At 39.9% G+C, this 72089-nt stretch overlaps 4 protein-coding genes across 5 annotated transcripts in view; 3 read left to right on the top strand and 1 right to left on the bottom strand.

The window, feature by feature from the left end:
• Positions 1–5583, top strand: part of rasa2 (RAS p21 protein activator 2) — a 31313-nt gene extending 25730 nt beyond the window's left edge. The window contains exons 21-24 of the mRNA XM_008282617.1: positions 334–542; positions 1428–1531; positions 2501–2681; positions 4603–5583. Coding sequence (XP_008280839.1) covers positions 334–542; positions 1428–1531; positions 2501–2681; positions 4603–4633 — 525 coding nt within the window. The 3' untranslated portion in view covers positions 4634–5583. The remainder of the gene's footprint in view (positions 1–333; positions 543–1427; positions 1532–2500; positions 2682–4602) is intronic.
• A 17922-nt stretch (positions 5584–23505) lies between these two features.
• On the bottom strand, positions 23506–51016 carry LOC103357875 (transmembrane protein 255B). Of its 2 annotated transcripts, XM_008282615.1 has the most exons (9): positions 50858–51016; positions 49355–49494; positions 48645–48707; positions 43010–43099; positions 39253–39333; positions 38987–39072; positions 38644–38803; positions 29086–29190; positions 23506–24462 (listed from the first exon to the last, which is right to left on the bottom strand). In XM_008282615.1, the coding sequence occupies exons 1-9, from the start codon at positions 50919–50921 to the stop codon at positions 24313–24315; spliced, it is 939 nt and encodes a 312-aa protein (XP_008280837.1). In that variant the 5' UTR covers positions 50922–51016; the 3' UTR covers positions 23506–24312. The 2 variants fall into 2 exon arrangements, with proteins under 2 accessions (XP_008280837.1, XP_008280838.1); XM_008282616.1 differs by lacking the exon at positions 29086–29190.
• Positions 51017–56757: 5741 nt separating this feature from the next.
• Positions 56758–58097, top strand: rnf7 (ring finger protein 7). Its single transcript, XM_008282614.1, has 3 exons — positions 56758–56974; positions 57117–57164; positions 57640–58097. Exons 1-3 carry the CDS (start codon positions 56809–56811, stop codon positions 57756–57758), a joined length of 333 nt encoding a protein of 110 aa, XP_008280836.1. The 5' UTR covers positions 56758–56808; the 3' UTR covers positions 57759–58097.
• A 2338-nt stretch (positions 58098–60435) lies between these two features.
• On the top strand, positions 60436–65932 carry LOC103357886 (G protein-coupled receptor kinase 7B-like). Its single transcript, XM_008282630.1, has 4 exons — positions 60436–61050; positions 61490–61927; positions 63138–63409; positions 65561–65932. Exons 1-4 carry the CDS (start codon positions 60436–60438, stop codon positions 65889–65891), a joined length of 1656 nt encoding a protein of 551 aa, XP_008280852.1. The 3' UTR covers positions 65892–65932.
• Positions 65933–72089: the final 6157 nt, after the last annotated feature.

The raw sequence follows: 72089 nt of genomic DNA, 5'->3' as shown, positions 1-72089 counted from the left end.
TTAAAACAAACAAATGTTGAAATGCAGTCTCATGAGCATTTATTGATGTTTTGGTAAATTGTTATAAATGGTTTCAACATCAGCTGAACACTTGAGTAATGTCAGAATGAGAAAAAATTGAAAATTGACAAGATTGTATGTGAAACAAAATTATAGTTGCTAAAGGTGGAATAGTTCAGACTTCACACCTCTAAAGGTCTCATTGTGAGCATAGACTGAGCATTTTATTTGTCTTTTTGCATACACTGTAGGATGTTAAAAGTGTCCTGCAAATGACCTGGTTTGGATAAATAGTCATGTTTTGGCTGAACTGCTGTGTTTCTCTTCTGCCAGATGTTTCAGGTGGTCCACTCCGAGAAGCCTCTGTATGTACAGGCAGGAAACTGTGTGGAAGCCAGTGAGTGGTTGGAGGTCCTTGGCCAGGTCACTCGCTGCAACGAGGGACGCCTGGCCACTTTCCATCCATCAAATTACACCAGTGGAGCCTGGCAGTGCTGTAAAAGTCAGAGCAACAGCGCTCCAGGCTGTAAGCCCTGCACAACGTGAGTCTTTCCTCCACGTCACTGACATCATCGCCCAGGATGAGAAATATATCCTCTATATAAAGGATTATGTATCCTTGTCAGCTGTGTTAAAAAAACACAGTAAACGGGCAAAAACATATTGAAACAGGCAAATATAAAATTTCCATATCAAGATCATTCAGATGGCTTGATCTTAAGGAGGTGTGAGATGCTTTATGAGTTGCAGCAACGCCTTCAACATAGCATCTGAGCCACTTATCTTTAAGTTTGACATGTTTGACATATGGCAAGCCTCCATTGTGGGAACTCGTCCAGGAATGTTTACAGGAACCAAAACAATCTTGAACTGGTGATTGTTTAATTGCAGTTATATATCATAAAGCATTACATAAACAGAAAAAAATTCAGCAAACCCAAACTACTTTGGAGACAAGTTTTTCTGATGTTATCTTTCTGCTTTTCCACCTTTGCATTTGCTCTTTCCAACAACCTATGAAGCATCTCACAGCTGCCTAACAACAAATTACACCAATAACTCTGCTTTTAGTGTGTTGTTGTGGGAACACAAATACAATAAAACAGTTTTTGAGTACTCTCTTCAAAATTCCTTTCTCCCATTAAGTAAAAAGTAGATTTTTTTTTTACAGTCAAGCCCTCTTTAATGATTCTGTTGTGATTCCATGTACCTGTTTTATGCCCATTAAATGTGTAAGATTTAATTGTCATTCTCTGAGAGCTTTGTCTTGCAAATACTCATCTCTGTTACTGTTCACTTCTGCATGTTGTTTTTGAGATCAGTGCTCAGTTGGATCGGTGTTTTAATTTAAACAAATGAAAATACTGATGTCTCCGCTCTTCATTCCTGAGAAGATCCCCTTACGCTTTTGTTCTTTCATGTTTCAGCACCATGCTGGCCAACCTGCAGCTGGACATAGACTGTGACCGAGAAACAGAGAGGATTTTCTCCTTCCTCTCCTCTAACGATACCAAGCTGCAGAACATGGAGGGTCAGTGTCTGTTCATGAAATGCTGAGTTTGTTTATGACAGAGTGCGACAGCGTATGTCATACAAACAGTCATGTGCTGCTTTTTAGTTCTTTTGCCCACGATATCATGGTTAGAGATCATGACCCATAATAATGAGAACATGACATGTGTTAATATGCCTGTGTTTAAGTGCAACTTGTCAAATAGAAATGATGTGATTATTACTGTTTTGAATCTATTCCAGCGTGTTGGTTAACAATCTAAATAATGACTGCGAGTTAAAAGTTTTGATTAATAATGCATGACAGCGATACTCATGTTATAGCCCACTAGCCAAATCATTCCTTTGATACAGTGCCGGCTGGCTAGTTGAACATTTTCTGTTTTATAGGGAAAATAAATTGATTGACAAGAAGACTTTTTGTTTGCTTGTATAGCAAACATTCAATATCGTTCCTTGACTCAAAGAAAGAAGATTTGTGTATATTTTAATGATGAATAATATAATTTGTATAATAAACTGTCATTTTTGTAAAAGTGGGCCCAGGCAAAGCAGTTCAGTGTCCCTGGTGTAGGATTACCAGCCAACTGTGCATACAGCCTGTCTATTCTGGAACATTGCAGAACCAAACTGTGAAGTGTTCTTCACTTGCAAAATCAAATCATCTGACTTCAATCAAACTCAGCTGGTCTTTGTCTTACTGAAGTTTGCCTGCTTGTTTTTCTTCTTGTTTGTTTGGATCCCTCTTAGTTGCTATATCACAGCAGCTATTTTTTTCCCAGGTGTCCATGACGACCACAGTGAAGGCGAAAAGTTATTGCATCAATACAGAAATTAAGATGTCAGGATTTGGATTTATTCAGTAACAGAACTGAGTGCAGCGCTTTCAATGCATTCCAAGACAGCCGCATTTGATTTTGAGTGTGGTAGGACCCCACGTGTTGCAAAGGAGCTCTGATCAATATCTGTACATTGCTCCTCTTCATAGATGCGTGTGCCAGTATGGCCGTGTACCAGGGCCCTCAGCGGGAACAGGAGGAATACTCCAAGTTCACCATTCAGGAACCCAAAGAGACCTTTCAGACACTCAAACAGCTCCGAAACATCATGGAGGAGCTGCAGAGACAGCACAATATCAGGAACGACACCACAGCGCAGTACGGCAGCCTGTAAGTCTGCACCACTGTTACTGCATGTTACATTGGTACTGTATGATATAACATGGATATTGGTGCTTTATAGTTGGTTGGTTTGTTTGTAGGGTACACTTTAAAACCAGTGTTACAAAGTTCTTTACACACAGCAAACAATAAAAACACAATCAGGAATTAAATCATTGAAAAAGCTCCCTAATACAAAAACATTGGAAATACTCGCAGCTAAATAAAAGAAACGAGTTTCCTGAAGTAGTTTCATAGAAAAGAAAAAGATTTTGTCGTGTTGTATCTAGACACAGGACCAGCCAGCAGTCAAGAGTCTTAAACTAATCAGTAAAATTTTAAAATTAGTCCTGAAATACATTGGTATTCAGTGGTATAATGTGATCTGTCCTCCTGGTTTTAGTGAATTCTCGCAGCAGCACTCTCTACTATTTGCAGCCTGTTGAAGGATTTCTTTTTTACACCTCTTGAAAGACTGTTGATGATTCAGTCCTGATGTGACAAAGCACTGAAGAACAACTTCTGCATCTTTAAAACATAAAACCACTCGAATGTTGCCAAACATATTTTAGTGCTGCAGATATGTCTGGAGCTGCACATGCAGGCTTCCTGGGCCATTAAGTAGAGTCTGTTTTGGGTTAGGGTTAGGGTTAGGGTTAGGGTTAGGGTTAGGGTTATGAAGAAAATCTTTAGACTTCGAGTTCTTTATGTCTGCAAAATATTTAACTAGACAGGAACAGTGACTGCTATTATTTGAAGCAGCACTGTGTCTGTCTATGATGTGACCAAAGGAAAGCGAATGTAATCAATATTGGATTAAAACTCAGCTCTTTAGGTGCTCCACATGTTGTTGGGGCTGTCACACTGCAAATCCCTGTGAGGCTGCATCACATATCGCTGTTCATCAGGATAACATGATGTTGTGTGTCAGCGCTGCACTAAAAGAGAACAGCTTGTGTAATTCTGCATTTGTAACCTTTTCTCACGTAAATCCGTTGCAAATAAGATCAAGGCATAAGTGATATGTAACACTGATCAAAAGTTTTAGTCGCTGAAAGTAAAGTGAAGATACCTCCAGAAATAATGTCAGGAATAGTTTTATCAACAAAACAAAGTGCAGTAAACAGAGACAAATTAAAGATAATTGGAGTGGTCGTGAACTTTTTTTCTGAAGCTGTTAACAATACTGAAGAAAATAGTGACTCTCCATTCTCTCAGCTCTTTGTAAACACAGCCTGCCGTTTAGCCTTATTTAGCCAAAAGATCACTACATGTTTGTCACATGACAATGGATGCCAGCACAGTCATGAATGACTTCACCACTGTGACAAGTGTAGAATTTTCAGTCTTTATCAGAACTGGGGTAAATATAAACTGCTCGGTTTTGGCAGATTATTAAATGAACTGATGATGAAATATCCTGATTTTAAGCATAGATTTTTAAGTTTCCCATTGTCACAGATGAGTAGTTCAAGGACAGACGGAGGGTTCAAAATTCTCTGTTTTTACTGTTTCTGGCTCTGATAAATAGTATGATTTTGCACATTTCTCTGAAGAAAACTTGCCTTTCACTCCTGCAGGTAGGCTTTGGGGTTCAGTTGGGGTTTAGGGTAAAACAGCATCCCAGACTAAGTCCTTGATTTTTGAGATCAGGGCTCTGTTTGGGCCACACCATCTGCTGCAGGACTCCTTGTTCTTTCTAATCACTGAGCATAGTTCTTTTTGACTCTGGCTGAATGCTTGACGTCATGCTGCAGAATAAATTTGGGACTGATCAGAGACCTCCCTGATAAATGAAAAGTGTCTAAAACTTTTACACAGCACTGAAAATACAAATATTCTGTGCTTATTTTATCTTGAATGAATTATTACATTGTTACTGATACGCTCGCTCACAGGAAGTAATGTTTGTTATTTTTTCCTGTTGCAGTGACAACCCCATAGTGGGGAAAACCTCTTAACCTGGGCAGGCAGGTGTGGCCTAAAACAGCCATGCCTGTACACCACAGAGAGCCTAAACGGTCCTAAAGGAGCTCCGAGAGTTCACCCAGCGACAAATGCCACTGTGTGACCAGGAGAACGATACACCCTGACCTCCACACGTCGTGAGTCCACTACAGCAGTGACGGCCCAAGAACGCGAACCAGAACAAGCCTGTGAGCTTTTCCAGAATCGCTCGTCGGCCCTTGAAATGAATGAACCCTTAGGTGTTGTCTGTCGTTGTGTTTTTGGCACTATGTTGCCTCATCTCCTCCCCCCTCATCTGCATTGCAGATCCCTTCTAAAGAGACTCTTTCTGTGTCTTAATTTATGTCCCCTTTTACGTCTACAGCTGTGCGAAAAAGGCATCATTAGATGGTGTGTGAATAGGCTGCTATTTTTTTAATTCACTCAATTTTATATCAACAGCTGAGATGATGCTCTCCCCATCTTTAACGTTTTGCTCTGACATCTGTCTTTAGAGTTGATTAATAGTCATCATCATTCTGGAGGATCGTCCTCCACCTGTGCCCCTGTACACTTAAACTTTTCTTGACTCTTTTTGTGTCTGAACAAATGTGTATATATTTTCAAAGTACATATAAGTAGATAACACCGATCTGCCTTACTTTGACGGATGTTTTCTTTCACATTAAATGCTGAGGGAATAATGCAGAAGCACTTTAAATATTTGGAGCAGTCCAAATAGAAATGATTAGATACTTGGTATCAGCTTTCCCCATTTTGATCAGTTACATGATCTTGAGTACATTTTTGTTTCATTTCTGTACAATAACATTTATAGTCTGTAGATTTTAAGATATTTTTCTTGACCAAAGACAATTTCATAGGTTTGAACTTGGACTTGAAAAAAATTAATGTATTTTGACTACAAATGGTTTAAAAATGGAGACAAATTATATATATATATATGTATGTATGTGTGTGTGTGTATATATACATATATATATATATACATATAAAATATATGTATGTTTGGTTTTATGTGTATGTTTTTGCTAACATATCCTTTACTTTCTAGTGACTTAAAGCAAGCAGTTTGCATGCATTCAGTTTTGAATCCTGATAGCACGACTGTGGTGAAGAGTTGTATTTCCCTGTGATTGTGAATTGTATTGGTACGGTGTACATCAGATCTGTGCTGTCATGTTGAGAGCCTCGCAACATAAGTCTTGCAGCTTCTGTAAGAAATAATGGTTGATGGTAGGAATCAATCAGAAAAACAAATCGCCCCTTTCATCCCTAAATTAGTCCAGACAATCGCAGCAACCAGAAACATCATGTCCTTTTCCTTTGCTTTTATTTTTCCAACCATCAGCCCTCTGCAGGGCCTGCTCTTGTACTGAATGGTTTTGGAGAATTTGTTTGAAATGTGGTGCTCTGTGGTTTAGAATTAAGTTATATTTGTACCATTTCCACAGCTGTCACACTCTTGCAGTGAATCATTCTAGTAAGCATATCTCTGCAGGAGTGATGCTGCATCAAATGGAAACGGCAAGAAAAAAGCCTGTAAACTGTCAAATTAATTAGAAATGATGAACATGAGTTGTCAGAGCCCAACATGATGTCATAAAATTGCTTTTCACTTGAGTATTCAGTTTATTATAGGAAACCGATACAAGCAACCAAATACTCAGATTTTAAGTCGCAACCAGCAATTTTCTAACGTCGTCACATCGTTTTCACTCTGGACAGAACTGACAAACAATCAGTTTGATTCAATCCTGGTTTTGCCGTTTTTGTTGCCCCTTAGTGTTTTCAATCCCGTTTGAACAATGAAGTGTTGGATAGAGACAGAAGAAACTTGAAATAATTTAAACAACAACAGTTGGACATTTAATGCTGAGGATACAGGGTTAACCGTGTCTTTTTTTTTTTTCTTGCGTGTGGAAATAAGTTGTTTTCACAAGTTTTGTCTTTGGTCCATCATATATTTCTAACATGCATGTCTTGTATATTTAACAATATATTTTTCTAGGAAAATGTTTTTGTATTTTTTTTTTTTCCCCAAACACTGATTTAATGTGTTGCTATACTGGTACGGTACTTCGTTCTGTGTCTGCAGTGCTTCTTTGAGATTGGCTGCTTTCGTTTTTGTCCCTATGCGCTCTTATGTGGCTGTAGCTGCTGCGAAACTTTCCACACGTTGAAGCTTAACGTAGTGTTACTGAAGTGAATATTGTGCGTGACGTCCCATCAAGCTGCAGCTGGCACTGACTGTGTTCACATGCAGGCTGTAAGTCAGGGGTGTCCAATCCTGGTCCTGGAGGGCCACAGTCCTGCATGTTTTAGATGTTTCCCTCTTCCAACACACCTGATTCAAATGATCAGCTCATCATCAAGCTGTGCAGAAGCCTGATAACGATCCTGATCATTTGAATCAGGTGTGTTGGAAGAGGGAAACATCTAAAACATGCAGAACTGTGGCCCTCCAGGACCAGGATTGCCCACCCCTGCTGTAAGTGAATTACCCCATCAGAGCCAAAATACAACTGTACAACTAGTGACTTCAACAAACTGATCATTGGATGGAAAAAAACATATTTAAAACCAAATTTAAACAGCAATATCTGATTCAGAAAGTCACAGCATACGTTCTTGTGTAAAGCTTGCATGTCGACTCCATTGCTAGTTTTAACAATAAGGCCAGTAAAGTAGAGGTTGGTGTATGTGTGTACATGTTGGGGTTCTTATTTCCATTCACTGCATTCTGCTTATATTTATCTGCTTTTGACAAGGGAATTTGTTCTTTTATGTTGGCACATATTTCTAAAACAACAGCAGTCTTTGTCAGGATATGGAAACGCATGTGTAAGCGGTGTACAGCTCCCTCAGGACACCAGTGTGCGTGACTTTCACGTGTTGGACCGCGGCCAACTTTAAAACAGAATGTTACTGAACTGAAAGGGGAATGTTCATATTTGCTTTGAACTATCAAATGAACGTCAATCAAGGTATTAGCCATCGGATGTGGGTTTGCTGAGCACTTTGTATTAATTATTTTAAAAAATAGGGAAAGCTCCAATTTGTATGCAGGAACAAAAGTATATATTTCAGTCTCTTTTTTTTTTTTCAAAGCTGGAAAACACTTTATCATGTTCTTTTCAGAAACGGGCCAAAAGACACTTTTTTTTTTTCTCTTCCCCCCTGTTGCATATAACTTGTTCTGTGCTAGAGCAGAAAGTGAGGACAATGGACAGTCCGAAGGCTTTGTAGGATGGTTTTTGTTTTTGTTTTTTTTTAATCAGAAAGCTTCCTCCTGTCCAGTGCACAGTGAGTAGTTGCAGAAAGTGGAGGTTCTTACCATCTCCAGCTCATTTCTTCTGAATGTCTCCACACAGCTTCAGTACAATGTCTATTTTTATTTTTTTTTTAATACACATTAAACATTTTATTTTCCATACATGGTGTGTTCTGTGTCTGTTCACAATAAACACTTTGCCAATGCTTCTTCTCTTTGCGGAGCGTCTGTACTTTCTCCTCACATAGACCGAAAAAGTGCCAAATATCAGTGATATATTTGAGATAATGAAAAGGCTTGAGCGCTGCTTTATCATGTAGTTTGTGTGGTCGGAGTTAATGCAAAGCTGATCACATTAGTATTCAAATGTATTTTTGTTTTCCTTTATAGAATTGCCAGAATTAAATGGCAAATTAGAGTTTGGAAATAAATACACATCCTATAGGGTGTTCCTTTAAGTTCGATTTTTCTTAGTAACCCTTTATTCCTGAGCACGACCCTTGATTTCTCAGAAATAAACAAATGCAGTTCTGTTTAAGTAAAAGATTCATACCAGCTGCTTACACTTCAAAGTATAATGTGATGCATGTATATGCGTAATACTCATGTGGGAATATAAAGCAACTTGGGGGTTTAATTAAATTCAATTATCAGCAGTTAAAATGTGCCATGAGCTTGAAACTCTTAAAGCTTTATGTGGAATACAAATGAAACTTAATGCTCTCATAGATCATCTGTCTTTTGATCCTTTGGAGGAGACCTGCTGTACATGTGTGTCAACTAAACACACAAAAATGTTTTATGGATTAGTGCTTACCCTTACCATTTTCGAGATTGTTCCATCTCATTGGCAGCAGCTTTTTTCTGATCTGAAGCAGCACAGTGATGAAGGTGAATCGCTTTGTTTTGTTGTCCTGCAATAAATGATACATCACCGCAAACCAGTTTTGATTTTGATGCTTATTACATGCGTTTCTGGTTTGAGAGCAGGTTACGGGCATCTGTTGATTGCTTTACGCTGTATTTTTCCTGTGCTTTGGTTCTTTTCACACTTCCTAAACACACAACCACAGATCAACACCGAGGTGCTAACATCGTGACCTGCTTTTCCCAACTGCTGGTTGCAATCATTCTCCCAACGTTTGGCTTTTTCCGTCTAATTTAGCCTCTCAGTGGAACATTGACTTTCGTCACCACAGCACAAAGCAAACTGATTTAATACTAACTTCCTCTGTGCACAACAAAAGTACTATTCAGTGGAAAGATTGTGGTGTCTCTGTCAAGTTGAGTAAATATCTTCAGGTCAGTTTGCAGCTCTGCAGCATTAATTGAAACATAGAATCCACATGGTCCCAGTCTCTTGGCTTTAACAGACATCTTTTGGCTAAAGTGTGAAATTCATAGTGAAAGTTGTGTATTAACTCTACTCAGTCCTCACCATCTTTAGCCCGCTTATCCTGCTGTAAAATATGCCATCTGTCAATTTCTTATGCACTATGCAGCTGTTTCATGTAGGTCATGTCACGTACATCAGCACCTTTGGTTGACTTTTCTCTCCTCTCATCAAGGCCCCTCCTAAATGCCTGCAGGAATACCGTAAAACCACTCCAGTGTACGTCAGCAGCATCGTGCAGCCCATTACGCTACATATGGCTCGGAAGAATCTCATTTATCAAGTGCAGTCATTTTCTTTTCTCATTTTAACAGTAATGTCCGTCTACAACAGTCCAATGGGAGAAATATGATCAAAGTGATAAGACCAGGAACGTGGCGCAGAGAGAGATTATCTGTTTCTCATTATCGTCTCTCTGCTCTAACATATTGTATTTAAAATAAGAACACGCGATTAAAGTTGTGAGATTCGGCTTTAACTCTGTGAATATGTTAACATACAAATTTGTAAAGGAGTCCCTGTGCTGCAATTTACACATAGTTCCCCAATTTTAGGACAATGGAGCAATAACAAATCATAAAGACATGTCTGACACCTCGATCAAAGGGCAAGACTGAAAACAAAAAGCCTGCACCAAATAAAAAATAATGCAGGGCAGGAAGACCAAGGGCTTGAACTACTCGATATTAGGATTTTTATTAACTGTATAACCCTGTTTACAATAAAAAATGTGTCAATGACAATCCGATCACAAGTGGACAGCCATAACAACAAGCATAAAAGACACGTTGAGATCTGATGTCTCAAACCACTTGCCGGGTTGGTCTAGGACACATTTGACCACAAGTCTTTTGTAGTGTAAACACAAATGTGTCCTGATGCATCCCAGACAAGGATGAAAGAGGCATATACGTCACCAATACAGGATGTGGTGGTTGTTTCGGTGACAGCCTGCCAATGCCCAAAGAAATGGAAATGAGACGTAGCAGCCTGTATGTGTATTGGTTTTGTTTTGGGGGGTTTTCTAGCAAAAGTAACAAAATCTGAAGACAAATGTTGAGTTGGAAACTTACCATGATAGTGGGGCGGCTGTGGCTCAGGTGGTAGAGTGGTTTGTCCACTGATGGCAAGGTTGGCGGTTCGATCCCCGGTGCCCCCCACATGCCGAAGTGTAAGACACTGAACCCCAAATGGCAGATTAGCGCCTTGCATAGCAGCTCTGTCACCATTTGTGTGTGTGAATGGGTGAATGAAAAACATTGTAAAGCGCTTTGAGTGCTGCAAAGGTAGAAAAGCGCTATATAAGTGCAGACCATTACCATTTAGACGTCAACTTCTGTTCAGATCATGAAACACATTTCTCTGGTAATTTGTCCAATTTTCAGTAAGTTAAAAAAACAAGGACACAAGGAATAATTTCAACTGCACTTGTTAATTTTTTTTCATGTGAAAACTGCAAAACTGTTCTACAACTTTGTAACTGCTCTGTACCTGGAGATAAAAAGAGTTGGATTTTTATCACAATCCTGTGAAATACAACATGTAATAATAATTAAAATACACTGAACTGTGCACTGTACTGTGCAGATTGTTCACACTCTTCACACTGTGGTTTCACACTGATGACTGTGTGGGAGGTTTAAATGGTTTGACTTCTCATCATTCTACTGTCTTTTTCCAGTCTGATAAGCTCAGTGCCTGGGCCCAGGTAATCTTGGTAGCTCAGAACATAAATAAACCTGCACTGACTTCTGGATAATGGGCACAAAGACAGTACTGTCTACTGTACGTGATAGATCAGAAACACCTAATACATTACATAGGATTAGTTTCATTTTTCATCTTCCACATTCCTTAAATTTTGAGCTACCTAACAGGAAAATCGGACAGAAAAGAACAGGAGAAGCGACTGTGTGTAAATCAAAGCCTCTGGACAAGGTAACAGCTGGATCCAGGAAAAAAACAAAGTGTCAAATTGGCTTAAAACTGCGATAATGTTTTACAGAGTCAAGTGTTATATGTTGGATGGTTCAGCTGTGGATTCAACCATGGCTGTTGTGGAATTCTTGAAGAGGTTGAAGGAAGATGAGGAAACTGACAGAGAGACACACCGGAGACTCGGATGACTTAGGTTGAAATAAGATTTACTGATATCAGGAGAACAGACTCTGTTGGAGCAGCAGTTCACGCATGCAATGCCAGCATCAGTTCTGAGAATTCTCTTGTACCTTACACCTTATATCGTCCTTTGGTGGGAAAACATATCTAGATTTATGGATAGAAGGGGAAACAAGAAGATAGCTTGGCGCCTTCGTGCAATCTGGCCTTGAGAGGCACAAGGAGCACCTACCTGTCCTCCTATAATGAATCTACATGGGGTCAAGATCCTATAGAAGAAGATTTGTAGACTGGTGAATATCTGTTGTAGGTTTTATAGACTAATGTCATACAATGTCCATCTGGGAAGGTCAGGAGAAGTTTAGAGGATAAAAGGTCAGTGTCATCTTCAGAGGCTCAGCCACAGGGAGAGTGAAGTAATTTTTCCTTCACAATGGCCATAGATTTTGATGCAGCCTATTCCAGCTGAAGGTGGGTTACATCCTAGACAGCTTGGGCAACACAGAGACAGACAATCAAGCAGACTCACATTCACCCCTACAGACAATTTAAAGTCATGAGTTAACCTCAGCAAGTCTTTGGACTGTGAGAGGAAGCCAGAGAACCTGGTGAGAACCTACACTGCACAGGGAGAACATGCAAACTCCACGCAGAAAGATCCCAGAAAGAAGCAGAGGATGTTCCTCAGATGCAACAATAAAAATGTGTCCAAGGAAGGTACAAATGTTTGCATAAAGATTCACCAAAATGCAGGAGATTTAAAGAACCAGCCTCAACCTCAAAGTCCAACTGACACTGATGTTAGTGAAAGCTGCAGTAATCTACTGTTTATTAGCCCTTCTGTCTTTTTGTGTCTAATCAGTACTGTCTAGCTTCTTTCTTTGGACATTGGTACAGAGTTTGTAGGCTTAAAATACTCTGTAATGTGTTGTTATTAAGAAGTATATCGAAAACAAAGCTTTTTCTGGAGGTGTACATCTTGGTTTTCGACTTGTACTGAATCACAGTCAACTCCACACACTGTAAAACATAGATGTAATGCCACCTATTGGTTTGGGGACTACTGTTCTGAAGCCTTAGGTTTGGAAATTGGCTGTCGGTACCTTTTAAAATTTAATCAATCAATCATAATTTAGGCCTGAGCTAAACCAGGCTCTGCTTAAACCAAATAGGACCATATTTATAAACTCAACACCATGATGTATTCAGAAATTCTTGAAACTAACCATGACTCTGACCTTCAGTAGACACTGGGGATGGTCTTAGTTCTCTGCCAAAAAAAAAAAAACAGTGGATTGCTCCCTTTGAGTTGTCCCAAGCAAAGGAGTTCAAAAATGTTGGGCTGTTGTTCATGACTGATGGATAAATGGAGCATGAGATCGAATGGGGGCGGTAGATTAGTGGTTAGCACTGTCGCTTCACAGCTAGAAGATCCCTGGTTCACGTCCCGGTTGGGATACCCAGGATCTTTCTGCGTGGAGTTTGTATGTTCTTCCCATGCAGCGTGGATTCTCTCTGGGTTCTCCAGCTTCCTCCCACAGTCCAAAACCATGTTGAAGTCAATTGGTGATTGCCCCTGCCTTTGCTCTGAGTCGGCTGGGATAGACTCCAGCCCCCCGCGACCCCAGTGAGGATTAAGCGGTGTATAGAAAATGGATGGATGGGGATTGAATGGACGAATTGGTGCAACATCAGCAGTCATGGTGAAGAGGAAGCTGAGCCAATGTTCAACCCTTATCTACAGTCATTAGCTCTGGGTATTAAAGAACATGGTTGTGGATACAAGTGATCAAAATGGGTTTCTACCCAGAGGCAGCTCAGAGTAGAGTTGCTACTCCATTGGGTAGAAAAGAGTCAGCTGAAATGGTTCAGGCATCTGGTGTGGATTCCTTCCATTGGAAATTTTCTGAGCATACCCATGGTGGAGGAGACCTTGAGGTAGATCCAGAACCACCTGGTGTGATTACATGTTTCATCTGACCTGGAATCCCCTTGAAGGAGCTGAAAAATGTTGCTGGGGAGAGGGACACCTGAAATAACCTGCTCAGCCTGCTGCCACTGTGACCCAACCCCAGACACATGGAAGGAAATGGACGGATGGATGGATGGATGGATTGAAACTAGTGATTGAGACCATAAACTCATAAGCAAATTGTTTATCAAGGTAACAAATGTTAAGCAGAAGGATCATTTTCTCATATAAACAATCTGACTTGTTTCTTCAACCAGAGAAGTCACCCCCTGCTGGCAGGTTTAGGGCACTTCCATGTTTGCTTCACTTTTCAGACCCTGTGGCTGAGCCCACCCTTTGGTCTATGGGTGCGAAAAAAATTCTACAAAAGACGTGACAGCTGTGAAGTCAAACTCATATGACCTTACAATTAATAAATATACAATTACTTTACTTACTTATCATTCCAAAGTGATAGGTGTGAGTTTGACAAGGAGTAACACAGCAGCAGTCAAGAGTAAGATGTTTGCTGATGTAGGTGCTGGTTGTGGACTTTTAGTTCAGGTTGGTCCCTACAGCTTGTTTGACATGGACACGCTGAAATGTTATGGATGGAAGGATTAAACCTCCCATATCCACAGGGAAGACACCTGTAATGTTCTTATTTCAGCTTGGGGAACAGCTAAGACACCGCTTACTTATTTTTGTCTATTTAGATTTTATTTTATTTCATTTCGTCCTGCTTCCATTTATTTATTTCTCCTTCTCGTGTGTTGTTGTAATGCATTTTTATGTTTCATACAGTTGACTTTGGAGCTCCTTTCTGTTGAAAGGATGTTACACAAATAAACTTGCCTTGAAGAAGACTCCTGGTTGAGGTCCCACCCTGTCAGTGAGCAGCAGACTGGATCTCTTTCAGTTGTGTCCCAGTGTTGACCCCCAGACCTCACCTCCTACAAGAAGCAGAGCTCTCCTATAGGGATCACTGCAATGTTGTTACAGTGAGCCCCTCTTTCTACATGGCTTTCCTGTCTCTTGCCTACAGGGATATTTCATCATTTACACACTTTCCTAATAAAAGTTACGAGAGAAGAGTGAAATCTCAAATTGGTTAGCTGAGCTTAGCACAAAGATCGAAACATTGGGAAACACCTAAATGTCTCTGTTCAAAGGTAATACAATCCCCCCATCAGCACTTTCAAAGTTCTTGTAATCTGTATAATAAGCTTAAAACTCATAATTCAGAGTTTTATGAGTGGTTGTGTAATAAACTGCTGGGACTTGGACTATTTGCACATTTAATAAGCTCAGCCGTCGTTTTTTCCTTATGAGTTGATGTCAAAAGTAACATTCTGTAATTAGATTAAATTTCTCGCAATAATCAGATGATGATCAACTATGATAGAAGGAAGGGGGCGAGGCTAAGTCCTAGTTTCTTTAGCAAACAGGAAGGAAAACTTGTATAGCAGGGTGTCGGCACTTAGATTTAGCTTTAGATTTAGATTTAGAAAACTTGTTTAAAGTGAGAATGAATTAGAAAAATCAAGGCGACAGAATCGGCAGCTGCACCGTTGTGATTTAGACTATTTAATGCATGAGTCAAGAAGCAGAGATCTGTTTAGGTGGCATGGTTTAAAGGAAAGTTAGAAGTGAAATCTACTCGGCTCTCCGAAATGCTTCAGTAGAAGGCAACGGGACTTATTTGGTTCTTGAAGATATTTCACTTCTCATCCGATGGAAATCCCAGGTATTTATTCTAATTCCCAAATCACATTACACATAGCCCAATAATGACTGGAGACTCACATGATTTAGGGGCTTAATGATGGAGAAAGTACCTGGGGAGGGACCTCAGGATGCATTATCAGTACCTGATAAATAGTGTCATAGACCCCCTCTTCCAGTATAACATAGATTTCTTCCTTAAATCCTCTCTAAAACTATCCGTCCTCTCTGTCCAGGATGGGAACATAGGTGTCCTCAAAGAACAACCAGGAATATAGTGTATTTCCCAAAATTTTAAACTATTCCTTTATCTCCTCAGAGCTCAGTGACGATGAACAAGAGTTTGGTAAAGCTGAGAGAAGGACAGTTCTAATTTACGGTTTTAACAACAAAGACGAATGACGTAAAAGATGACATATTGCAAATGGAGTGAAACAGATGCACAACAGCATGTATTTGAGTTTGCAGTTTTTGAAAATTCCGATTTATAGTCATTTGTATTCAGGCCTGTCGTGAATAACCTCAATGAGGTTTTCAGTGAGGTTTTTGTGGAGAAATACGACTAATAAGAGGGTAGGGCTCATGCTTAAACCTTGTCTTGCTTTGTGTCATCCTTCACTGTCAGCACCTTTTCATGTGGCAAGAGAAAGCTGTCTTTACTTCTGTTGGGAGGGAATGCTGTTTTGAATGTCTCTTGACAGGAAAATATTTATGTTTTAAGGGTCAGATTTATACCGCAGCGTGAGATGTCTTCATATTACAAGAGTCCAAAGCTCCATCTGTGAAGGCAAACAGATGCTCACCGAATGGTTATTGAAAGTTTAATGTAGAAGACACACATCATATGGAGGCATGCTGCTTTCTGATCCCTGAAGTCTTTACCGTGCACTGATTTAAGTGCTTCTACCTATGCAAGAATTTCTTGCTATTGCCATTGTTTTGCCATCACCCCAAAACAATGGATTGTGTTAAAAATGCAGAAAACCTTCACCTTAAAACCTTAAAAACAACTTCTCTGTCCAGAAATAATGACACTGGACCTAGATCATTTGCAAATGTTATTGTGAACCATTATAATTTGGGGTCTGCTCAGTGGTTAGCACCGTTGCCTTGCAGCAAGAAGGTCGCCAGTTCGCGGCCCGGTGAGGACACTCAGGATCTTTCTGCGTGGAGTTTGCATGTTCTCCCCATGCAGTGTGGGTTCTCTCTGGGTTCTCTGGTTTCCTCCCACAGTCCAAAAACATGTCGAGGTTAATTGGTGATTCTAAATTGTCCGTAGGTGTGAATGTGAGTGTGCTTGGTTGTCTGTCTCTAAGTGTAGCCCTGTGATAGACTTTCATGCAACCATACTGAGACAGAAAAAGGCACTCAGGAGAAAGATATCCTGATGGTGTAGCAACAATCAGCCTTTTTGCTTGTATAAATAAATGAGCAGAGTTCTCTCAGTGGGTGAAACTGTTGGTGATTTCAGCAGCAGGAACTCTCGTTTATTTTCCTACATGCATTATAGTAGGACTAACCTGAAACAGGTGGCGTTCAGTAGAAGTGCTGAGTACACCCTGAGAACATGGAATCCTCAAACTAAAGTAAATTGCCACCGTCCAAGTGAGTCGCCTTTAGCAGAGGAGCTTCACAGTCAGCTCAGCTAGGATATAGAAGCCGTCAAAAGTTTATGAAAATCCAATGAAAGCCTCAGAAACAACTGGGATGTAAAAACAACATCGCAACCAGGTGGCTATGAAACTCAGAAACTTATAAAACCATCTTGATTGGTACAGTGTTATCCAGGGAGGCAAAAACTGAGCAAAACCTGCAGAATTAACTTCATACTGACCTAAAGTTTGTTCGTTAAAAGCTGTATGGATACAATCTTGAGAAACAGTGTCATGGAGGTGGTTAGGGCAGTCCAGCTGTAGAAAACTACAGTACATGGGTGTATATTTTGATGCATTGCTGATTTATTGTCTGATTGGGAATGTATCATGCGTTTAACATACTCCACCTTGGGCTGACTTTCTGTAATTCATCTGATGATATCGATCAGCAGTTTCCAACCCTGTGGTCTGGATCCTTCCAAGGATGTCTGAGGGGAGAGAGCTGGATAAGAAAGCAGAAAGTACATTTTTGGTGTTTAAAAAGTTTATTTTGAATGGCAGTAGGTCAGAATATACATAATTCAAAAGCACAAACCCTTGCAGTTTAAATGGCGTTAACAATTTTAAGATACCAATATTGCATCAGCTATAGTTGCAAGAGTTTATCTTACATTTTGTGTTGTTTATAGGAGCACATATAGTGCATACTTGTGAATTTTTTTTAGTGAAAAAAACAAACAAAAAATAACAACAACACAAAAAACAGAGTAAATGAGAAAGGATTAGTATAATTTTACATCACTGACCTTCTACAAAGTAAATATTTAGCAGTCTGAGAAGGTTTAATCACCCTTTTTTCTTTGTGTGCATGCAACCTGTTGCCCCTGACTTTGTGATTTTTCGTCTCTTTCTTTGCTGACTTTGAAAAATGATGTTTGAATAACAGTCCCAGGGCAGGAATCTCCAGGGTGAAAAGGGTTAGCAGGCTCAAGTAAAAAAATAAATAAATACAAAATCCAGTCTACACTGCAGACCAGAGTGAGATCTGGTAAACTTTTTTTTACCAAGAAAGTAAATAACAACCTCATAACTATGAGTCAGTGATGCTGATCTTACTTAATTTGTATTAAAACATTTCATCTGCACTTCTGCTGAATTTGATGGAACACAAATGAAGCACAACACAAGCTTTGTTCATTTTAGTCATAACAGTACTTGTCGGCGTTGTCCTGGAATGTCCTATGTTTTGCAACCTTTGAAAAATGACACATTAAGTACAGTCCCAATGCAGGGATCTCCAGGGTGGACGGGTTTAGGAGGTTTAAAAAAACAAATCCAGAGCATAAACTACTGCAAAGTTTAACAACTCTCACTAGGAAAGGGCTATCTTGAAAACCCATTTGTGTTTTTTGTTATTCTCTGTGATAAAGAGCACAATGACTGTGAGCAGAAGATTTTTAATACGGATAGCTTTGCCAAATGTATGTTAAAGGAGTTCAGCACAGCCAAATCACAGTTTGTACAGTCTCCTCATTGGTTGCTGGGAAATGGGCTGACATTTGGGAAGAGGTGCGTGTCAACTTTATCCTTCATGGCCACATTTCCAAGCTCTGTAACACAGCTATGCATCCATCTTAAGCCGCAGCCCTTTAAATGGTACCGCAACCATTTACTGATTTGTCTTTTAATAATAATGATGATGGCTTATCTGGGAAAAAAAGGGCACAACAGAAAGATGTGGTCAGTGATTGTGAAACCAAACTGAACTCAGTGGTTGGAATCAATAAAATGTTTTGTCTTTTCCATCTCTACACAGGGAGAGTCCGCAAACTGTAGAATAAAAGTGGTGTAGTTCATATTCACAGAGTCCACTTGGAGCTGGAAATGGGTTAAAAAAAAAGTCTATCTATTGAAGAGGTGTGCATAATCGTGTCCATCTTAATTTTAAACCTACAAACCACAAATATTTCTTCTCCATCAATTGGAAGCTTTAACCTTCTATTACTTTTCTTTTTTACTTTCTGGACAAGAATTTACAAAAAGACTCAAAGCGAAAACAGATTTCTACAAAGTCATGTTAATTAATTAAAAATGTGACTGCTTAAGTATTTACCGCCGTTAGATCAGTAATTACTAATTGCACATTTGGCCACAATTACAGCATTGAGCCTGTATAGATAGATCTCTATCAGCCTTGCACATCTGGATACTCTAATTTTACCCCACAAGGTCTGTCAAATTGCATAGGCATCATGAGTGAACAGCCATTTCAAGCCCAGCTACGAATTCACAACTGAACAAAGGCATAGGCTTTGATTCCAGAACATTCAGCTTGTCTTTAAACCACTTTTGTGTAGCTTTGGCTGTATACTTTGGGTCACTGTCTTGTTGGAAAACAAATCTTATTCCAAGTCCCACTTCTCTTGCAGCTGCATCAGGTTGTCCTGTAAGATTTTCTTATACTTTGCATTAACTTTACCCTCTACCTTTACAAGCCTTCCTCGTCTCCTTCTTGCATGTTCCATATACCTTCCATTTCACAAATAATGAATTCAACAAACTCTAAGGAATAATAATTGACTTGGAAATTTTCTTTTGTTGATCCCCTGACTTGTGCTTTTCGATGACTTTTTCATGGAATTACTTGTATTCTTTGTCTTCATGGTGCAACTATAGTCAGAAGTACCGATTTACCAGTACCTGGACCTTCCAGGTTCACGTGTCTTTATACTACTTTATCACTTTACCACATTCACTGCACTCAGATGATCTCTTTTTCACTATTTGTGGGACTTCTAGAACCAACTGGTTGAATCTGTGTTGAATTAGTGGGTCACTTATTGTACATTTTATATTTTTGAATACCTGGCAGTAGTTTGTAAAAATCTGTTTTTGTTTTGACATGGAGGAGTCTTTTATTTTGTCAAAAATGTCAAATTATATTGACAATGTCTCAATGTTAGAAAGGCCATAAAAGGGGAAACTTCCAAGGAGGGCGAATACTTCTTATAGATACTGTATGTATGTTGGCACATGCAGCCTGGAAGTAGCAGCTCTCTGGACCTCAGAGGTTCTTGCTGCTTTGACTGAATCATGTTTGACTCTTCTCACAGCGGTTTGGAAATGTCACCATTTTCAGATTTACAATAAAACCACAAGAACATTTTGACTTTTATACACACTCTTTGTTGTTTCAGAGTGCTTTGTCTGTCCACAGAGTCGCTCGACTACTTGTGGGGAGAAACTTTTCCCAAGCATGTAAGCATCAGTCTGGCTCTTCCCCAACTAATATCGCTTGATTTCTGTGTTGGAATTTGACCTACCCAAATCTGTTAGTACGAAGGGTTAAATCTTGTGGCTTTGTTGTTTTACTCATTTTGTTGTTTGCTTGGTTCCATTATGGGATCATCAAATACTTGAGATTTAGAGATTCTAATCAGTAATGTTGTGGTTTTATTAACACTATATGACCTTATTTGGTAACAGCCATGTGATACTGCATCCAGAACCGTGCAGTGTATAAATCCCAATCCCCTATCCTCTTAAATTATCATCACTAAGTTTTTCAAGTCACTTACTTTAATTTCCATTTTGGGAAAGTGAAGAATTATTTATGTTCTTTACAGATATTTTCAAAGGTAACTGTGACAATGTCAGTATCCCGATGAATTCACTGCTTTGGCCATGAAATATATGCCTTGTTTCTGTCATAAGATATAAGATTAAAAATCAACACTTTGGACACAGTTGGCCAAAAAGGCTCTTCATTGGTTTCAGGAAGTGTTCAGTCACAGCAGACCCAGTAAGATTCCTTCATTCTAAAAATGTTCTAGTTCTAGTAATGTTTTCAGCAGGACTTTTTTTATTTATTTATTTTTTTAAAGTTCCCCGAAAGTTCTTCTTAAAGGCAATCTAACTTTCTTTAAAGAGTTTTTAAAAATGTTTAGTGACAATGTTGCCGGATTGTTAAGCTGTAACAGTCTTAAATCATTTTGCAAACGTTGATTTGGTTTTATGTTACATTGTAGGAAGGTTTTATAGGATTGAGATAAGAACTTCAGGCTGCGTGTTCCACCTTTGCTAATATATCACATCAGTGGAACATTTTATAAAGGAAGTTCTGTCATCTAAAGCCGATATGTCGATAACATTTGGAAAACACTTTTGTAATGTTGCTTTGAGAACGCTATTCTTTTGTTATTATGGGACACAATCTGATAGCATCCTCCAAACATCCTCTGAATGGTCAAACGTTCAAGTCTGTGTTCACTTTTAACCTCAGAGGAATGTTTTTGGAGATGGGCTTAAAACATTCTGAGAACATTCGGCAGAGTTCTGGTAATTATTTCAATGGGAAGTTTCCAGAATGTTCTTCTTTAAGGTAGGATAATATTCTCTAAAGACATTTTGAAAATGCTTGATAATAATGTTCTTAAAACGTATGTTGCATTGAGAACTTCCTTACTCTGTTATCATGGAGCATTGTGTGAACCTTTTAAAGAAGAGTGTGATATAATGTGTTCCCCCAAAACATCCTCAGAACATTGCAGACCAAAACATTATTGGAACTTAATGGTGAAATAATGTTTTAATCTTACATTCAAATAACTTTTTAGCGATATTTGTTTTTTAAAATAGTGTTCCTATAAGGTTAGCATTTGGCTACGACAGATAACTGGATTACAAAACAAGAACGTTCTCAAAGCAGCATTAAAAAATTGTTTTCAAGGACAATATCGAGGCCTTGAATGACTTTGGAACTTAATGGTGAAATAATGGTGGCCAATGTTGTGGGAACGTTCTTTGCCAGCTGGGGAAGCAAACAGAACAGACAAAAAGCAACTGTGGTTCAGGCAGAGTCGGAATCAAACAGGTCAAAAAAAAAGGACATTACTGGCATGTTGAGATTCATAGCACAAAGATGATCTGAAACCCGTGGAGGGGTGCTGGTGTTTGTACTAGAGGGGATAATGTGGAAACGTTAGCAGCTACAGTGAGTGTGCAGGTCGGTGGTGAGATCAGGTGACGCTGTTGGCAGGAACACAAAGATCACTGCAGAGCACTACACTGGCAGGAGAAAGACAATTGGGAGCCGATGAATGAAAAGAAAACAGGACTTTGACAGAATGTGACACAACTATTGTCAATTTTTGTGCACATGTTCGTCATCCAGAAAGAATGACTCCCGCTGCTTTTAGCGGTCCCATGACTTTTCCTTTCAGGGCCAAGCAGATATCTGTGGTTTTGATTTAGACGTTTGAACAGCTACTGGATGGATTTCCCAAAAATCTGGCACAGACACTCATGGTCCCCTCAGAAAGATCTCCCAAATTTTCATCCAGTGCCCTCATCAGGTTACATTTTAAATACATCTGCAAACCTGATCACGTTCCTATCATAAAGTACACTTTGGGTTTAGCGCAAAGAAATGTATGTTCAAAAGCATCATTTAAGGGCATGAAACATGTAATCAGCTGTGTAATTGTCTCCTATCTTACCAAACATACATACAGCTTCCTGATTCATATGTGTTTTCATGTTTGTGTGTTGCTAAGCATATTTGTCAGCGCTAGTCTATTTTTCCAAAGTGTGTTTTACAGAGGAAACATACCCTGTAATCCCCACCGAGCTGGCGTATTGTCAGTCCCTCTTGTTTTCCCCACATCTTGTTGCCAGACCCATCTCACACTCCTCAGGCTTTGCCACGTACTGCTGTGTACCTCTTAACATCAAGTGACCCGTGCTGCATTAAAAGTAAACTGACGCGAATCTTTTATTTCACGTAAGACTAAAAACAGCTTTAATAGATGTACAATCAAACTGTTTCCTTCCATCAAAATCAGAGCTGCATGAAAGTGCTTTGATACGTATTGGTTTACATAACTAAGAATGAAGGTGCATGTGTTGCCCAAAGACTGCATCAACGTATAGTGGAAACGTGAGCTAGCTGATGAATAGAGTATCTTAGAAATGTGGTTAATCAAAAGTCTAATGTTTATTTTTGTGTGTAGTCATGAAGCTGAGCTGCAGTTCGCCATGAAGTGACAGATTCTAAGTGTGCAATAATAGTCACACCTCACTTCTCTCAGGTAATGCGTTTAGCACCAAATGCCCTGTTCTCCTGCTCTCCATTCTATAGTATTTATTTTTTTTACCTGCTATTTACTACATTGTTATTGCTCTGTCATTGCTTTCTAGCCTCCTAAACCTATACATGAAACTCTAGCTTCCTGCCTTGTTCCTCGCTCTCCACCTGTTAACCTGTACAACAGTTAGTAACACTACCTATGCCTGCAGTATGTTGTATCTTTTAAATCTGTATCGGAGGAAATTGTGGACCATTGAAGAAAGTAGTAAAAAAATATATATATATCTCTCTCATTATTCTGGTGTTGAGCAAATAGAAATGATTTTGGCAATCCTAACTGACCTAAAACAGGAAAAGTTTAGTTTCATTTAATGTCAGATAGAAAAAACAGGTTATGTGTCTTTTTATAGTGTATGCAAACTTCTGGTTTCAACAGTTAGTTTCTTTTCGTTTTGTTAAGTTTACAGCTTAACTTGGCACTGCTGGCATACAAAATCCTGCCTGCCCTTACAGTTTACAGTCTGCAGAAACAACAGAATGTTCTTCTTTGATATTTGATGTATTGTTAATGTACACTGACCTGGCAAGCTTAATACAGCTTTTGTAGTTGTTTTTGCATCCTCTTGTGCACAGAGATCGTTTTTTAAATGATGGTTATGTTCCACTTTGAACACATTTGTATTAGTGCTAAGGCCTTAAAGAATCCAGACTCCAGAAGCCATCTGGTTCAATCAATGACTCCTTTAATTCATTCCATTTAATGTCTAAAAAGGTTTGTCACTGATGTTTTATCCATCGTCCTCATTCCAGTTAAGTGCTTGTTTAGAAATTTGTTGACTGAACCATCAGAGTCACCACTTTCATACTGTTGTCTACAATGATAACTGTGAACTACGGTTGATATGGACTTAAACCCGACACATTATAGAAAGTTCAACATGTAAAATATATCCTATGAAACATCAGTTAGTGACATAAACATTACATATATGTAAATCATGTTTGTGGGGCTTTGTAGGACATAAAGCAAGCTTTAACACAGATTATATAAACAAACCTGTGAAATCTCACACACACTTAATAGTTATTGCAAACATTTGTGTGAGTTGATGAGCTACATTCCAGTTGTTCCTCACATGAAATTTGAACTCGTACGTGGTTTTACTGATGTTTGTGAAAGTCTACAGTCTATGTGCCCTCCTGTACACATGAAGTCATGAAAAGCATTTACAATACATTACATTTACAGACATTTTACACTTAAGACCTTCATGTTTTTGAGCAAAGTACAGTCGAGTGCTAGAATATTTGCATACAATCGAAAGGAGCAGGAAACATTTTCCATGAAACATCCCCACATCTACTTATGGATTTTAAGATTCTGCATAATATTCAGACCAGCACATCTTTTTTTTTGCAACTTTAAAAACAACAGTAATAATTACACATCTGCATCCCTTTCTGTTTTTTTGGTATTTTTGATCTTTCTTTTTGTACAAAGCTGCTGGTCAAGGAGCGCTGGTGGAGCTTAGGCGGGGAGGCCGTGGACTCTGTAAGGCTGCAGGCTGGTCAGCGGGACAAAGGGAGGCGGGTTGGTCTCCATGTGAGGAGTCAGTGATGAAGGAAAACTCTGTGTGGCTGCTGTCTTTTCTGCCGGAGGGAAAAACACTGTTGCTCCCTGGATAAGAAGGACAGGACAAAGCAAAGAGAGGAAAGAAACAAAGAAAGACATTGACCACAGATTTCCTACATGTTCTCTGCATGTAATAAACACTGTAATTTCATTTATTCCATTACAATTGTAAAGAGTAATCTCACGGTAACGTCCAATATTATGTCGTTATAAAAAGTTAAAACTGTCAATGCTCAAAAAAAATCAAAAAAACATGAGCGTTGTAGAATTTCCTTGGCACATTTTTAGTAGTTTGATTTTTAAAAAATGCACTTATAGGGTTTTAACAAGCTTTCACTGGCATCAAAATGCCGCAGCCTTGTAAAGGATTCTAAAAGCTAGTTTATTGTTCTGATGTCATCCTGCTAGTAAGCACAGGTTTATTTCAAAGATCAAACAGAAATTTCCAATAACTGATTTAAATTGGGTGGGAAAGAGCTGAAACTTCATCATTCTTTTTCTACAACTTCTGCTTGTGGTAAAATTACATTTTTTCTTGAAAGGATGGTGTGGAGATTTAAACAAAAAACATTTTTTAAAAATTGCTTTGAATAATTGTTTCACTGCTAAATATGTGTGACCTTAAGATTGAAAAAACAACAATATGCGAATTTCCATCTTCATGAAACATTAGTTGTGACCCTTCAGATTCAGTTCTGGTTGATTTTCCATCTCTTGTGGTGACTGTAAGTAACAAATACAGCTTAATGACACCACAAACGTTCATTATGTGGCTACTTTACAGGTTGCTTAAAAGTTTGGGAACAGTTTAGAATGTCCATTGTTTTTTTTGCATAAATATGACAACATCAGAGGGCAGCTGATGTAGACACTCTTTAAGACAAGAGTGCAGAGGCCATGTCTTATTGGCCACTGAGGCTATACAACATGTGTGTGGATTCTTTGGTTAACCTTGAGTGAAACATGCGTCTGTGCTAAAATGAGAGAACTATTCACAAATATACACAATGCACACACTTACTAGCCTAGGTGCAAGACACCACCAAGGCTAAGCTGGCTCCACCATAGGGACCACTGTAAATGGGGGAAAGCCACACCTACCAAGATGCCAGGCTAGCTTTGAAAAAGTCTCACTTTATGCCATCTGAGCTGCTAGAGCCATGGTCCAGAAGGCATGGTGAGTGTTAAGCCATGTCCTGCTGCATTAAGGCCAGCATGCAGTCACCAAATGAACTGCCAGACACTGCATTCATGCATTAAAACCTTACAGATGTTGACAGGGACAACCAAAAGGCTGCTGTGCAAATCTCTGATAGAGATGCACCTTTCCTTAAGGCCCATGAGGTAGTAGGAAAATGCAAAATGTGAAATCATGCACACACCCTTGGATGCTTCCTTGCCCACAATCCAAAGGGAGAGCTTTGTCTTAGAGAGCAGTATTTGGTTTGTAGCAGACAAGCAGCTGGTCTGTAATCCTGTGTTCAATGAAGATACACTTTCGAGGACCTGAACGGACACAAATGTGACTGCCAATTATGTTACCCTGTCCAGAGGAGATCTTTCTGTGGGCAAAGTCGAATGCAATACAGGGCACATGTTCAGAAGAGCCAGTGGAATCATGTGAACTGTGGTTGCCCTCAAACCCAACAGGCCGAGTCACTGCTTTGATGTCAATATGCCCCGGAAATGGTACAAGCTAGCCTTGAGGGTGGTCTGTCTCACAGGAGTTTGGAAAAGGTTTCCCAGCCTGGCATCTAACAGCAAAGGCCCAGAAATTGGGCTGGATCCTGCTCTTCCTCCTGTTGAGGCACAGGCCTAGATGTTCAAAGTGCTGCTGGACCTGGCACTCCTCCATCGAATCAGCACAAACCAATCACCCAAGTGAATGAGGACGTGAAGAGATTCCCTTTGGAAGGATTCCAGGACTGCATCCATATACCATGTGAACAGGATCCAGTAATGTCTGTTGGAAATCTCTGCTGTAGAAATCAAGCAGTCAAAGAGGCCATGGCAAGTGATGTGTTTCAAAGAGTTACGTCAGCTGCCTCTTACATGTCGAATATTTAGGTTGGAGAGACCACCTTGGCATGACAGAGAACAGTGAGGAGCAAAAGTATGTGAACCGTCAGCAAAAGCATGAAAGTTGAAATAGGAGTCAGGTGTTTTCAGTCAAAAAGATTACTGTCAGGTGTTAGTGGGCATCTGTTTTGTCTCAGGAATCTGGATCTCTCTTATCTTCTCAACACATGGTTGTAGAAGTGGGTCATGGCACAAACAAAGGGGACCTATCTGGCTGGAAAAGACTACAAACCCACTTGTAAAGACTTTTGTCAGAGAGTTTGGTTGACAATCAAAGATCACTCCAAGAGCTAGAAGCTAATGTTCTTGAGTCAACCATCAGGAGAACCCTGAATACGAATGGTGCGCACAGCGGGGTTGCAAGAATAAAGCCACTGCTCTCCACCAGAAACAAAGGAGGTCATAGAGCCATTATTTGTGTCCCTTGTGTTTTCTCCTTGTCCCCTTGGTCTCCTGTTTGTCTGTTCCATGTGACTGTGTCTGGGTGTAGTCACCTGTTACTCTTAGAGGGAATCACCAGACACACCTGAAAATCATCCACTAATCACCTGCTGTAACACTTCAACCCAGTTTGTCACTCCACACCTCGCCAGATTGTTCCTCCTGCTCTCGTGGTAGTATCTCTGGCCAAACTCAGCTTGATCCAGGCAGAATGGTCAGTCAGGCAACCACTAAGCCACCGGCCATCGAGACCCTTCAAGAGTCCCACGCCAGTAACTCACCATCAACAGCCTCCTCACCTTTGAGTTTGCTCTCTTGGCTTCTCTCTCCATTACTAAAACCATAGGTGGCAAAACTTTTTAAACTGAGCACCTGAATCACAGAACTGCATTTGGGGCCAAACAACTACTAGTCCTAACAATGCTAGTCTGAAGGCCCATTGTAGACAGACGAGACCAAATTATATGTATACATTTTGGTTTAAATGGGAAATAATGGATTAAAATTCCTCCAAGTTAATGTGCAAAACCAATCAACAGTTTATTTATTTGCAGTTATTATTGGAACAGGGGGCTGCACAGGTAGTAAAAGCAAAGCTTCACATACTTTTGCCTCACAGAAAACACAATATTGGATAATTTTCCTCTCTGAATAAATGACAAAGTATAATATTTTTATCAAACATATTTAGCTATGGGCTGCAAGGTGGCGCAGTTGGTAGCACTGTTGCCTCGCAGCAAGAAGGTTGCCGGTTTGCATCCCGGTGGGGGCACCGGAATCTTTCTGCATGGAGTTTGCATGTTCTCCCCGTGCAGCGTGGGTTCTCTCCGGGTTCTCTGGCTTCCTCCCACACAGTCCAAAAACATGTTGAGGTTAATTGGTGATTCTAAATTGTCTGTAGGTGTGAATGTGAGTGTGCTTGGTTGTCTGTCTCTAAGTGTAGCCCTGTGATAGACTGGTGACCTGTCCAGGGTGTCCCCTGCCTTCACCCTAAGTCGGCTGGGATAGACTCCAGCCCCCCCGCGAACCTAGTGAGGATTAAGCGGTGTTTCGATAATGGATGGATGTTTAGCTGTGTGTGTGTGTGTGTTTTTTAAAATCTATTTTTAGGGCTTGTTTGAGAATCTTTAGGTCACATTTATGCAGAAATATACAAAATTACTAAAATACTAAAAAGTGTACACAAACTTTCAAGCACTCATCTTGAGAAAAGAGCAGGATTTTGACACTAATGTTACAAGATGATGAACAGAATTAGTGCATCTGTGCCCTCCACTTATGGTCAAACAGCAGGATTTCATACTAGAGTTACGATTTTATGTTTTCTTAGCTGGGCAAGGGGGGCTCTGTGCTTTTAATCTGTGCTGACAGTTGATATTTTGGAACACTTGTGATTTATTTAACTACTTGTCGAGCTAAATGTATGTGGTCTGCGTTATCATTATCACTGTTTCAGGTGTCGTTTTTCACTGATTTATGTCCATAAATACGGCTGAAATATTCTATTAGAATGAGGTGTGTCATAAAAAATAAAAATCTACAATCTAGGTGCCACCGATATGTTGTGTTTAAAAGGTGAAAAGAGGACAAACAAGATCAGGATTTGGAGGAATCAGAACCGCAAATCATGTAAATCAAGTTATCTGGGAAGCATACTTGTTTTTAGTTTCCGACCGTGAGACATTATTCTGTACCTCAGTGTGAATGAAGTAGGTAAAGGTTAAGTTCTGATCATGTTCACATTAGAACTAGTGGTCGCAGTATATGTTACACACTTTAAGATAGACTTGAAATGTGTATTTTCTAGATAAAGGGCAAAACAAAAAACTTTTTACTTTCAGTGGTGCCAAAATTAGAAACAAGGTAACACTGGACTCCATGGCAACTTTCTGCTTCATGATAACATCCTCGAAAACACGTCAAAAATCTAAGGAGTGGAAGGTGAGAGAGGTTCATACCCTTACAAACTGTCTGAGATGGAGCCAAATTTGAACCTCTGTGCTGTCAAGACTTTTTAACTAATGGAGATGAAACAGAAATAAATCAACAGAGAGGAAATACTAGACTTGTGTTTGTAACTGTATCTTGTGCTGGTGTGTGTGCGTGTGTGTGTGTGTGTGTGTGTGTTTGTGTCGACTGCACACTGACTGGGTGGAGCTGGTGTGCTGTGTGAGTGTTGGCGTCCGTCAGCAGAGGAGCTGTAGGGGAAGATGCTGTGCTCTGAGAGGGATCGGCCACAGGGCTGCTACACCTCTGACACAAAGAAAGAGAAACACAAACACACACATGCACGCAATATTATTTTAAATGCAAAGAGACAGAAACAAAGAGAGAGTTTTAGTGATCTGTTGGGAATCACAGAAGAACTCTGTAACAATCTGGTGTTTATGTATACACATATTATGCTTAAAATGAAGATGTGTCACATTGAGGCTCTAAATATAAAATATGGATGATTAGGATGATCTGATAATAAGATTTAAGCCAGGAACACACAGTGCTTTGGCCCTCATCATGGAAAGTCAGCACCACTGACCATCATCACAAGTTAACATGCTTACATTCTAAATCTGTCAGTCACTTCAAAATTTAAAACACTGCAGACTCATGACCTCCACTATCTCCAGAGTTAATTGAAGCATGCACACTGAGCCTGAACGATCAAGAAGGAAAAGATGCTACTCAGAAGAACACAACCGTCTAACAACCATAATATTATTTTATAATCATTTAATTTTGGTTGTTAGTAAAATACATGAGTCTAATTGATCTCCATGTATACAGTGTAGTATACATACAGTATGTAGGAGGTGCAGCAGCGTGTTTTTAGTCCAGCTGGGAAATGTCAGTTGTAATAAAAATAAATAAATAAATAAATAAAAATTTAAATCTAAGGAGAACCTTGGTTCACATAGATTTTTTCTATCTTTTTCCCAATAGTCAGTATACTGACTTTTTTTCCCTAAACACCAAAGAGCAACCAAACCAAAAACTATCTAGAGTTAAAACTTGTCTCTATAACACATGACTGCTACTAATCACAAGGCTGGCCTGTTGCTCCACAAATACCCAACAGTGAGGAAGGTGTTATTAGAATATACAGGTCCAGGTGAAGATACTCTACAAATTATTGCAAAATGTGCTGACAACAGCAGAGCAGTTGTGGTCACGGACAAAAGTTCTTACATTTATATGGCTCAGAGACAACTAGAGAACATTTATTATGAACAACTAGACGCAGATATGACAGACAAGATGAAAAAAAAGAAATGGAGGAAATGCTTTTCTAAGCGTGAGACCAAAATTGGATCTTGGAAACTGAATTTGCCATCTTAATGAATGAAAATTCTCATACTGCATGCTTTTTTCCATGTTACCCAAGATTCATAAGGGCCTGGAACATCCTGGGGGCAGAACCAGAATCTCTGACTGAGCCCTGTTCTCAGCTTGTGGACTGTTTAATGAAACCTCTTAAAGACACTGCAGGTGTACTGCGCAAACTTATTGGCATTAGGAGACATTTCCAGACTGTTATATGGTGACTCTACACAGGGGCTCTTTATACACCAACACAGACCACCATGAAGGCCTTCTAGTCCTACAACATTATCTGTTATGAACCACTCACACTTCAACGTACCACTTTCTCCTCTCTCTCATAGAATGAACTCATCACATCACTTTGATTCTTTTCCAGGACTCCCTCTGTAGGCACCGTAGGCTACAGAAGTAGGTGCCTGCTTTCCACCCAAATACGCAAAAGTCCCCTTGGGTCACAGAAAGCATATCTACAATCAGTCACACAGCTTTTTCTGATAAAATCTTGTTTTGGACCCACTACATCAACAACATTCTTCGATTTTGGTCAGATACTGATTGTGAGCTATTACAGTTCTACAACTACATTAGCCCAAATCTAAAGTTAGTAACAGATTGTTCCAAAACATTTAGCAAATTCCTGGATCCGGCCCTCAGTACAGATGAGAACGATCTTTTTCTCACTGTAACACACTGCAAAATGGCAGGAGAACTTCATTGAGGGCTGACAATTATTATCCAAAAGGGATTAAAAAACAGCATTGTTTTTGGACAACTCTAGTTCTTGGACACATTTGTGCTGATGAGACAGACTTTAAAGAGCACGCTCCAAAAAATAAAATCCAGATTTTGTTAATGGGGCATTAATTGAGGCTGCAATTGCTAAGACCTGTTTTCTGGCAATCCAACAAACCGCTGCTGAAAATAGCTGTAGACTGTAATTTGTAACACACAAAAAATCAACATCATTAAATCCAACTGGAAAGTCTTGCATAGTGATCGGAAATCCCTGAAGAAGATGCTTGTAAGAAGGTCCTATCAGTTTCCAAACAAAGAAAATGGATGAACAAAGTTTTGGGGGACTTTCAAATGTGCTACATGTAATTGTTTTAAGAGGACACTTCAGAGCAGGACTTTCTATTTATCAACTATAACTCTGAGTTTGTTGTCTTTTGCCTGCTGTTTCCTTGCACGTGCTTTTACGTGTGTTGGACTAAAAGAAAGTTACGACTGTTTTGCTGAACACAATATATTTAATCTCTGTCAATAATGAAGACTACCCCATGGCCTACTGCTATAAAGAGATAACCCTCTACTCTTAAAGATTCAGGGCATTGAGATTATGAAAAGGCATGTTGGATGTTTTTGTGATGGTTGTGTTGCTGATTTCATCATTTTCTTTTTAGAATTTGCATAAACTATTATAAATCATTGTTCTTTAATACTGAGGTTTGGTGTTCTTTCAATTACTGACTTTGAGGCTTTGTTGAATTCTTTGCATATACTGTATGCTTTTCTCCTTTTTTGTTGATGGTGTTTTGAAAGGAGGTGTGAATTTGAGAGATGTCTCTTCACATGTATAATCAGTGGACGAGAACGTTTCTGGAGTTGGGGTCCAGTATTGTTCGTGCAGCTCTTGTCTGACTGATACAGAAGACATTTGCGCTTGTGCCTATTTGATTAACTGAAAATGTATATTAAGGCCTACCTTCCTCATCTCATTTGCACAATGCCCTGAAGAGAGCAGCTTTGTAATCAGTCCAGCTAGAACATATCAATAAAATAAAGACATGAAGACAATAAGAAGTGCGTTGGTTTAGAGATTTTTCTGTCTCTCTTTCTTTTTGTCTGTTATATGGTGCACTTGCCACATGCTACATGCGATTAGTGATTCGCACATCCTTCATTGTAAAACCTTTGGTGAGTCAATGTGTTGTTTTGTTCTCTCTTTGGGTGGCCTGTCTGCAAGTCTGCTTGACGTCAAAGCCAAATCATGCTGGAGGCTCCAAACCTATAAATTTAATGCACTGTGAGTTCCTCTGTATTTTGGGTAATCTACAATCTAAAAATAAGCAAAGCAATAAATGTGAAACCATTTACACAACCAGTACAGCATGGAGCACGTATGGGATGGACAGCACATAATTTACCACTCCTACGTGGACTGTGGAATGTCAGAGAGAAACTGACAGATCCATGATTTAAGAACTGAATTATATTAAATTTTAAAACATCAGGGAAAATTCTGCAAAAACAAACATCCCACAGTGTAAACACAGACCACCAACTGATGTAAAGATTACTCAGAGAACGATGAGAAACAGTTCCTGAATATCCCTTGGAGTACAGTTAAATCCATCATTAAGAAATGAAAGAAGTACGGCACATGTGTAAATCTGCCTGGAGAAGGCCATCCTCAAAAACTTGACTAGACTAGTGGGGGAGGCCACCAAGACACCTATGACTCCTCTGATGGGGTTACAAGCTTCAGCTGCTGAGATGGGACAGGCTGTGCTTACTACAGTTGACTGTGTTCTTCACCAAAGTGGTATGGGAGAGTGGCAAAGAGAAAGCCGCTGTTGAGAAAAAAAAAAAGCTATTTGATCTTGATCAGAGTTTACCAGAAGGCAAGTGTAAATCTCAGGAGTCAACTGGAAGAAAGTTCTTTGGTATGATGAGACCAGAATTTAGCTTTTTTGCCATCAGACTAGTCTCTGTTTAGCGTACACCAAACACTGCACAGCATCACAAATACACCATGTTTTTGTGAAGCATGGTGGTGGCAGCATTATTACGTGGGGGTGCTTCTCAGCAGCAGGCCCTGGGATGGTTCTAAAGGTAGAGGGTAACAAAAACGCAGCAAAGTACAGGGAAATCCTGGAGATCAACCCGATGCAATCTACAAGAAAACTGCAACCTGGGATAGGATTTGTTTTCCAGCGAGACAAATAGCTAAAGCACACAGCCCAAGCTACACAGTTTAAAGAAAACTAATTGAACTTTATTGGTCAAGTCAGAGCCTGGACCTCAATCCAACTGAGAATTTGTGGCTGGACTTGAAAAGAGCCGTTCACTCATGATCCCTGTGCAACATGACAAAGCTTGTGCAAAAAAGAATGGGGTAAAATTGCAGTGTCCAGATGTGCAAGGCTGATTAAAACCTATCCACACAGGCTCAATGCTGTAATTGCAGTTAAAAGCGCATCTACTAAACACTGTTTTGATGGGGATGAATACTAAGGAAGTCACTTATTTTTCAATTTATGTTTTTAATTAATTGACATTACTTTGTAGAAACCTGTTTTTACTTTGACATGAGTCTGTTGTTGTGACTTCTAAACAAAAAAACTAATTGTATTGCCTATGAGTCAATGTTGAAAAGGAATGAAAGAGAAGAACGTTCAAAGGGGGTGATAACTTTTTATAGTCACTGTTTGTGGTCAGCTGGCTGTCATGTTTACTCCTGCAGAGTTTAGCACCACCAGGCCAGATCACCTCGATGTCTGGCAGCACAAAGCTCAATGAACGCCCCACAGACCACAAAATCTTTAGTGTCCTAAGAAAACAGGGCTGAGTGTGTGGAAGCAGTTTTCAGTGGAGATTGAGGACAGGCCACGCATTTTAGTGTGAGTTGAGGTCAGGACACAGCACCATGTGAGGTGAGCTTCACTGTGCTGGAGGAGCTGAATTCCATATCAGGTTAGTGCCTACCAGGGTCATTTCTCAGCTAGACTAGAAAAGTACTGAACTGACGTTGCAAATATTATTATTTTTTTTATCATTCATCATTAAGGTTTCATATTTGCTTGTTGTATTAAATGAAAGAAAAATAGTAAAAAAAAAAAAATGTGTCCAAGAGACCAAGATAATGTCTTCTGATTGTTGTTTAGTCAGTTCAACAGTCCAAACCCAGAATATATTCAATTTACTTTTAAAATAAAAGAAAACCTTCACATTATGCAGAAGGAAAGAGTGGATTCTTTTGCACATTTACTTTTCAAATTTGATAAAAACAAAGTTCTTGTTCGTTCTTGCTGTTTTTTGCTACACACTAAGATTAATTATAGATTTTAGTTGGAAGGAGCTGCAATTAGGGATCTTGGTCTTTGTGTAAAGACACACCTCAACAATCCAATCTAATGATTACATTTGCAATATGTATTACAAGATACTGTCTTGTTTTTTTTTTTTTTTTTAAACTCCAAACTGGCATCAAACATAGCACGTCGAAGAAGGTGGAAACCACATTTTTTGTGGCACTACTTAGAGCTCCACTATAGTCACGATAATCTCCTCTCAAATGAAAAACCACAGTAATATGCTGAATTTGCAGCATGATGGTTTTTATAAAAACGTTTATCTAAGCTTTCAGGACAGTTTGATGGGTGACGTGTCTCTGATTGTTTTACAAGTGAAAGCTGCACAAGACGAGCAGTGAAGGATTGTTTTTGATAAGCCTCACTGATGGACTGGTCAATAAACAAGCAGAGACAGCCCCGATAACCCTGCTAATACAACTGTCAGGGTTTTTCAGCTTTTGTTAGCTGTCATGGCCCACTCTCAACTTGGCATCCTGTTGTTGATGTTTTTACTGCAACTCTGGTGTTAATATAACAAGAGAGTCGGAAAGCACATGATCAAAAATTGATTTAAAGCAACACAGACTTCAAAATACTGATACTGACCTTAATAATTTATTCTTTTTAAGAGACCATAAAAACACGCTGTGACCAAGAGACACAAGAGACAAGCTTTTACACGCCAGATTGATTGCAACACAACAGCATCTGGACTGATGTGGACTTGAATGAATCAGTTTTCGGTATTACCAGTGTCGTGTTTCTGATTTTGCAGTGACTGTTTTCCAGCCATCTAACCACTGCATGTGAGACAAACATTTACACTCTCATCTCAAGTAGACCAGACTAATTTTCTTTCCCTCAAATAGAGTATGTGGTCTTCATGTCATCTGGTTGATTGTTGGTATGCTGTCCAGGAAACGCCACATTTACTAGAACTATGTAACAAATCAGAACCTATCTCTGGGTCGCAGACTCCCAACAAACAGTGTGTAACCAAGCCTGACCTCTCCTATTCTCTGGTAGCTATTTAGTATTTCTTACACTTGACAGCACACAAGTCTCCACATGGGGCACTGGCTTTGATGATGCCAACCTATAAAAAGAAACAAGAATACAACCAAAGAATGTAAGACCCACTTGAGGTTAAGAAAACATATTATGTGTCATTTGGTGTTTTAAAATATTACCCAACATGACAACATCTGTGTAAAACCAAGCTTGGATTACATTCAGCTTGCCTCTGTTTCACCACAGAGTCGAGTTGTGTTGTTCAGAGATCAGGCTTCTTAAACACACAGTGTTAGGCCTAGAACTCAATCACAAAAATAAAACCGTATATGCAACCAGAACAGGGTTTAGACGTTCTTTTTTACTATGGTATATATAAATAAAGTTGAGTTTCTGTTATGGGATGTGTACGACGTTGTACCACTTTTTAGCAAATGAATGAAGTTTCACATTGTGAGAATGACCCTATAACATCTGGTTTTAGTCCTATTCCAAACAGACTGTTATAGTGTCTGTAGCTTGTGTGGATGAGTGTGTGAAACCAGGACTTTCAGATAACATTACGGTTGTAAAATCTGTAGTTTAGTGGTGCAGAAACTTGGAAGTAGTTCGGAAGTGACCACAGGTTACCATTAATGGGCTGCATTTCACTCATTATTTTATACGTAAAGATCCGTAAAAAGATCCGAGCACAACAGGCACCAAGAAAACACAGTAATCCATCAAGTCACTGTTTATTGGTCTTAATTCACTCCTATTGTTTCCACCATCTTTGAATGTCCCGAAGGGTTACAGTTCCAACAGAACTCTGACCTGTGCCCGTACGATCGAAGCTAATGGTAAAGTTAGGCATAACAGCCGCACAACTTGTTAACACAAAGGATTCTCCTTTTGTTGTGGTGACATTGCCATCAAAAAATACAAGTAATCCACTGAATCCTGTTCCTCAGATGCTGGGTGTGCATGAAGACTGTTGTGTTCATGCCAGCCAGCAGCAAAATGTGTGGGGTGCCTTGCTTGTGGCTGACAAACTTTACAGTACAGCAACTCCATAATGTAAATAAACCTGGTGGACTGTGAGGCCGCTGTGAGGAAAGGTAGATGTAAATGTTTTCATATCCTAACAACTTCTACTTTACCCCTCAAAGTTTGTAAGAACCACAAAACACAATAAAAAACGTTGCTTACCATGTGGGAGATTAAAGTTACGGCCTGGATATCAGTTTCATATCCTTTATTATTTGTCCTGAGGGTTTTGTTGCTGTGTAGTCAACTCTGAAATCTTTGTAATGAACACCAGGCTTCTCCTGGATCCACTACTTTACGATCATCAGCTGATCATGACAGTTCTGTAGACTCAGTTCCAAGCATAACCTGAGCCAAGATAGAATCTGTGTACAAAGAAACCCATCTTGTGTCTCAATTTTAGAAAATTATGGACAACACATGGACTAAATATTTTGCACTCTGGGGCTTATGTCCCTGTTCTTCCCTGCTGCTTTCTTATTCGTTTATCTGTGCAGAGTACAACATGTGATAATGTTAATGGCACGACATCAGAACAGGACAAGTCCGGCTTCATGATGGTGGGAAGCTATCAGGTTCTACTGTTTTGGCAGAGCACGGTCCACTCTAGATGCTGCAGTCTTTTGGGCTTCCAAAAGTCAAAGTGTGTTGTCAGCCTAGTTCATGTTGATGGCTTAGAGAGGACGGCCATCAAGTGATGTTTAACAGTCAACAGATTGTGAGGAAGCAACCAACGTTTCGGTAAAGCCTTGGACTTTTCCCTTGTCTCACCCTCTCTAGCAAACTGTTTTCCCCTCTCTTCTCAGTTTTTTGATGGATTGCCGCATTGCTACAAGTGAGACATCTTTCCTTCATTTTAGAATATTTATGTGAAATAAATCAAGTTTTAAACCTTTCCTGTGGTGCGGTTTTTGGTCTTTGCTGAAACTGTTTGGTCATATCTCTGGAATTTGTAGGTCCAGAATTTAGGGACTGAATGTCAAAATGCAAACTAGTGAGGGCAGCAAGCATTTAGAAAATTTGTGTGGGAACCTTTTTTTGTTTTTTTTATTGTTTCAGTAAGTGTTAATTTTTAGTCTTTGTACAACTGCAACTTACACAAGTGTGAGAGCAGAAGACAAAGTGGTAACAAGACAAGGAGTCCATATCCTTACTAGCAGCTGAGAGACTGTACTTGACCATGGCACTGAGTTAGCTAATGTCATGCTAACATTCTCACAATGACAATGTCAGCATGATGATGTTTACCTGATCTAGTGTTAACCATGTTCACAGTGTCTTGAGAAAGCTGATGGAAACTGAGGGCAGTGGTGGATCGCTGGCAGTTAACTGAAGTCTTAGGTAAAATACTATTTATTATTTTGACCTGATCATAGCTACACAGAAAAAAGTCAGTGAGGGAAACATGAGTGTCCTCAACAAACGTCCTGACAATCCACCCAGTACTATGTAGGATGTTTTTGTCTGAATTAAACTACTAGATAGACTGACCTACAGGTCTGGACTCACACTGCAAAAAACATTGGCTGTTTTCAACCTACAGCTTGTGCTTGTAATGACAGTGTGTGAAAACATAATCCCTCATCAATTCTGCTGTGACAGCAGAGGAATGAAAAGCTGCATGAATGGATGCATGGTCGTGGGACACATATGAGAACAGATACAGAATTAGTTTTGGTGACATAAAATGAGCCAATGTCTCTTGTTCGGCCCTTTTCTAAATCCTACGAGTCAAAAATCAATTTGTGCAGCTTTACAGTCCAATTGAAGTTTGGCTTCTTTTTTGCAGCAGAGGTGACTTTTTTTTTCTCAAATGTATGCCATTTCAATATTAAAGAAAATTAGAAGAAATCTAAAAACTTTTAGATTTATGCAGCCTCTGAGTGGGTCAGCAGGGCCTCAGAGACGTAATGCAAAAAGAGTCACTTGTTTTAAAGACCCCCTTTGGTGACAATAAAGTTTTTTTTTCATATGGTGTTTTTTAAATGTCAGATGACACATCACAAGCAAAACATGCAGTCAGTGCCATGGCTGAATAAATCCACCATAAATCTGCAAGGTACCGATAACATTCGCATAAAGATGGATTCAGACTTCTGGGGTTTCAAACGAACCAAAACGAACCCATCCTGTCAACTTGCAGGGTGGGGATTTCTGTGGTATTGGTTTAATTATTGACCAGGGGAAGACTTTACCTGAGCCCAAATGTACCATGTTCACAAATGACAACCTGCCAAGGTGAGTGCGCAACAGGTTGCTGTGTATGTCTTACCAAGTCCTTGATGCTGCCCAGCACAGCTGTAGTCAATATCCCTGTGAAGAAGGCCACGAGGTTGAGGCTGGCGAGGACCCAAATCACAACGTACAGAACAAAGACTTCCTCACAGCTTTGTACTCCGGCAAACTCATAGTAGTTGCTGAGGTAGCCTCCACTGCAGAACAAAGCAACGGCTCGTTTTATTTTGAATTATTTGTTGGACAAAAACATATATTATTGTCAAGTCGGTCCTGAAGTGGTCATGAGAATATTTTTGCAGAGGATGGCGATTGGTTTGATCAATTTGAGATGGCATTTAACACTAACAATATTGCAGGATAGTGGTGCATTGTCTCACTTGGCACAGTCGTACAGGTCGCAGCAGTAACAGGTCCCACTTCGTACCGTCATGGTGCAGGACTCCTTCAGGTTCCAACATGACACCTAAAAAAGAAAAGCGTAACCAGCAAATATAACAGAGACAAATCCAACGCAACTGCAGTTGAAATAGAAAATCATAGAAAATTTAGTTTCTCTTGCATAAATCCAAGTGATGCTGGACCTGTCCAACCTTTACATAACTTTAACATGTACATGAGTATACATCAGTCTATCTTTACTCACAGACATGTAGAAATTCTCATAAATGTAGCTGCTGCCGCTGCTGTAATACTGGCATCTCCCTGCTTTCAGCGGACGGATGTCCTGGCAAAAGTTAAAATATGAAGAAAAATCATCCACAAACGTTTCCTCCAAGTCAGCACAAATCACTCTTGTTTGGATAGAACAAAACAAATAATTTGGATGGCACATTTGAACAGAGTAAACAACAGCCAAAAAAACAAATTTTCCAAAATTCACTCAGGCTACTGAAAAAAAAAACTATTGTTGGCTTTGATAAACTGGTAAAATAAGGTTCACTTTACTGGAAATTGTTTCTCTGGTGATATCCACAGTAACATGGCTGTCAGGGGAGGAGGAATAAAGTCTTGAATACATTTCCATTATTGTGGATCTTGCAGCATGTGTGCTTTGATTTGCACCAACAGTGATTTCAACAGGACTGATGCAGTTTTGGAAAACAGCCTCAAATCATGGGTGGAAATGTTCTCTTTATGTGGTGACTGCTGATGGTTCTTCTTTTGTGGGGAGTGTTGTGCCCTTTCATTGACGATGTCTGTAATAAATCTTCATTATAGGGCCTACGAAAAATGAGATGGTACATCTGAAATGGTTTATTTTGACATAAAAAATTTAATGCAACATTTCCTAATGTCCTCAACCGAATCTTTTCAAGGGGACGTCTTAAGCTTTTCCTCATTTTCTGTCATATGCATACATAGTAAATAAAGTTACACAATAAAATGTTAACATTAAATGTGGCCAAAAGTTTAAAATAATGAGGTGAGTGTAAGTACAAATAGTCCCAGTGAGAAAAAAACTCTGGCTGCTTTGCATGCCAGGTCTCAGAGTAATTTTTACGCTTGCATATGTTGGTTTTGTCATGAATTTCTTTATACAGTCATTTGCTGCAGGCAGAGCAAGTCCAAAAAGTGCAGGTCACAAGAGTCCAAACCTGATCTCTACCTTGAGACCTCAGTACTAACTAATGTCACCCAGAAAGTGACTGAGTGTGTGAGGCTGCAAAGGTTTGAGATGCTGTAAAAAAAAATATGACAGCACTTAGCAACACCCCTATCACATTACCTTGTTGACGCCAATACGTGCTGTGTACGATTGTCTTGGACAACTGGGACTTGTAAAATTACATTTTTTTCAAACAACTACACACAGACTGATTATGCACACTGACTATAAATCTGTGTGCTTATATTAGAATTTATTTATTTATTTATTTTTTTTGTAAAATTAGGGTTGTTTGTTCCTTCTATTCTTGTTTGTTGACCCTTTTTTGCTTCCCATGTTAACCACATGTTGAACATTACAACATTATGAACTGTGAGTAATTCCCTCAAGTCTGCAGGAAGGTGGACTTCCACAAACTGTGTATGCTGTGAGAGAGCCCTCATGAATTTGATGATTTGACAGTGGAACAGCCCCAAACCTTCACGTATTCTGTGGGGAAACACCTCATAGTGAGTCCCTGAGTGTGGACAGCAGGCTTGTTGGAGATGAACCAGACATGCATGGAATCAATCACAGGCGATCACTGCACAATATATGTCCCCTTTGTTTGACTCGATCAAGTCGTAATCTGATGTCATGCAAACACAGGCAACAGAAACGTTGTGAAATCAAAGCAGCTGCAGTTTGTTTTTAAGAGGCCCATACATTGCTCTCAGGGCATGGCTCCCACTTCATCTAACAGTTGTGCTGTTGATGGAGATGTTTAGGAGTCAGAGCGGTTGAATACATTCAGATTACACATCAGTAACTGTATAAAATATGTAGTTCTGGTCTGTTGCGTACTCAGGATTCTTAAAATAAGTATAGATGTTTTAGCTATGACAGTCTGAATATGTGACGGATCAATAATGAAAGGTGTAGTCTTGTATTTCTTTCCTCTGTATTTGACTATTTGTCAGTGTTTTCAAAGTATTTATTTAGTTTGAGTAGGATACTGATTTACATTAGAGTACATGTAATATTACAGATTATCTGTTCGCATTTTAATAGGCTACCCTGTCATAACTATAACTATTGGAGACTGCGTATGAACTAATGTGTGTGTCTGATAACGTTTGAATAAATCATGTTTCTGTCATGACCTGTGCAGACTGAAGGCTGCTGGACTCCCTACTGCTGCATTTTTTCATTTTTTAGATGAGGCTCAGTTTATCTTGAGCACAAATACTGGGACTACAGCAGTAATCACAATTTCCTATTTTGTATTCATGTATACAGCTGCTTCCACTATAATGTCCTGGCAGCTTTTTGTTGGCAACGCGCAGCATTTATACGTCAATCTGCCCTAAAAATAAAACCACTGGCAGGTCAATTGATCATCTTGTTACAATGCAATGCTCTGCTGGGAAACTTCTGGTCCTGGAAAGTCATTTAGATGTTAGATTGACACATAGCCCCCCCATCTAAACATAGTTCTGGACCAAGACTAACCCCTTCATGGCAACAGCACTCCCCTGATGCTAGTGACCTCCCCCAGGCAAGAAAACGCACCTCACCACAGATCTTACTCCACGTATCAGCAAAAACTGCTCAGATAATCTCCATTTCACTAATTGGGTCACTTCTACACAAGAAACATGACAACAAGCCCAAGGCGCTGGCCTCCATACACTCCTGGTTTCAATCTGATCAGCCACCCATGAGATGCATGGAGGCCCCACCCTCATCCCACAGAACCCAAAAGATCTGCAGCCAACGTCCTGGTTTCCAGACACCACAGGACACTCCCAGAGGTCTAATGTCCATGTCCCAACAGGCCAGAGCTGTTGTTTAGGATGATATATACCTCTATATTTATGAAGAAACACTGCTTTTTTTCTGTAGACCTCATTTTGCTTTTGTAAAAATACCTTAACAGTAACAAATGTCTATTTCAAACCTACAACTTAACAAAATATCACATGGATTAAACAGATTTGTGCTGATGTTGAAACCACATTTTAGTTTGGGTGAAAGCGTTTTTTGGACACTCAACTGAATATGCCCTAGTTATCAACTCAAATCAGCAACAAAATCCCACCTAGTACTGGAAATGTTTACAATTTAAAGTGTAGAAGGTTTCATTTCAAATGTGATTAATACACAAAGACCTGACTTCAGACTGATAACAACCTTACACGTTGCTTTTACATCTATCTTAGATGTGAACACAGACACATGACTGACGGTACCAGTTATCACTTTCTGCATTAAGTGTAAGTCTTCACAGATAAAGCACATAGTTTTATTACTCAGGAATGTAGAGTTGTTTTCTTTAGTGAGGCTCATCGCATCCTGCTGCAGAAATATTAGTCAGAAACCATTTCTTAAGGTTCTCTGTGATGCCTCACCATCAGACATCTGGACGCATAAAACCATTAACAACCTGACTTACGTTAATTCTTATGTACTGATTGAGCCTCTTGGATGAAACTTCAAGACCAAACTACCAGCTCTGTGGTTTTCTCACAATGTGTTTTCACAACTAGTAATCAAAAATCAAAGCTGGGAAATGCCATAAAGGCTGGACTACAGGTTGTGGTAACTCTTTCATGGACACAACTGTGCAAAGTGTCAGTACTGCCAACAGTGATGCTGGCACACACTGCTGGCCAACAGGCTGTCAAAGTGGACCACAGTCAACCAGCAGAGAGCTGTGTTATTGTTTGGGGATCTACTGTTACTGCGTTGTTTCATCATCCAGCACAGCCATCTATAGGGTTTCAATGTTCACATGCAAGTGTGGGTAACTCACCATGTTTAAGACAATACAGACACCATCGATCACCAGGCACAGAAATGAGGTGATGATCCCGAAGCTGAGGAATACAATGGCAGCTGTCAGCTGGAAGAGGAACAAAGAAAAAAAGCAGAACTGAAGGAGCTTCCAAACAAAACAATAAAAACTGCGTTATTTGGTTTAAATAGTAGCACAGCTTGACAAGAATGTAGCTTATGGCTGGGAAGATTATTTTTTTAAAATTTTCTTTCCAATGGACAAAAGTTTTATGCACCAATCAGACATTTGAACACACCAGCATGAAGCTTTTAAGTTTCTTCACGAGGCAGTTAAAACCATGTCGGTGAAAGAAAATGAAAGATGTATTTTTAAGATCCAACATTTATCAAAATTTGTGTCTATGAGTCTATATGTGTCAATGTGATTTTATACATGCCTTTTCTACAACTAAATACACTACATCAATACAAAAATATTCTGTAAGTATTCATGTTTGAACACTGACTCTTAAAAGTCATTATTATTTCTGCCTACTTGAGAGCAAACAGAGCATGATAATTGTGTAAGCAGCTGTGCAGTGCTGAGAGTCTAATCAGCCTCAGTAAATTTCCTTCATTCCCGCTTTGCATTAATCACCATTTAAACTTATCATATCCTGAAAAAATGTTTTAATGAATTGAATATGGAAAATGGAAATTCCATTATGCAATATTATTTTGCACTGAATAGGTTTACTGTCTGCTCTGATAGTTCAAGGTCTTGTTAAAAAAAAATTTACTTTCCCTGCTAGTGAACCGATCCAGCTCCAAATCCAAACACATTCAGTCTCTATCCAAAAACTCCGTGAATGGAACTCTTGTCTGGAAAAGTTCTAAAGTCCTCTGCGAAAAGGATGCTCTACTATTGATCTGCCAGCACAAACTAGGATTGTTTTGACAGCATACTTTGAGAGAACATAAGGTCAGGGTGAAGTAGTGGTAATGGCCGCTCTGCTGTGATCAGAACTGGGGTCTTTTGTGTGAACTCTGCCTCCAGAAAGAAGTCCATTGTCTACTTTAAATCTCTGTTTGTGCTTACGGCTCTGTGAGCTTTTCTCTCAGCTGGTTTCACGCTTGCAGGATCCGTAATAAAACCTACAAAACTCTATTCTGTGAGACATAATTCATTCTGTACTTTACAGATTGCTGTATCGCTGTATGCAGTGTCTCTTCGTGGTGCTGCAAAGACAGTTTAGAAAATTACAGCAGGGCACCAAAGTTCACGTAATTGCAGACAAATATGGGAGTAATTGTAAAATGCTACTTGCTGCCCCTTGAGGTTAGTGGACTAAAAAATCAAAAGAAATAGTTCCATTCACTGCCAACAGACACTCTCTTTTTACAACACTCAGACAGTTTATTCAAAAATAAAACACAGATTAGAAAATCTGGCCCACTTTGTAGAACATCTGTGAAACCCAAATATCCCCATAATGTGTGGTAAATGAGAGTGATTACAAATGTGGAAATGAGGAAAAGTTACACGATACACATGAGACTTTCATCAGAAGCAATAAAATAAATCAGCCTAGACATGACTTCTGATACCTGGTTGAAGATCTAATTAGGGAAACATCTTCAAATAGCATTAGTACAGCAGCTGACCAGACCAATTACTTCAGCAGCAACATGCTTCTTACTTAAACAACCATATGAGCTTTTTATTGTGTCCGATGTGGAAAAGATAGTGAACCAGGACAGAAGAGTCAACAGACGTCACTTTCACAAACTCTTAAATAAGCTGCCTTGTCCAGAGCCGTGTTTTAGTCAAATAAATGTGCAAAAAACAACTGAACAGTCAGCTAGCATCTATGTCTGTTTTTTCCATCTACTGCAGTCACTTAATGTTGTTTTTAATATTTTAATGCGAGCAGCATGTAAGGGCAGGAGGACAGACATATTAAAAACACTGAGCATGCTGCAGCTTATTAAAAAACCCTTCCACATGCCTACTACATTAACATTCAATAATTGAATTAAAGACAGATGATTCTTACAAATTGCCTGTTTTGCGTGATTGCTCTGATGCTCTTTTCATTTTCTTTTTTTTTTTATACTTGAGAAACTCTACAATTGTTAAATCAAAAACAGATTACACAGTCCAACCAAATGGTTGCACTCTATGATGAAAGTAGTAAAAAATACATACATTAATAAAATGTTGATGTGTCTGCTGCTTGAACTCTGGGAAATAATGATGTGGGCTCTAGTCTCAGGCCAATAACTGTAGCATGGGGAAGTCTACCTTTTTTGTTGCCGCGATCCTTCCCACACGGCCAGTTTCATGACAGAGTTTCAGGTTTTGTTGACTGCAAATTTTTCTAAGTTCTTGAAATTTTCCAGACTGACTATCCATCCATCCATTATCTATACACCGCTTAATCCTCATTAGGGTCATGGGGGGCTGGAGTCTATCCCAGCTGACTTAGGGTGAAGACAGGGGACACCCTGGACAGGTCACCAGTCTATCACAGGGCCACACTTAGAGACAGACAACCAAGCACACTCACATTCACACCTACAGACAATTTAGAATCACCAATTAACCTCAACATGTTTCTGGACTGTGTGGGAGGAAGCCGGAGAACCCGGAGAGAACCCACGCTGCACGGGGAGAACATGCAAACTCCACGCAGAAAGATTCCGGTGCCCCCATCGGGACACGAACTGGCGACCTTCTTGCAGCGAGGCAACAGTGCTACCAACTGCACCACCCTGCAGCCCCTGACTGACTAGCCTTTATAAAATAAAAAAATACTGATGGAGCGTTGTTTTCGCTTTACTTAGATGATTCTTCTTTTTGAATTAGGCCTGAGTTTAAGACCTTGAGGAGGTCACTCAAGTTTTTTCAGTTTGAGGCTGGATTACAATAAGTTGTGATATGTAGGATTGGACTAGGTGCTAATATCCTGGTTTCAGTTAGTTCAAAATGCTGCATCTAGGCTCCAGAGTGGTCTGTGTAAGCATTAGGGCTGGAACTTTAACACATTAATTGTAATTCATTCATTGCAGAAAAAAATAACATGTTAAAAAAAAAATTCAGACCAGAGTCGGAAACTGCGTTCAGCGACGTATCCTTGACGGGACGTCTGAGAACTGTTAAACAGTCAACCGAGCTAGCCTGACCGCGCTGAGGGAGCTTTGTTGTAGTTCCACACGGGAAGAAAGCGAGAATGATTGAGGAGTGGTCGGTTGGCCATAGCAATAGGAGGAGGCGGAGCCTAGAGCCCGGCTCAACTGGTCTGTCACAGACAGACGTTGGAGCGAAGTTAGAAAAAGAACCCTGTTTTTGGCAGTACAATGCCATATTGATGTAAGAACTTCAGTGATTTTGGTTGATATCAAGAAAACCATATAAAATGGCTCGATATTAGCTCTTAAATTAAACTCCTATGAGCTATTTTTGTCGTTATCTTTATATTTGTCCAAACAAATGTACCTTTAATTGTACCAGGCATTAAAATGAACAAGAAATTAAAGAAAACAATGGTGGTCTAACATTTTTTTCCATGACTGTATGTTTAACTGGAACAGCCTTCTCTGAACAGAGGAGGGGGTCTAACCACACCACTATAATCAGGTATTTATAATGCAGTTCTGAGATCTCTTCCCAGAAAGTTTCAGCACCATTAACATGTTGAATTACTGCTGACCTGGCAGTCTGACAACCATTCACATGAGTGATGTAACTCTTGGGTTGTCAACGAGCCATTAGATATGCGATTTGGGGGAGATAGTGTGAACTGAGGAAGGCTCTTAGACAAGCAGTGAAAGATCTTCAGGAACCAAAAAAAAAGAACTCCAGTTGCCTTCTATTAAAGCCTTTAACATACCCATGACCTGGATGACCTAGAATCTACACATGCATACAGAAATAAACAAACTTGCCTTGACATAGCTGAACATTTTTTTTTTTTGCATTATATGAATTACTGTAAGTACTTTGCCAGAATCAGGAGAGCCTCAAGGAACCCTGCTTGCTTGGTGGCTTTCTGGAGGAATCTTTAACAGCTCAGTTCAGAGAAGATGTTGCTGGAGGAACCTCTAATAACTAGAGTTAGGTGTAGGGCTAACTGGCACTTTACACCTGTACTTACACTTTTTCATTTATGTTATTATAAACCTTAGTTTTACTGTAATTATGTGCAAGATTTCAACAAGTATCATTATCTATACACTTCTTAATCCTCACTGGGGTTGCGGGGGGCTGGAGTCTATCCCAGCTGACTCGGGGTGAAGGAAGGGGACACCCTGGACAGGTCACCAGTCTATCACAGGGCTACACAGAGAGACTAACAAGCACACTCACATTCACACCTACGGACAATTTAGAATCACCAACTAACCTCAGCGTGTTTTTGGACTGTGTGGGAGGAAGCCGTAGAACCCAAAGAGAACTCACGCTGCACGGGGAGAACATGCAAACTCCATACAGAAGGATCTGAGGCATCCTAAACAGGACATGAACCAGGGATCTTCTAGCTGGGGGGCTGCACGGTGCTTACAACAGAGCCACCGTGCAGCCCTTTATCAAGTCTATAATATAATATTTCTGAAACTGTGATCTTGTCTGACATTCTGCTGACAGATATGTGTGTAAATGACTCGCAACAGTAATGACAAGGTCCCTATTTGTCTCAGTGTTAAAAAGTTACCATTATACTTAGTGACATGTACAATACTGTCTCGTATTTGATTCTACTACAATAAGGAGTAAGTATAAAGATGTCAAAACGGTTAGTAATGTCTGCTGCTGGGGTTCCTTAAAGGACTCATTTGGAATTGAAACAGTGGTGATGGTGATAAATTCCAAAAGGTTCCTTCAGGTTTTCTGACTTCTAAAAGTGTACACAAGTGGGGTTATTTGCTGTAAACAACACAACCTAAGGGACTTAAACGCATCACAAAGACAAGGAGTTCCACAAATTAACTTCTAACAATAGTGCGCAAAACTGCCATCAAGGCAAACCTGAAAGACATTTTGACTTGTTTACATTTTTCTCACCATCATACATTCACAGTTTTATTTTACAGAAAGAACAGAAAAAACAAAGAAAATCTCCTAAATGAGTAGGCGTGTCCAAACTGCTGACTGCTACATGGTGATGCTAAAAGGTTGAGGGCAAAGCTGTGATCCAGACAAAAAGTAAAACTTTTAAAATGTTTCTATGAGGTAGTAGTTTAATGCGTTTGTCAGCTGGACATGCCAATGACACTGGTCAACATAAACATCTGCTTAAGACATTCCTTACATTTCAGCTCTGGTGTTTCAGATTATGAAAAGGATAATAAAAAAAAGACACCTTCAAAATTTGTAAATGCTGAGTGTCACTCTCACACATTCTGCCTGCTGTTCACAATCATATCTGAGTTCTTGGATTCCGAAAGCACTGATTCAATAACTGAATTGTGCCCTCAAAAACAATGTGATAAAATCTTGGCAAGATGTCGGCTATATGAGCAGCACTCTGTCATAGTACGTCCCTCCTGGGCCTTCTCTCTTTTGGCAGCTCAGAGCATAGGAGAAAAATTACGAGATATTGTCAGATAATGCAGGTATTTGTGTAAGTGTGTGTCTGTTAAAATGACATGGGAAGAGCAGAAGAACATACCAGCTGCTTGCGGTTCTCTTCCAGACGGAGTCCCAGAAGTCCCAGGAAAGATCCAAGAGTCAGCTGCAGCGGACACAATAAATAAAACAATAAGTGTTGTGCAAATTGAATGAAATACGGTTGATTTTGTATAACTTTTGATTTGGCCTCCTTCCAAGACAAAAAAAATCAGCCAAATGAAGAATAAAATGGCAACATTTGCAGTGTCATGCCTGAAAGCAGCTCTTGTGGTCCAAATTTGGATGCTCGCAGTATGTTTTACGTTAAACACTGTTGCAAAACATGGTCAAGGTTTGCTTTTTTCCATCCCTCTGACTTATATTTGGACACCGATATCTCTTGGTGGACACAGTTCAGGAGAAATCTGACAACACATGTTCTTCCAGCATGAAAAACAGAAGACAAACTGAATGCCAGATGAGTGAGCAACTGGCTGTCCAACTCTCAGCCATCAGTTTCACGGTCTACCTAAAACTGTGTCCGTCAGAGCAAATGTTTTCAATACCGCAGCGAGTGAAGCAACAAGAGTGAAGGATTGCAGCTTTAATTTCATAATGGATATCACATGCTGAGGATGTTTGGATACCTTTGAAAACTTCCCGCTGATGGCTGTAAACTTAAAACCAACATTTCAGGATTTATTGTAATCCTAACATTCTGCCATCAGGCTGAAAAAAAAGTCATGACAGTGAGGAAAATAAACAACTTACAATAACTCCAGAGGCGTAGCCAGTCACATTCAGGCTTTCGGTTCGAGTGGTGGCATAGACTCCCAGCACCACCAGCAGCGTGGACAGACTGAGCATGCCCAGTACGAGCCACAGAGCCCTCCTGACCTTCACCATTATCTCTGCCGCCACAGAAGAGAAAATAAACTTTCAGTCATGTTACACGGTACAACGCAAAATCATCAGAACACAGTATTTCCAGCTGCTGCATAACTCTAGTTTAATTTCAAAGTCAACAGAGTCTGCTTTTAGTTTGGCCAAATTTATCTTAGCTTCATCATGAATACAAATATTCCAATGCTATGACTTCATGTTCCTTAATGTAAATGTCGTGAAATGTCAGTGAACTAAGGTAAAGCATAAGGTAAATACATTGCATCTGTTTATTCAACGAAACTAACAAAGAAACTATATAAGCTTGATGAAAACAAACAGTAAATGTTTCTTAGAAACAAGAACAAATAAGGATCCCAGAGGGACACAACTTCTGAAATACACAACAAGAGGTTGAGCAGCTGAAATCACTTATGGTCTAGTTAGGTACAAATGACTTATAACACCCCCTTCAAGAAGCCAGCTGCAGCAAATACTTCTAAATGTGTTTGAAAATGAAGATGTCGGCAGAACAGGATTACAGCAGGCGGCAATGCAAAATTAGAATTCAGCTGCTATAATAAACCTTTACTCCTCCTCAAAAAAAAACAAACTTGTGTAGTAATCTATACAGAAATACAAAAATGTGTAAATTATTTTACTACAAATGAAGAATAAAATCCACCATAGTTATTAACATAGAGTTGAAGTAGTAAGATCTGCCTCTTTAACATGGATGATTATGGGAGAAACATGCTGGATGTCATACAGTAAATACAGAGCAACAGTGCCAGCCTCAGTTATGAACATGATCATTACGCTACAACACCATTATAATGACAAATTGTTTTAATATGGAAGAAATCACCACATTTACTTTGAAGCAGGAGTGACGCCCTTGATGAAGGAAAAATGTAGAATCCATCACTCTGCAGTGAGCTAATACAGTTTAAGATATTAACTTAAACCTGAGGGGCAGAGAAATTGCTTTAACTGCCTCAATGACTGATTTATTTTAATCTGTTAGGAATGGTGTACGTGGGTATAAATGGCTTTAGACCTGAAATGGTTTGAGCAGCTACTACAGAAGCTGCTGACTGACAAGAGTTTGGATGTCAGCTTCTTTTATACAGTTGTCATCATTAAATGCATACAGGGGAATCTTACAGCTGTGCACCAGCCAAAAACACAGCAATCTTTGCTATAGTTGCAATAACTATCTGATAATAAGGAATGATTCTGATTTTTTTTTTAAACATCTAAATCTACTAACTCTACAGAAAAACAATGCAGCCTGATTATGATAAAACTACTTTAAAGTCCCTGTCACAATCTCTTGCAGCTGACAGATGGATCAGTTTACCTCCAGCATCTCCTCCCTCACTAACTTACCTGTTGCTCGGCTCTTGGGCGCTGCTTTGTCCCGACCAGCTGCTCCCTGGACCCTCGCAGTCATGATAAATCCACTGATGTGAAACACAGATTTCCCCTCTGAGAAGCTTCAAACTCCCGATCCGCTGGTTTCAAAGCAGCTTCAGCTATCCTCACTTCCACTTGAAGCCCTCAGAGTCCCGAGGAGCTGCAGGCACGTACTGCGTTAGTGCACAATGTCCACTAGGGCCAATGTAGAGAGCATGAGGGCTGCAGCCTCTGCTACGTTCAGGGACAGTCGGACACCTGAGTCGCTATAAAAATCAGAACCAGCTTCAGTATGTGAACACGTAGAAGTGTTTTACAACTATGTACAGTAATAAATGTGGTTTTAAAAAAGCATGTTTAAAGTGAACCAATGATAAGTGCAAATCATGCCAGCTGAAGAGTACAGTTGTTAACTATAAATACATTTATTTACACTTTATTAACATGATGTAGGTGGACTGAAGCAGGAGAAACGTTGCTACAATGAAAATATAATACAGTGCTGCCCATTTATTATGATACCCTCAGTCCAGGATGGAATTATGACTATATCCGGGATATTCCAATAAGCGGGCTTATTATTTATTTATTATAAGAATACCATCAAAGTGTCCCTAACGATAGAGCAGTGAGAAAATTGTGTCTGTGTGATGAAAAATGAGGGTTTATGAAGCCAAAATGGGAATGTTTTCACAAAATCAAAGGGACAGTTTCTTTGAAGATCAAGAAATGTTTATGCAAACGGAGCTTTAAGGTTTTGCTTCAGTGGAATTTCACCTTTGTCAGTACGTATAGCCACCCCATCTATAAAAGTTATTTCCTTTAATCAGAGGGTATACAGAGGATTAACTTATCATGACTAGCTAGCTGAACCGTTCGGTTGTGAGTGACGAAATGCTCTGCAACAATGCAATTCTCTTTAATGTGCCCTAATTAATGTCAGTGTGTGAATAATTCAGTGAAGTAGATTTCAGGTGAGCAGGTTACTGACAAATAAACAAACATATTGCCTTCAGTGGGTGACCGGGGTGTGACAATCTGCCACGCATGACCAACGCTTGGCCCGTGAACTGTAACGACTGCTGACCATTACTTTAAATGGGCAAAAGTTATTCCTGGAATCAATTGCTGGGAATTTCGTCACGACAAAAACCGGGATAATGACATTCTATGACAATAAACGGGATGTTGTACTACAGGTTATATAGGAAATGATTCAGGACTTGAATATTTTATGATTATAAACGGGATATTCTATGAATATTCTTCTATATTCTATGACATTAGGTGGGCAGCACTGTATAATATACAGTATGTGCAGGGTTACAGATTCAGGATTTGGAGTTGCAGTGGTTGTTCAGGGTTACATACTTACAACTCAGGAGTTTCACCTGTCTTTAAAGATGAATTTAATTGTTCATCAGAGTGATGGTCTGTGGAAGGAAACGGTTTTTGTGAAGGAGGATTCGCAGTGATGTTAACGGCCAGTGAGTTAACGGCCAGTTTCCTAAGTCTGGACATGTGTAAGTCCCAGATGGAAAGCAGATCAGTGTTCTCCCATGCAGTCATGACTGTTTGTTGTAGTCTGTTAACCTCACAATACTCTTGACTGTTACTCCATAAGGACTGGAGTCTATAGCTGTAAATCAATGGACACCACAGAAGTTGGCCATAAGCAGCCGCAGCAGAGTGCGGAGGAGAAGATGTGCATGCTGTGTGGGATGTACTGCATTGTATGCAAACACATCTTCTCTGCCAAGAACGTGTTGAGCGGATGAGGCATAGGCTCACCAGTACAGGCATGACTGGAGATGAGGAGCCAAAAACAGCGGCTGGGACCTCTTAGCCCTCCTTCCTTCCACTCTCTAATCGATGTTGCAACTCTCTTTGCTCCCACATGTGCTAGGTGATGGTTTGAAGGTGGAGTCAGAGATACCAATTTAATACACTTCATGTCAAATTTAGCAATTATCTCTCATAGTTTGATATTTGCTCTGTATGTGCTGGAGAAAAAAAGGTTCTCAATCACAACAGGCAAAGTGGTTCAGATCGATTCACACAACATCATTCCAGCGTGTCCTGTGCATGTTTGTGCACATTAATGCTCGTGCACATAAAAGGGGGAAACAGAAGGTCGAGGGGAGGCATGAGGAAAGTGGGCAGCAGGAGCGAGAGGGAGAGTCAATCTGACACATTTGTGACAATCTTTCTCCAGAATCACACACTTAAATTAAGTTCTTATTAAGTTGTTCTTTAAAAAATACTTTTATAACTCAGGGACCTCTTCAAGATTGGGCTTCGAATTTGGCACTAGAGCCACAGCACATAATCCTCAAATAAACTAGAACAAGCAAAGTGACCCAAAAACAGCCCAGTGGAGCAGCAGCTACCAATTCACACCGACATGGTTTTGGGTTTAAAATTCCTTGCTTGCTGAGGCCTTCCCGTGAGGAGTTTGCATGTTCTCCTTGGTCCTTGTGTGGGTTTCATCCGGGTGCTCCTGCAACTGTATATCCCACAGCCCAAAGACGTGCACAAAAGGTTAAATGGTGATTCTAAATTGGCTGTAGGTGTATTTGTGTTTCTTTGTGTTTGCCCTGTGATGGAATGAAGATCCAGGATTCACCCCATCTCTTGCTCGATGTCAGCTAGAACAGGCTCCAGCTCCCTGCGATCAACCACAAATAAAAAAAACAAAAAGAAAACAGCTGATGGAAAACTAGTCAAACCTAATTAGCTAAATAATAGCAAAACCAGAAATGCAACGCTGTCCCTCTTGAACACGATTTCATTCTAATGACACTGATGTTTATATTAAGAGTTTATATTTAGATAGGTCGAAAGTATTTGTGTTCTTTCGTTTAAAAAGTTTAACTGACAAAAAAACAAAAAAACAAAACTGCTATCCATCATTATCTGTTCTATATTTAATGGATCATTTTTGATTTTTTATCTGACACCCTTGACTTCTTTTCAGCTGCTACCCTTCTTGAGCTCCGGTTCTCTCAGGTTCGATGAAGGTCTTCTCCCAACTGTGAGTTTCAGCTCTTTCAAAAGATCTTTAATTGGATTAAAAAGCAGGACTCCAGAATGGATCAATGTGCTCTTCTCATGCATTCCCTCCACAATACTTGGATAAGCTTCTGATTTCATTATGTTCTGCACAGAGTCAAGTCAGTCTCTGCCAACGCATCAAAGCATCAAGAACACAACTGAGACTCACAGTGGCTGCGGTGTTCTTTTCCCTGAAACTTTCAGGACATTTGTTCCTGCTAATGTGGAATTGATGTGACTCAACCAAAAGGTCGGATTTAGTTTAATTTAGCAAAAGGACATCGAGACTTCTCAACTTTAATTTGAGCAAATTCAAGTTTTGAACCTCTCTTTCAAAAGTGAAGCTGTCCTGAGTTGTCCTTCTATATAAATCCCACTTACGTTCAGGAAGCAAACAACCACACACTGTTGTACATTCAGCTCATAGGTCAGCTTGTATCTGTTTTGAGGTTTTTCCTGGTTCTGTTTAATCATCAGTCAAAACATCCTTCTGGACAATTAGTTTGATTTTCCTCTTGGGGCTACGTTCAGGGAGGTTGGCTGCAGTTCCATGGACTATAGCCAACTAAATTTCCTAATAAAATTTACAGGAACGTCATGATGCTTGGAGATGATCTCACAGCCTTTATCTTGACTCTGCTTGGCAATTATTTCACTCCTTATCTCCTCAGACAAATCACTTGTTTTCTTTATGTTGTTTATATTCAATGATACCAAACCACACAGATTCTAAGATTGAATACACCTGCAATTCTAAGACAACATCCAGCTTTCAGTAACACCACAGTTCACCCTTTTGCCACCATTTGTAAAGGCCATTTCAGAAGATCGTTCAGCTCTTCTCACAGCTTTTTTTATTCTCTTTTAAACCAAAAGCACACATGCACGGGTTTTCAGGAAGAACTAAACATGGCTTCAATCAGGTTAAGAAACGAGAACCATCTTTAGTGTTAAAGTAGTTTATACTGCAATAAACCAGTGTTAATCTGCAGATAAGTTGACGTATTTGACAAAAGAGGTGTTTGAATCTGTATCCCGTAATTTCATGGCTCTTCTCGAAATCTGTCAAGTTATCACATCATTTCTGCTGCTCAAACACACAGATCTGTTAGGCATAGTCACCGTTTCCCTGTTTGGGAACAATCATTTGCACTTGTCTCTTGCAGACTTGAAAGTTGTCAGCTACCACAAAACGTGCAGAACAGAAAGAACTCTTCTTGAAGGAGCTCTGGAAACCTTTAACACTACTGTCCATCCCCTGGTGTCTTCCGCTGATGTCTGACCTGTAGAGGTACTCTGCTGCACATTGACTGAAATAAAATTAAACACTAGGGTTCAGGATCATAAACAACTGACATATATTTTGAGATGCACATGTAATAAATGACATGCATACATCTCCAGACAATCCTTTACTGAGACTCACACGCTTTATCTCCAGTCCGTCATAACAAAAGAAATGATAATGTTTTGTACCATCACATGGATTTTACAAGACATATGATTTTCATTGAAATAACAACCCACATGCAGTACATCAGTGAGGATTTGATTTGATTTGATTTGATGGTAATTTACTGTGAACTGACTTCTGAACTTATTTTTCTTGTCAGTAGGTCAGTTTCCGTCAATAAAAGCAGATGTTTCCATGCTGTCTGTTCAGTAGACTTTGTGAGGTCAAACAGCAGAGAGAATTCCATTGTGGCAGCTTAAGAAGTGCTTAAATTAAAGATCCTGTTATGTTTACGACACATGTTGGTGAATACAGAATTTTATCCTAATGTGTATATAATTTCAAATTGACTAATATTAATCTGGTGATTCTGGCTAAAATCAGATTGTCTAAAACTACCCTATTATTTTCCGCAACGGCTAATAAGAGCTCGTGTTTCTATGAAAATAAACAAATGGTAATTCTAGGAATTCATACAAAAGGATCAGGGTGCACTAAACATTGTTCAGCCAGTTAAGATCCCAGCTTCTTTGACTCCACGCTTGACTTGACCCTTTACTTAAGTTTTTGGTATCATGTTTGCATATCTTAGTGTAAAAAATGGTACAATTTGATGGACATCTGTAAATTTTACCATGTCATACTCCAAAAATGCTGACAATACGGCAACAAAAGAGAAAAGCCAAAGTAGAACCTACATCAAACCACTCAATGTGCATGAAGCTGAAGGAGAAGCACTTGCTGGTGTCTGTTTAACTCAGTATTCTGACCTGTACTATTGTTAATGCAAAATGTGATGTCTGCAGGATCCTACAGACAGAGTAATAGTATGACAGGTTAAAGAATGAATAGTTGTGCTATATGCGTGTGTAATCAGTATTTAATATGTAGGAAACCGAAACTGTCAAGTTAAGAAGGCTGGTTTCAAGTAATATTCCATTTCAAACATATTTTTTATGGAACGTATTAAATTTATAGTACTAAAGACCATATTTCGCATGTGTGTCATTCAAACACATATATACCCACACAAATCCACTTTGTGATGAAAGTGAACAAAAGAATAAAAGTATTTAGTGTACGCAGAGATTACTTTTTTTTTTTTTTTTTTTTAGCTAATAGTAATTTTGTTTCCTTTTTCTTAAAAGTAGACTGTTTTATTCCTCTGTATTTGTTCTGTCTCGCCCCATGTTCTATTAAAACATTTGGATATGTGTATGAGTGTTTTGACAAGTGTGTGATGTGTATTTTTGTTACCTTCCAGTCCTGGAAAACAGCTCCCTCTTCTGTCGCTATGGAGACAAGACGCTTGCTAAACCAGTTAGCATTAGCATCGCCGCCTTGACCGTTTCGTCCATTTTGTTTAGCTAAGCTAACCTAGGCTGGCTAACGTTACCGTATTTACCGTGCAGCAGAGATGGATGACGGTGACGAGCCGGGTTTAGTCCTCTCTCACAACACTTCTTCGGGCTCTAAGTCGGGCGGGGACAAGATGTTCTCCCTAAAGAAGTGGAATGCTGTAGCAATGTGGAGCTGGGACGTTGAATGTGACACTTGTGCCATTTGTCGGGTGCAAGTAATGGGTGAGTCCGAGGAACTGTCAAGCGTTAGACGGCTAGCCTAGCTCGGATACCCGGCTAATGGAGCTAACGTGGCTAATCTTACCATTAATACCTGAAGCACCCGGCGTAATGGTACTGTAACATGTTCTTTCTTGATTTGCAGACGCTTGTCTCCGATGCCAGGCGGAGAATAAACAAGAGGACTGTGTTGGTAAGATAGCCTAAGCACTTAAACATTTATTAGCGCTCAGCAGGTTAATCCAACAAGCTAACATTAGCTACTTTGTGTGAGCTGTCACAGGAAGCCACCAAGCCAGCTAATCACAGAGAATTGGGCTTTAAATTCTGTAATTTACAGTCTCATGTTGGTCATCTTGAAAGTAGACTTAAAGGTCCATTTATTTATGTTCGATACAAATGCTAAATAAGTTACCATAATGCAACCCAGCTACTATCTTATGTGAAGTAATGCACAGTGTTGCATTACACTAGAAACTACTGACTTTATCCAGATTAATACAACGTAGAGAGCTTAAATTAATTAGTTGCTCCTCAAAAATATTTTAAATATTGATGTCACATTTTCTGATTTCATCTTTACAGTATATGTTATGTGTCCCCTGTATATGCTCATTCATTGATGCTCTTTTTAATTAAATTTGCCATGCTCTGTCTGTGTCTTTCAGTCGTATGGGGAGAGTGCAATCACTCCTTCCATAACTGCTGCATGTCCCTTTGGGTGAAGCAGAACAATCGCTGCCCCCTCTGCCAACAGGACTGGGTGGTTCAGAGAATCGGCAAATAAGCTTCACATCCAGGTGGACTGAATGCACCCAAAGGTGGTGACAGACTTGACAATGATTACTGCAACGCCCCGTGTGGAGCCATCTCAAAGCAGTCCTCCTATTTATGATTGCATGTTTCCAGTAGTCCTGGTATCAGAGGAGGATGATGGAGAAAATTAAATCTGCACAGGCTCGATTGGTAGACGTGGCTGAGGGGATCGAGGATCCCGTAGAGAAGGATGAAAAGTGTTGCAGTGTTTGGTCACATGTTAGCTTTACGTTGGTGTCTGTGGTGATGTGTGGCACATCTTGAATATTTGACTGTCTTTTTAAAAATAAAGAATTGTGAATAGCTGTAATATGTTTTTTTGTTGTTGTTTTTTTCCATCAAGAGATTTAATACTTGGTACACATTTCTTATAAACAGGTGAAGATGAGGGAAGTGGTGCTTTATGCAATCCTACAACAAATGTTTTAGTTTAGATTTAGAGAAGTACGCTGTTGCTTGCCAAGCTAGCAGTATGTTTTATACCTAAAGTTTACATTCGTACTATGACTATTTTCTGAGTTTGTGGCCCTTAAAGTGCATAGGGATGGATTTAATTTCATGCTTTTTAATTTCATTATTTTTTTTCTGGATTTTTTTTTAACCTAGTAAAGAACATGAGATAGCCACATGCAATTTTCCTAGCAATAAAACACATTTGAGCTTTGTTAAAACTGCAGCTAAATGAATTTTACATCCACTTAAGGTGTTGCAATCTAAAGCTAAAGTCTTGTATTTGTTTAACAGCAAAAAGCACTTTTAAAAGTTTTCTCCAGTGAGCACCATTAAACAGAAAACACATTTAGGATAGCAATCCTTGTTTCTATGACTCACACTGGTGCAGTTTTGCCTTTGAAACTATGATACAACCCATGATATTGATGCTCAAAGTTGGAAAAAAACATTTTAAACACACTGAACTTTGAACTGTTTCTGTGAATTCATTTGGTTAAACAGGTAACTTATGATAGCTAGAGGTCTGAATCAATCTGATTTAGATGAGTATTCCTGCAGAATGTTTTGTGAATGGCAATAGATACTTAATATTGTCTTTGGAAGTGATTAAGAAAAAAAAAAAAAAAAAAAACACCAAATTTCCTGCCATGCAAACCAAGTGTTTGTAGCTGCTCACAGGATGGACTCACCTAACTGCCATAAGTAGTTTGGCCGCCAAAGTGAACTACCTGGCAGATAGCCATGCTAACCACTAAACCACAAGCACTTGTTCTGCATGCATAGTAAGGCTGGCCTTGTTCCAGTTTAAACCTTTAAACCTTAACCTTGTTGATTGTAACCTGTTCAGAGAAATCATTAAATCCAGCCAGGATTTTGATCAACCAAAGTCTATATGAAACGTGCCAAAATGTGTAAAGGTTTTCTCAGTTTTGTAGCATTTTATTGTATTTCAGCCACATTATAAAAAGCTTTTTCTGGAATTTCTGCAGCCCTATGTATAATGCAGCTCACAAAAAAAAAAAATGCTGAGCACAGTTTTCTTTATAAGGAAAATTGTAAGTGGTGGAGACTGGACTTAGTAATTGATTTAGACACGAGGCTAATGAGTGGAAGGTCGCTGCTTCAACCTTCCTGAACATGCAGGGGAGGCAAACATGAAGCAGCTTCTCAGTGTTTTCCAGCAAGATCCACGTGAGAAGTATCCTTAATGTGATATATTATTTGATTGGTTGCATGAAACAATCATTTCCATGATTAAATCTGCCAGTTGTTTCACTATCATTAGATTTCTGAAACCATAGGAGACCGAAAAAAAACATCCGTAAATTGCTGACTGTTGGGCTTTTAATTGGTATCATAAATTTGCCATTAGTATGCAGAGTCAGCAACAATATATACTACATTTATAAAGTCTATAATGTATTAATGTGTAGCTGATCTAACGTAACGGTGACTTTAAGGCTGCAGAGTTACACTTTAATGTGCAACACTGGCTTTAAAAATGTTCTCTTACACAACCTCTGCAGACACTGAGCTATGTCTGGCTCGCAAACTGTGTGATATCTGATGACTAAGACGACTATTGCATCTGTGCAGCTAGAATGTTGAGGATGAGGACACATTTCAGGGGAATTTAATGCCAACTGGGATGTTAAAGAAAGTAAACTCTATAAGAGTCTGCAGCTACTTCAGTGGTCTGTCAGGAAAATTCAATTTCTTGTTGCTGACTTAACCAATTAAGGCTAATTAAGTGAAATCTTCGTTCTTTTTTCTACATCACATCCTTAATTGTGCATGCTGCTCATTTATAAACACACAGCTCTGTCAGAGGCCTCTTCATCTCATACTAAGTTATAACCAACCATAACTTAAGTTCAGGATCTGCCACCTCATCATGTCACACCGGCAGCACAATTAGTGCAAACAGGCTCTTTGTATCTGCTAAAAATAGATCAGCCTAAAGCCTCTTAAGGTCAAACCACATAAGTTGCTTTCCCTGTGTGCCGTCTACGAATAAACGTGCAAAGACACTTAGCAACCAGCAAATCCCTGAGCACAGTGGCGTCTTTAAGGCTCAAACAGGCGTGGTACGGGAGCTTCAGGAGGTGCAGGTGCTCTAGCTGCTCCGTTGTGCCTGGAACCTGCAAATGGATGAACTTTAGTGGGTTTTTTTTGTTTGCCGGCTACCTACCAGGATGCCACAGGACACATCCGCCCCGGGTGACCTGGTGCACAACTTGGTGGCCAACACGGCCTACCTGAGAGCTCAGCAGATTGATCGGAACGAGCTGAGAAAACAGAGACTCTCCCTGACGCTGCCCAGAGCAAAGAAGTCCTCGGCTCTCCGGGCAGCAGTGGGGAAGAAGTACGAGTCGCTTTGTGAGCAGCAGCCTATTGGGAAGAAGTTGTTCCAGACGTTCCTCCGTGGTTCAAGCCCGCAGTACGTGGCCGCTGCTGAGTTCCTGGAGGAGCTGAGTGCCTTGAGATTTGCTGACAATGAAATAAGACAAAAGGCCAAACAGAGCATCCTCGCTAAGTTCTTTAGACCTGAGTCCAAGTTCTTCCTCTCCTACCTTACAGGAGAGAATGCTAAAATGTGCAAGGATTTAACAGAGAAGAACTTTGATGATGAGGTGATGGAGCAGATGAGAGACGCCACAAGGGACTTTCTAAAAGGAAAACCTTTCTTGGAGTACCAGAAGAGTCCTTTCTTCTCCAGGTTTCTGCAGTGGAAGGAGTACGAGAAGCAGAACATCACTGACAAGTACTTTTATGAGTTCAGGACGTTGGGAAGAGGAGGCTTCGGTGAGGTACGTACCAAAACTCCAGGATGCAAATGAAAGTGGACATCTCAGATTGCTTAATGGGCTTTAAACTGTTATTTAAGTTGGATTTTGTCAGTTTTAAGCAAATAAGAAGGTGGATTTATTATCAATTAAATGCACCCTTGCTTGATTTAATGCTATCAGGGATTTTGGTGCTTCCGTCTGACATGGCAAACTTTAGCTTGGTGGTGATAGACATTAGCAGTTAAGATTATTTTACTAATTTCTGCTACTATAACGTTAAGCTTTAGCTTTTATACCTGGAATTGTCACTTGTGGCCTTTTTTCAGAAAGGGTTACATTGCATTTGCTTTAAATCAAAAAGCAACAGAAGTCTATGTCAGGATGGTGTAGTTACAGCCAATCAATAAACCTTGCATTAAATTAATGAAATCATCTAAAGTAATGTTGCTCTGTCTGTTAGGTGTGTGCGGTGCAAGTGAAGCACACAGGCCAGATGTATGCCTGCAAAAAGCTAGATAAGAGGCGTTTGAAGAAGAAAAGTGGCGAGAGACTGGCCCTCGTGGAGAAACAGATCCTGGAAAAGGTCAGCAGCCTCTTCATTGTGAACCTGGCTTACGCTTACGCCAGCAAAACCCACCTGTGCCTGGTCATGGACCTGATGACGGGAGGAGACCTCAAGTTTCACATCTACGAGTTGGGGGTGAGGGGTATCTGCTTGGAGCGTGTAGTTTACTACACGGCCCAGATCACCACCGGCATCCTCCACCTGCACTCTATGGACATTGTGTACCGAGATATGAAGCCCGAGAATGTGCTGCTGGACGGTAAAGGGCAATGCCGGCTGTCCGACCTTGGGTTGGCCGTGGAGCTGCCAAGGGGCAAGATGATCTGCCAGAAGGTTAGTAGGGTGATCTGTCCCCAGATTAACCTACACTCTCACTGTCATTTGTGCGATAGCACTCTCTTTCTTGTTGTTTTTGCTGCTGTAAAAAATTCTGTACAAACTAGAAGAAAGCTTACTCAAGAACAGCCAAGGTCCCTATTGAATCATCATAAATACTGCTTGGTTTTTGGTGCGTCACTCACAGAAATCCTTCCTGACATGAACACCGTTTTCTCTTTCTAATACCACTGCACAGTGTTCGCCCACCACCACAAGCAGCTTACCAGGAATAGATACGATTGCTCTTAGTCCTGCTCTGACAGTAAATACGAGAGTGCATAACCCTTTGTAGTCCAAATTAATCTTATTAAAAGGGGCCTGACCTCATTTCAGGTTAGACGTCGCAATAGGCAGAAGATTGACCGGAGCCTGTTAGCATTACCTGGTTAATCTTTGCTTTACTAATACCAGATATGGCTGCCACATGTCTGTCCAAGAGGATGAGTCAGGAGATTCACAGCAGGCCTCCACTCAGTAGAGACAATGGGATGCAGCAGAGTCTCTGATCGAGGAGCCCTTAAAGCAGCACTATTTGCTCTAACAGTGTCTTATTGTTCAGCATGTCACATTGCACTCCATGTTGCATTTATTTAATTTTGTGTTCCATCATGTGGAAGCTGGTTGAGATGGTCTGCCACAGATGCAGGAAATTAACTGAAGTTGACTCATTTATTGAAGCAGATAATCTTGTTTGATCTGTGGGAAGAGATGGTTTCAGGGCTAATAAAATAAAATAAAACAAAATAAAATAAAATCCTGTTTGTCCTTATTAATTCTTTTAAATGCTCAATGTAGGTCAGTCATGAGCATGTCCAAGCCACAAGCATGTACACAATGTCTTAATGTTTGATCTCAGTGTCTTCATTATGCCAGATCTTATTTTCTGGCCTGAGGAGTTTAAAGTATGCAGTAATTCACATGGAAAAACAAAGAAAGTCTGACTAGATCCAGCATTAGTAATTTAAAAAAAGGCAAGGAAATAAACATTTACCTTGGTGCCCTTAATATTTCATTTCCATACCTTTCTTTTTTGTGTGTGTTTACTCCTTTTTCTTGCCATTCATCTGCAAATTGAATTAGAGTATCTATAATTGTAAAAGTTGTTCTATAAAAGTTTTGGTCTCATGCATCCCTCTTTCTTTTTCCACTGTCCTCTGTGTTTCAGGCTGGTACGACCGGCTACATGGCCCCTGAGGTCCTGAAGCAGGAGTACTACCGCACATCTGTGGACTGGTGGGCTCTGGGCTGCAGCATTTACGAGATGATTGCGGCCCGTTTGCCTTTTAAAGACTTCAGGGAAAAGGTGCAGAATGAGGAGGTGACTCGACGCACTCTGGAGGACGAGTGCAAGTACGACATTAAGCGATTTGATGTTCCCACCAAAGACATCATCAGCCGCTTTCTCAAGAAGAGGGTTCAGCATCGCCTTGGTTGCCGGTGAGAATTTAAGTCTGGCTCATGAAAACACGCCATTGTTCTTCGTAAGACAGAAATAAGTGCTGACAAGTGGTTTAGATATATTTAAGTATGACAATATAAATCAAGTTTCTTAAACCCATGAGAGGCAATTTGTTTGAGTCAAAGATGAATACACAAACAACAAAGATGGGAAAACATATGGAAGTTATTCTACAAAGAGAGGTATTGTTCCTGTCTTTTTACTCATGAAGTGCTGGCAAGTTTCACTTATATAAGCTTCTAAAATTACTTAAATATAACAATCTGGATATGACAAGTTGAACTGCACAACATACTGACATGTGTAATGTATTGTATTCATTCTTAGGACCAAAAAGTTTAGTTTTTTTTTACCGCCCAGACAATAATTGGCGACACTGACAAAGCACTACATCCTTGCCAACACAAGGGGGCGCCACATTTATAAGGAAAACATTTAAGTGACTGTCCTTTGATTTTGTTTTGCATTCTTTCAAATTACTTGCTAGATTAGTCCAGATTAGTCTTCTTAGATCCTCTACAAACATCACTGCAGTCACAAAACTGAAAATAGTCCCTTTTAAGACATGGTTATAGTCTACAAAGGTTAAAGTTTTAGAGAGCTGTGCTGGGTTTTCTTCAAGGAACCACAATGTTATCGACAGCATTTTTGGTGTCAGTCAATAAAGGCTTTAAAATAAAATATCGTCATCGGCCCAGAATGAATAAGGACAAGAAAATAACAGCTGCCAGGTTGCATCTGACAGTGGGCCAGGAGGCAAAATAATATGTTCATTTGACTACAGAACTGATGTTCTGATGTGAAGCATGAGCATATATTGATATCAAGCATCGACAACTGGCCAAAACATGTTCAAAAATATTGGATATGTGCAAAATCCAACATTGTGCATCACTAGTTTTAATATGAGGTCACCAATACTACTTAAGGAAATCAGGATATAAGTTTTCGTGGCCCAGCAGATGCAACACATAGACAAATTAAACTAACAGGGGAGTGACTGAGATGTCAGTGAGTGGGCAGGACTTGGCTGATAATGTGTATTCTGGTATTTCTGTCCTTTATGGTTTCGTATTGATGTTGTTTTTCTCATTTCAGTGGATGTTTTGTTTGTTTTTTGGCACAACTCTCTCAGAAAAAGTTGCTGTGTGATGAAGCTATTATTACTTCTTTTTTTTTTTTTAATGTGCTTTTTGAAAAAGTTTTTAACCTTAATTTATGTTAACTGTAAAAAAAAAAAAGAAATATTTTTTTCAAATGTAATTACAACATTTGATCAAACAATTACAATGTTTTTTACTGTATTTAAATCAGCAACATTACTTTTATTTTACAGATATTTACTATTATTTGAAAAAAAAGTGGTTATTAGAGACTGAAAAATGGTAAATAATTTTAAACTGTCACGTTACAGATTTTAAATTTTTTTTGCCTTAAATTACTGTTAATAGCTAGAAAAAGCAAAGGAAAAAATATTAATGTTGACAGTAAAATAAATAAATAAATAAAGACAGGGCAAAAATATACATTGTTACAACAACCAAAATCTGTATTTTGACAAAGAGTAATTTGTTCTTTTACAACATCCATCCATCCATCCATTATCTATACACTGCTTAATCCTCACTAGGGAATGATGCTTTGTCCATCCATCCATCCATCCATCCATCCATCCATTATCTATACACTGCTTAATCCTCACTAGGGTCACAGGGGGGCTGGAGTCTATTCCAGCTGACTTATAGCGAAGGCAGGGCACACTTTGGACAGGTCACTATTCTATCACAGGGCTACACTTACAGACAAACAACCAAGCACACTCACATTTCTTTTGCAAAGTGTGACTTGAAAATTAAAATGCTTTACTGTTTTTAAATCAGCCAAAAATATCAACATTTAACAGGTATTTGGCATTATTTTCACAGTTTGTCACAGTTTTGTTTCTTGCTGCCAGATTATTACTGGGGGTTTTCTCACAAGATTTCTTTCACAGTGTATGACCTTGATAAGCATTTTCTCTTATGCATTCAGAACAACTGTTATTGCCCTATACTTACACTGTTGTGGTTTATTTAATTCCCTTCCTTTAATTCCTCTCCATCCAATATCTTCTTTGTCTTCTCTAACAGCAGCAACGATGACCCACGAAGCCACGTGTTTTTCAAGTCTATCAACTTCCACCGTCTGGAGGCCGGCCTGGTGGATCCCCCCTGGGTGCCAAAGCCCAACGTGGTCTACGCCAAAGACACCGACGACTTCAGGGACACGTCCGAACTCAAGGACATCCAGCTCGACGCCAAGGATGAGAAATTCTTCCGAGAGTTCAGCACAGGTGCTGTGTCCATCCGGTGGCAGAAGGAGATCATCGAGAGCGGAGTGTTTGACGAACTGAACGACGCCGAGCTGAACGCAGAGAACTGTGAGAACACGTGGAAATCCAAGATGTGCATCGTGTTATAGAGACGGAGATAGCGAGTACTTGAAAATGCACAAAAGTCCTTAAATCCAAATCATTTTAAACATGTCGAGTGCCTGATCAAAATGAAGCAGCTCGGGAACCTATTTGACACTTGTTGAACAGCTACTTGCCTTTTTCCTCAAGCACGGTGTATTTCTCCTCTGAGCAAAACATTTGATGGCAGTGTAATGCTGCCACAGCCAAACATAATGGGACATTGGTCGCAGCAGTAAAACAAAACCGCAGTATTTACACCCGGATGGAAACACATGCTGACATTGCACGGCAACTGCTGCTTTACACTTTGCCCTCTATTCCTGGTGAGACAGCAGATCCCGGCGCTTTCATAGTTTCCATTACATCACTCAGCCATTTTGGCAGGCAAGTGTTTACATGTGTTTGTAAACACTTTGCATAATGGTTGTGTATCACTGACCAGCAGCAGCATTGTCATCACTATCCGCAGCATTGTTCCAAATGTCCAAAAATGACTGAAGTGTCACACGAACACCACAAAGGCCTTTTTGCTCTGACGCAGACCTCGGACTGATGTCAACTACCAGACATTCACCACTGAGTGCCGCCAGACTCCCGTGAAGTGCGTTCAGCCTCCCGCAGCCTCCTCATCATCCTCATTATCCTGACCGAGCTGCTCCGGTATTTACAAGCACTGGATGACTCGTTCGCTCTTTTTAACAAGGGATGCAGGGAGACAAATTGTCGTACACGCATAGTTTTTTCCACTTAAAAAACATGTTAACATAGAATTTTTGGCACTAACAAGCCAATGCTAATCCCCTTTATTACCCCCCAAATCACCGCTTTGTTTACAAGCCGTACACACACTAATGGCGAGGTGGTTACTACTTAGTGCACAGCAACAAAACACAACATAGGCTGTTTATGAAAAGCTGTTTTAGCTTTCACAACATGGATCCATAGTTTTTCTACTGCATAATAAAAGGTCGAGGTTGCAGTACATTCCAGTTCTGTTGCTGTTAATCAGCATGGTGTTATTTTCAAAACATTAATCCTCAAGTATGAAGATGACAGCAATTACACACGGCAAGTCCTGCTTGAGGAATTTTGGATATTTCAGGTATTTTTGGCTTTATTTGGTAGCGATTAGAGAGATGAAACGAGAGGAGACAGACTAGGTTTCACATGCAATGTGGGGCCCAGGCCGAACTTAAACCGAGGATGTTGCAATTGCACATTTTGACACCTCAAAGCTACCAGGATGCACCAGATGTCTTACTTCTAACTCTGATGACTCCATTACACGTTTTTTATTTTTAAATGCACCCAATGCAAAGTCTCTTTACTTTCATACGAGCTGCATTGGGAGTATCAATCAGTGCCAATCACATATTGCAATGCAAATATTGATATATATAAATGTGCTTTTATAAAGATTATTTAACAAGTGCTTAGATTTTTAAGTATTTTATTCATTTGTAATTATAAAATAAATTCTAAAGAGAAGAAAACAAAAATAACTTTCAGGTTTTACATAACTGCTCTGTTTTTAAATGTGACATCCATGTAAGGTGCTTTAAAGTCCAACAGCATCCTCTGCCAACCTTTACAAGTTAGTATTTTTCATTAATCCATTGCAATAGAGTGTTTTTTTGATGTTGCATATCTCCTGGAGAGGCTCAGGATGACAGAAGCAGACACTCCAATGCCAAAGATGCAATATTTTTTTCCGTTTCAGATATTACAGTAGCTCTGCAGCTTACAGCAAGAACAAAGATAATATGCTAAAGTAGCAGTGTTGGTGTTGCATTTAATGATGGAAGATACAGCATGTGCATCCTGTGTGGTATCTTAAACTATACTGCTTTGGCACAATTGCAGATTGAAACTGATTTCTTCAGATATCTTCCTATTCCTCATCATCAAGAATATCAGACAGGTCCTTCCCCAAAGCTGCATAGAACAGACATTTCCAGCTGTTTGGAATAAAAACTGTTCAATATCTCATGCCTTATATGAAAATAACAAAAGAAGTCTCACATTTTGAGCAATAAAAACTGATCAGATTTAAACAGCGCTTTTCTAGACACTCAAAGTCGCAGCCACTGCTGTCCTGGCAGAGCAGTGGCTGCCATTCTGCGCTTACGGCCCCTCCGACCGTCACCTCAAACAATCCATTCATACGCATTCACACCAGGCAAGGTGGGTGAAGTGTCTTGCCCAAGGACACAACGGCCATGACACAGGTTACAGGGCAGAATCGAACCGCCGACTTTTCGATCATTGACCGACTCGCTCTACCACCTGAGCCACAGCTGCCTTTTTTAAGTCCACTAATGTCACTATTAGACCACTGTCTAAACCAGCACTCAGCAGTTGAAGCTGGTAATCAGGATTGTTCATAATATGGGTGAAAGCAGATGTTAGTTGTGAGCTTTCCTTGACACCAATCAGCAGGCCTTAATTGTATTACGTGTAACATGGTTTTTCCAGAATATTCTCTTTTGTTCTATGCAACATATTTTGGCTTGTAAGGATTTTTTATCCGGTTTTTGTGATACTTTCTTGACTTTTCACAACTTCTGCTTCTTTAATAAAATGGGACAACTTTTTTTTTTTTTACAAGATCTGATGACAGAAAATAAAAACTAATTTCCACAAGCTCTAGCGATATAAAGCAATTTCCTTTGTTGCACTGTTGATGACTTCTGCTAACGAGTGAGCCTTCAGAGCGATGACATTTAAAGTTACAGGTTAATAGTTACTTTGAGTACCCTCCTGTTGCTCATCTCAAGGCAGCGATATTATCTGTCATCATCTTCCTGAACTGCCGGGCTTGATCTGGAAAGCAGGAGAGCGCTTGTGTCTTTAAACCATAACTGCGCTACTTTCCTAATTAGATCATAATGTCGCCTCAATATCTGATTCATCCGTCACTCAGCGTACTACTCCAAAACCTCAGACACGTTAAGGGACACATAAACATGTGTTGTGCTAATTCCTGCGAGGGGCTGACCTTACAGGGCTGAGAAGTGGTTCCGTTCACGCTTGACTGTCATGAGATTAGAGGGTGGTTCAGATGGAAATCCAAGACGCAACCTGATCATCATCGGCTGTGGAGGCTGAGCGGGGAGTCCACAGTGGACGACGTGACGACAAGACAAACTCAGGCAGAAGGTCTCCAGGAACATGTTTTTACCAGGCGCGTACAAGCCGCTGCCAGGGTTCAGTTCCCCACGGCCCGACGCTGTAGCGCTGCAGCACGAACAACTCTACTGCACACACACATATACACATGCTGCACACATTGTAACACATTTGCACTCATGCATGCAGATACACGTGCGTTTATGCACCGCTGCTTGCTTGTGTTCTGCAGGAAAAGATGTGCACAAACACCAGAGAACACTTTCACATGCACTCGCTGACACACACACACACACACACACAATCTTATTACCTCTGTAGAAGCAAGCATGGGGTTTTAGAGATCAAAGCAGGACAGGGTGTAATTTGGTATCTGCGTTTGTTACATGCCCATGCTCTGGATTCACATCAAAGGCATGTGCCACACTTCAGTTCTGCCCTGGCATCCTCGGGATGGTATCACACCACTGATATTACTGCTTTTCCCTTCTTTGGTTGCGAGTGTACGTCTAAATTTGTGCATACATGCGTATACGTGTGTGTTTCAAAGGCGCAAACATGAAAATTACACTAACTGGTGTCTGTATTTGCACTCGTATGTGTGTGTGAGCGTTTAGGATAGGTGAGAAAACGGTTAAACAGTCGAGACAGAGAGGCCATTGTCTGCCGAGGGAAAGTGAGAGCCAGCCATGTGGGAGAGAACTGAGGAGGAAGAGGGTTGTTGCTCGCTGTCTCATGCTCAAGGCTAGTCTTTATTTTGTAAAAGTTTATTTTTCACTGGTTGTAGTCTTTTTCTCTATAGGCAACTTTCAGTTCACAAAAATGCAAAAGAATTGCAATCAAGAATCACCACCAGGGTCTAGAGCCTCATCGTGCCAAGCTGCCAGGGCGACCCCGCTGCTGCTGCTGCTGCTGCTGCTGCTGCATCGGGAAGTGTTTCGTTTTTGGTTCACATTCAGCTTTCTAAGCCTCATTGCTTAAATTCTTAACATTTCCACAAATAAGTTCATTCCTGCACGGTGGTCCAACAGAAACAGAGCATGTGCGTGTGTGTGTGTGTGTGTGTGTGTGTGTATGTGTGTGTGTGTGTGTGTGTGTGTGCATGATGTTCTTCCCCAATGAGGCCCAATGGGCAGTTTCCATGGCGCCCAGACCTCAGACCCCTTCCCCTGCCAGGGGCTGGACAACATCACACACTCACAAACAGCCCAATACGCTTAGCCTTCGTCCTATCTCTGCACCATGTTTGGTCCCCTTTGCTGCAAAAATCATCTGTCCACGTCCTTCCATCTCATGTTCTGACTTCAATATTATTTTTTCCAACGTGAAAAAAGATGTGCTGCCAGTGGGGCCAAACAATGGCACAAGTTTCCAAACCCAAGACTGTCTTGAACCATGATTGGACAGCATCAGAATTACATGTTTGCACAAGAAATCATGAAATAAGCTGATTTCTATTGGAAGCAGTAGGAACACAATAACATAATAGCATATTACTGTCACTTGATTGAGGAAAAGGGAATTTAAAGGATTAATAATAGATGGAAATAAACTTAAACTGGATTTTTTGCAGCAGATTTTGCAGAGAAATGCATTTTTCCTAAGATAGATGGCAATAACAATGGCGAACAAGACAACTTCTCTGGGGACACCCAGAGGTCCCAGACGCCCCTGGTTTACTCCATATAAGTTTATTAGTGTGCATTTGAACCAATAAACACAACACAACTAAAATAGGTCTGTCATTATCTTGTGAAATACTTTTAAGACTGTATCATATATTCCAATTTAAAACTATAAGACATAAGAAGCCACCAATAGGTCAACAGGGGCCTCACAGCTTTTTTTTTTTTTTTAATCTGTTTCAACCATTTATCATGCACTTTTAGCAAACCTTTTAAGCTGTTTATATAGTCCTTCTAGCTGTTTCAACCATTTATCCCTGACTTCTAGCCAGGACTGCACCAAACTTTTTAAAACTGTTATCCTACTTCTTAACTTTCACAGTTCCACGATCAGCACTCTTCCACATCTCTCCGGTCACCTGTCACTAGGAATAAAGTTCTCTCCTGCAAGTAGAAAATCCCAAGGAAACAGCTTAAAGTTCAAAAAGTTATAGCATCCTGAAACCGGAGTTGGCCGGAGCGTAAAGCTTTCTGATGTTCCTCAGCCCCTCCACTGCAGGGTGATTGAAGATCAGCACATCAAACGAAGGGAGAGGGATATAATGACACAGAATACTGTATCAGGGAAACACTTTCCAGCTCCTCATCCCGAACAGTGACGGGGAAAGGGGGGGAGAACAGTTGTGGTGCATGTGTTAATGTACTTTAATTACAGTACACCATTCTGCCTCGGGGGTCACTGACCGAGCAAGTTTTGGCATCTGTGTTTGTGCGGACAGTTTGTCTGCTTGTGTGTGTGTGTGTGTGTGTGTGTGAATACGAGAAGCAGGTACAAAAGCAATCGATTCCACAGCACTAGATGGCGGAGACACAAAAACAGAAACATAAGCTGTGAGGTGGTATTGGTTTCTAAGAATGTATCCAGTTTGATTTAATTAGCTGGTACTTATTGCATTCTTTGTTAGCAGTGTAATATGACTGACAGTTGGCGCGGCAGGCAGGCTGGACTCCATCCAAGTCCATCTCTGCTGTTTGTGTGTGTGTGTGTTCCCAGACTCTGTAATCTACCTCTTCCAGTCTGTTAGTATCACTTGCTATGAGTGTACGTGTCACTAAATTCACTCCTCTCCCACCATTTCTGGACGTCTGGGGTGTGTCGATGCGGCTAGTGGGTGCGTTTCTAAAGAAAAACCTTCAGGATGTGTGGTTTCTGTTGAAATATAGGGTGTTTAGATAAAACGCAGAGCTGTTTAACACTGAGAAAAGACAACTCAACTACTCCTCATGCTATGACCAAACTATGTGGAATTTCCTCACAGGTACTCCTCATGCTGTGACTCATTTGGTCCCTGTACGCCAGCAGGAAGAAGAGGAAGAGGTACAGTATATTCAGACTTTTGGCAAAAGGTTTATACTCCTTAAAGGGTCAACCTCGTCCCCCATTGTATT

The sequence above is a fragment of the Stegastes partitus genome, unplaced genomic scaffold (assembly GCF_000690725.1).
Source record: "Stegastes partitus isolate 25-593 unplaced genomic scaffold, Stegastes_partitus-1.0.2 Scaffold279, whole genome shotgun sequence".
Classification (NCBI taxonomy): Eukaryota; Metazoa; Chordata; class Actinopteri; family Pomacentridae; genus Stegastes; species Stegastes partitus.
This window is presented reverse-complemented; position numbering and strand designations above follow the sequence as displayed.

Coding starts and splice junctions, on each gene's coding strand:
- LOC103357875 (XM_008282615.1), bottom strand. CDS start 50,921: ATGACTGCGAGGGTCCAGGGAGCAGCTGGTCGGGACAAAGCAGCGCCC. Junction 43,100..48,644: donor AAGAGAACCGCAAGCAGCTG/GTATGTTCTTCT, acceptor TTCCTCTTCCAG/CTGACAGCTGCCATTGTATT. Junction 39,073..39,252: donor ATGAGAATTTCTACATGTCT/GTGAGTAAAGAT, acceptor TTTCTTTTTTAG/GTGTCATGTTGGAACCTGAA.
- rnf7 (XM_008282614.1), top strand. CDS start 56,809: ATGGATGACGGTGACGAGCCGGGTTTAGTCCTCTCTCACAACACTTCT. Junction 56,975..57,116: donor TTGTCGGGTGCAAGTAATGG/GTGAGTCCGAGG, acceptor CTTGATTTGCAG/ACGCTTGTCTCCGATGCCAG. Junction 57,165..57,639: donor TAAACAAGAGGACTGTGTTG/GTAAGATAGCCT, acceptor TGTGTCTTTCAG/TCGTATGGGGAGAGTGCAAT.
- LOC103357886 (XM_008282630.1), top strand. CDS start 60,436: ATGCCACAGGACACATCCGCCCCGGGTGACCTGGTGCACAACTTGGTG. Junction 61,051..61,489: donor GAAGAGGAGGCTTCGGTGAG/GTACGTACCAAA, acceptor TCTGTCTGTTAG/GTGTGTGCGGTGCAAGTGAA. Junction 63,410..65,560: donor CAGCATCGCCTTGGTTGCCG/GTGAGAATTTAA, acceptor CTTCTCTAACAG/CAGCAACGATGACCCACGAA.